Source organism: Pristiophorus japonicus, chromosome 22 (assembly GCF_044704955.1).
Source record: "Pristiophorus japonicus isolate sPriJap1 chromosome 22, sPriJap1.hap1, whole genome shotgun sequence".
Classification (NCBI taxonomy): Eukaryota; Metazoa; Chordata; class Chondrichthyes; family Pristiophoridae; genus Pristiophorus; species Pristiophorus japonicus.
Genome location: NC_091998.1, coordinates 61,792,080 through 61,862,384, shown reverse-complemented (window position 1 = coordinate 61,862,384; position 70,305 = coordinate 61,792,080). Strand labels below are relative to the sequence as shown.

Here is a 70,305-nt window from a genome sequence, read left to right as displayed (position 1 = left end):
GGAGGTCAACAAAAGACTCCACTCCCCCCCCACAATAGGTTAGGTAGAGGTTGCACTCTGCTTTTGTCATGAAGATAACCATAGCCAGCCTCAACATCAACGGCGGCAGAGGGGCACACCGTAGTTTTAACAATTTTTCGCTCCTGCGGGAGGGGAAATATGCGGTGTGCTTCCTGCAAGAAACCCACACCGTTCCGGGAGACGAAGCCACGTGGCTCCTGGAATGGCAAGGTGAGGTCCGCATGAGCCACCTCACTACCACTTCTTGTGGGGTGGCCATCCTGTTGGCCCCGCATTTTCAGCCGGAGATCTTGGGGGTCGAGGAGCCCGTGCCAGGCCGCTTGCTGCACTCACGGTTCACCTGGGGGACGTGCCGCTCCATCTCGTGAACGTGTACGCCCCTCAGCCCGGCCCGCAGCAAACGCGCTTCTTCGAAGAAGTGTCCGCTCTTCTTGGCTCCGTCGACGTCGGCGACTGCATTGTCCTCGGGGGGGATTTTAACTGCACCCTCGAGGCGAGGGACCGCTCCGGTGCCCCGCAGTGCATGACGGCGATGGAGAAGTTGAGGGACCTGGTCGGGTCCTTCGACTTGGACGTCTGGCGAAATCTCCATCCCGACTCCAGCGCCTTTACTTGGGTGAGGCCTGGAGTTGGATGGTCCAGAGTCGACCGCCTTTACGTGTCTCGGGCGTACGTTTCCTGCGTCCCGGCGGCCTCCATGCGGCCGGTGCCGTGTTCGGACCACCACCTGGTGTGGGCGGAACTCGCTTCGCTCCGCGCGAGGGCGGGGTCCGCGTACTGGCACTTTAACAACCGGCTGCTGGAGGACGTGCGGTTCCAGGACTCGTTCTGTCATTTCTGGGCCGACTGGAGAAGGAAGCAGGGGGGCTTCCCCTCTTTGAGGCTATGGTGGGACGTGGGCAAGCCTCACGTCCGCGTCTTCTGTCAAGAGTACGCGAGGGGGTCGACCAAGAGGCGGGCGGCCAGGGTCGGGCGCCTAGAAAAAGAGGTGCTCGACCTGGAGTCCCGTCTCGGTCAAGTCGTCGAGGACCCGGCCCTGCGGATGGTGTACGAAGCGAAGAAGGCCGCGCTGAAGGACCTGCAGCTCGTCGGGTCCCGAGGCGCGTTCGTGAGGTCGCGGATCCGGTTCCTGCGGGATCTGGACCGCGGCTCCCCCTTCTTCTACTCGCTGGAAAAAGGACAGAGTGTCCGTAAGCAGCTCTTGACGCTGCTGGCCGACGATGGCTCTCTCGTCTCGGATCCGGAGGGCGTCAACAACAGGGCCCGTGAATATTACGGGGCCCTGTTCTCTCCGGATCCGTCCAGCGAGGAAGCGCGTAGAGTTTTGTGGGAGGACCTGCTGAAGGTCAGCCCGGAGGGCGCCGAAAATCTGGAAGCTCCGCTAAGCCTGGCGGAGCTGACCGGTGCCCTCGACCGGCTCTCGAGGGGAAAAGCCCCGGGGCTGGACGGGCTGACCGTGGAGTTCCACAGGGCGTTCTGAGTCGTCCTGGGGGGCGACTACGCGCGGGTCCTGGGGGAAAGTCTGGCGACCGGGGAGATGCTCCTCTCTTGGCGCAGGGCAGTCATCGTCCTGCTGCCTAAGAAGGGCGATCTCCGCCTCCTTAAGAACTGGCGCCCGGTCTCCCTCCTCAGCACGGACTACAAAATCTTCGCCAGGGCGATGTCTGCTCGCCTTGGTGCCGTGCTGGACCACATGATCCACCCCGACCAGTCCTACACGGTCCCGGGCCGGACAATCCACGATAACATCCATCTGGTCCGGGACCTCATCCATTGTTCCCAGGAGGCTGGTCTGTCGGTCGCCTTCCTATCCCTCGACCAAGAGAAGGCGTTCGACAGGGTGGATCACGACTATCTGCTCGGAACTCTGCGCGCTTTCGGGTTCGGGACGCATTTCGTCGCCCGGATCCAAATTTTGTACGCCGCCGCGGAGTGTCTGATAAAGGTTAACGGGTCCTTGACGGCGCCCCTTCACTTTGGGAGAGGGGTGCACCAGGGATGCCCCATGTCCGGCCAGTTATATGCCATCTGCGTGGAGCCTTTCCTGCGCCTCCTGCGAACGAGGTTGATGGGACTGGCTCTGCAAGGGCCGGGCGTGGAGGTCGTCCTCTCGGCTTACGCCGATGACGTGCTCCTCGCGGTAGAGGATCCCGCTGACCTGCGGAGGATGCGTGAGTGCCAGGAGATTTACTCGGCCGCATCCTCCGCCAGGATCAACTGGGGGAAATGTTCCGGACTCCTGGTGGGTCAGTGGCGGGTGGACTCCCTGCCAGAGGAGCTCAGGCCTTTTGCCTGGAGCACGACCCATCTCCTCTATCTGGGAGTCTATCTTAGCCCCGACGAGGAAGCCTGGCCGGCGAACTGGCAAGAGCTGGAGGCCAAGGTCGCCGCTCGCCTAGGGCGCTGGACAGGACTGCTCCGAGTGCTGTCCTACAGGGGTCGAGCGCTAGTCATAAACCAGCTGGTGGCCGCCATGTTGTGGTACCGGCTGGTCACTTTGACCCCCTCCCCCTGCATTTGTCACCAAGATACAGAAGAAGCTGGTGGACTTCTTCTGGAACAACAGGAAGCACTGGGTCTCTGCCGCGGTCTTGAGTCTCCCGCTTGGGGAGGGCGGTCAGTCGTTGGTGTGCGTCAGCGCCCAGCTCGCGACTTTCCGTCTTCAGACCCTGCAGAGATACCTTTACGTCGAGCCCCCTCCTAGGTGGCGTGCTCTGGCGACATATTTCTTCCGCCAGCAGCACGGCCTCAACTACGACACGCAGCTCCTGTTTGTGAGCTCGGGGGGCGTCAGGACCGCCTTCCAGGAGCTGCCTGTCTTTTACAAGGAACTCATCAGGGTCTGGAACAAAGTCTCCACCAAGCGCAGCTCTCCACCGGCTGGAGTGGCGGCTGTCCTGCAGGAGCCGCTGCTCGGGAATCCGTACCTCCACGACCGAGGTTTTAGGTCGGACGAGAGGGCTGTGGCTGGTGAGGTGACCAGGGTCATGGACCTGCTCGATGGTGGAGGAGCGGGCTGGATGGCGCCAGACACGCTGGCGCGGCGCCTAAATTCTGCTAACGTCCGCCGCGCGGTCGATGCCATCGAGTCGCTAAAAACAGCTCTGGGCCCCGACTCCGTTAGGTGTGTCGAGGAGGCTCAAGCACGTGGGGAAATCCCGTCCGAACTGACCCCCGTCCGGACGGAATTCCTCATCGGCGCCAAACCCCGGAACCTCCCTCGGGAGCCGGCGCCTCACAACTTGAGCCGCCTCGAGGAAATCCCCTCCGTGCCCTCAGTTCCGCGCGGAGGGTTTTCCTGTACGGGCTGCTCCTGCACACTCTCAACTTTGCCATCCTCGCACGACGTCCGGAGGAGGCGGGGGTCCCCGATGGAGGGCACTCTACGCGGGAGTCCTCCCAGTATTTATCGGGGACTTGGCCTGGAGGGTGGTGCACGGAGCAGTGCCGTGCAATAAATTTTTAAGCCGGTTCACGGGCTCCCAGGCCGCCTGCAATTTCTGCGGTCTGGAAGAGTCCGTGTTCCATGTTTTTACCGAATGCACGAGGTTGCAGCCCCTGTTTTATTATTTAAAGGGGCTGTTCCTGAAATTCTGGCTGCACTTCAGTCCCACACTCCTGATCTTTGGGCACCCTGTGCGGAGGGGAGCGGGTAGGTCCGAGGGCCTCCTCGTAGGACTGCTCCTGGGCACGGCCAAGGGTGCCATCAGCCGGTCCAGGCAGCGGGCGGTCGAGGGGGTCATTCAGCCTGACTGCCTGCCTCTCTTCCGCGGTTACATCCGAGCCAGGGTGTCCTTGGAGATGGAGCACGCGGTGTCTGGAGGGACTGGAGTGCATCATCACGCCCGGCAACCAAATTTTAATTTGATTTTATGTTTTAAGTTTAATTTGTTTTAATTGCCGGTGTTTTTAGTGTCCCCCTCCCCTTTTATAGGGGACCCCAAAAAAAAACTTTAAAAAAAAAACACAAATAAAAAACAAAACAAAAAAACAAAAAAGGGGGCCTTGAAAATGTTTGGTGTGTCCCCCAGATCAGGGGGGGGGCACGATTTAATGATTTAATGTTTTAGTTTCCTCCCAAAAAGAGTTCTGTGGACAAGCACTCCAAGGTCCCTTTGTTTATCTATACTTCTAAGTGTCCTACCATTTAATGTGTATACCCTTATTAGCCCTCCTCACACTTCTCTGAATTAAATTCCATTTGCCACTGCTCTGCCCACCTGACCAGTAGATTGTTATCCTCCTGCAGCCATGACTTTCCACTTCATGATCAACCACACGGCCAATTTAGTGTTATCTGCAAACTTCTTAATCATACTTCCTATATTCAAATCTAGATCATTGATGTATACCACAAAAAGCAAGGGACCCAGTACTGAGCCCTGCGGAACCCCACTGGAAACATCCTTCCAGTCACAAAAACATCCATCAATCATTACCCTTTGCTTCCTTCCTCCAAGCCAATTTTGGATCCAACTTGCCACTTTGCCCTGGATCCCATGGGCTTTAACCTTCGTGACCAGTCTACCATGTGGGACCTTATAAAAAGCTTTGCTAAAGTCCATATACACTACATTGTATGCACTACCCTCATCGATCCTCCTAGTTACCTCCTCGAAAAATGGGAGAGTTTGGGTACTAAATGGATGGGCTTCGATGGGAGAGTTCAGGAACTAGAGGGATGAGCTTCGAGTTAGGGTACTAGAGGAATGGGCTTCGATGGTAGAGTTAGGGTACTAGAGGCATTGGTGATGTGAGAGTTAGGGTACGAGAGGGATTGGTGATGTGAGAGTTAGAGTACTGGAGGAATTGGTGATGTGAGAGTTAGGGTACTGGAGGGATTGGTGATGGTAGAGTTAGGGTACGAGAGGGATTGGTGATGTGAGAGTTAGGGTACTGGAGGGATGGGCTTCGATGGGAGAGTTAGCATACTGGAGGAATGGATTTTGATTGAAGAGTTAGGGGACTAGAGGGTTGGGAGTGGAAGAATTGAATTTGAGTTTGGAGTTTAATCCCTTTGTCTGTCTCTCCCTCATGGAGTTAATCAATAAGATGTTTTTTCTGTGGTATTGTAGGGAGATTCCATCTGGCTCTGGTATTTCTAATATTTGTTTTATAAATAACATGCTGTTAATGGTGAAATACGTTCTGACATCATTGAGGGAAGGAATAACTGCAGCGCGTAGGAGTCTGGAATGAGCCATCCCGAGTCAGCATAGAAGACAAAACATCCCCCACAGAAAGGTGACAGTAACCTCCAATTGCTACATCCAAGGCAATTATTTCCCTTCCACACCTCCAAGCTCCCTTGTGTCCCACATGGCATCCCATCCCCACCAGCTCAGCATCCTTCTCCCAGCTCCAGGGCAGCGTCATTTTAACACCAGCTCCCAAGAGCGCATACTGTGATCCAACCTTGGATTTTTGCCTCTATTCAGTGTCAGCCGTGGCCCAGTGGGTAGCATTATCACCTGAGTCAGAAGGTCATGGGTCTGGGTTCCACACCAGAGATTTGAGCACAAAATTCAGGCAGTATTCTCAGTCACCTGAGAACTCACTTTTATGTACAGTTTTGGTCTCCTAATCTGAGGAAGGATATTCTTGCTATTGAGGGAGTGCAGCGAAGGTTCACCAGACTGATTCCCAGGATGGCAGGACTGACATATGAAGAAAGACTGGATCAACTAGGCTTATATTCACTAGAATTTAGAAGAATGAGAGGGAATCTCATAGAAACATATAACATTCTGACGGGATTGGACAGATTAGATGCAGGAAGAATGTTCCCGATGTTGGGGAAGTTCAGAACCAGGGGACACAGTCTAAGGATAAGGGGTAAGCCATTTAGGATTGAGATGAGGAGAAACTTCTTCACCCAGAGAATTGTGAACCTGTGGAATTCTCTACCACAGAAAGTTGTTGAGGCCAGTTCGTTAGATATATTCAAAAGGGAGTTAGATGTGGCCCTTATGTCTAAAGGGATCAGGGGGTATGGAGAGAAAGCAGGAATGGGGTACTGAAGTTGAATGATCAGCCATGATCATATCGAATGGTGGTGCAGACTTGAAGGGCCAAATGCCTACTCCTGCACCTATTTTCTATGTTTCTATGTTTTTGGAGTGGAAGCAAGTCTTCCTCGATTTCGAGGGGCTGCCTATGATGATGATGGAGTATTGAAGTACTCAATAAGTACTCAGCGCACCAACGTCAGTGTTCTCGATCAGGCCAACATCCCCAGCATCGAAGCATTGACCACACTCGACCAGCTCCGATGGACGGGCCACATTGTTCACATTCCCGACACGAGACTCCCAAAGCAAGCGCTCTACTCGGAACTCGTACACGGCAAACGAGCCCCAGGTGGGCAGAGAAAACACTTCAAGGACACCCTCAAGGCCTTCTTGATAAAATGCAACATCCCTACCAACACCTGGGAATCCCTAGCACAATATTGCTCAAAGTGGAAGAGAATAATCCGGGAAGGCGCAGAACACCTCGAGTCTCTTTGCCGGGAGGAAGTGGAGACCAAGCGCAAACAGCGGAAGGAGCGCAAGGCAACCCAAGCACGCCAACCAACCAGCACTTCAACCACATCTGTCCAGCCTGCGACAGAGACTGTCGTTCCCGCATCGCACTTAGCAGTCATCTGAGAACTCATTGTTAATGTGGAAGCAAATCATCCTTGACTCCGAGGGACTGCCTACGATGACGATGGAGTATTGAGGGAGTTCTGCACTGCTGGAGGTGCCGTCTTTCGGATGAGATGATAAACCAAGGCCCTCTACTCACCTGCCCGCACAGGTGAAGTCAAAGACCACGAGTCAAAAAGAGCAGAGAGTTGTCCCAGTGTCCTGGTCAAATGTTTATCCCTCAACCAACATCTCAACAGATTACTTGGTCATTCTTCTCATTGCTGTTTGTGGGATCTAGCTGTGTATAATTGATTGCCGCATTTCCTACATTAGGACAGTGACTACTCTTCAAAAGAGCATTATTGGGTACGAAGCCTTTTGGGACATCCTGAGGTTGTGAAAAATGCTATAAAATTCAAGTTCTTTCTTTCTCAAAATGTTATTGATTTTCTATATAACATGAGTGGGTGAGTGAGTGAGTGAGTGGATGAGTGAGTGAGTGGGTGAGCGAGTGAATGAACGCGTGAGTGAGTGAGCGGGTGAGCAAGTGAGTGAGCGAGTGAGCAAGTGAGTGAGTGGGTGAGTGAGGAGTGAGTGAGTGGGTGAGTGAGGAGTGAGTGAGGAGTGAGTGAGTGGGTGAGCGAGTGAATGGGTGAGCGAGTGAATGAGTGGGTGAGTGAGTGAGTGGATGAGTGAGTGAGTGAGTGGGTGAGCGAGTGAATGAGCGAGTGAGTGAGTGAGTGGGTGAGCGAGTGAGGAGTGAGTGAGGAGTGAGAGTGAGTGAGTGAGCAAGTGAATGGGTGAGCGAGTGAATGAGTGGGTGAGTGAGTGAGTGAATGAGTGGGTGAGCAAGTGAGTGAGTGAGTGGGTGAGTGAGGAGTGAGTGAAGAGTGAATGAGTGAGTGAAAATGAGTGGGTGGGTAGGTGAGTGAGTGAGTGAGTGGGTGGGTGAGCAAGTGAGTGGGTGAATGAGTGAGTGAGTGAGGAGTGAGTGGGTGAGTGAGCAGTGAATGAGTGAGTGAAAATGAGAGGGTGGGTGAGTGAGTGAGTGAGTGACTGGGTGGGTGAGTGGGTGGGTGAGTGGATGAGTGAGTGAGTGGATGGGTGGATCAGTGAGTGAGTGAGTGAGTGGGTGGGTGAGTGAGTGAGTGGGTGGGTGAGTGAGTGGGTGGGTGAGTGAGTGAGTGGATGGGTGAGTGAGTGAGTGGGTGGGTGAGTGAGTGGGTGGGTGAGTGAGTGAGGAGTGAGTTTTTTTAATTAATCGACGAGATGTGGGCGTCGCTGGCAAGGCTGGCATTTATTGCCCATCCCCAATTGCCCCTTGAGAAGGTGGTGGTGAGCCGCCTTCTTGAACCGCTGCAGTCCGTGTGGTGAAGGTGCTCCCACAGTGCTGTTAGGGAGGGAGTTCCAGGATTGTGACCCAGCGACGATGAAGGAACGACGATATATTTCCAAGTCGGGATGGTGTGTGACTGGGAGGGGAACGTGGAGGTGGTGATGTTCCCATGCGCCTGCTGCCCTTGTCCTTCTAGGTGGTAGAGGTCGCGGGTTTGGGAGGTGCTGTCGAGGAAGCCTTGGCGAGTTGCTGCAGTGCATCTTGTAGATGGTGCACACTGCAGCCACGGTGCGCCGGTGGTGGAGGGAGTGAGTGTTGAAGGTGGTGGATGGGGAGCCGATCAGGCGGCTGCTTTGTCCTGGATGGTGTCGAGCTTCTCGAGTGTTGTTGGAGCTGCACTCATCCAGGCAAGTGGAGAGTATTCCATCACACTCCTGACTTGTGCCTTGTAGATGGTGGAAAGGCTTTGGGGAGTCAGGAGGTGAGACACTCACCGCAGAATACCCAGCCTCTGACCTGCTCTTGTGGCCACAGTATTTATGTGTCTGGTCCAGTTAATGGTGACCCCCAGGATATTGATGGTCGGGGATTCGGCGATGGAAATGCTGTTTAATGTCAAGGTGCTGCATTTAAACTCTTCTTTGTTGGAGATAGTCATTGCCTGGCACTTGTGTGGCATGAATGTTACTTATCAGCCCATGAATGTCGTCCAGGTCTTGCTGCATGTGGACATGGACTGCTCCATTATCTGAGGAGTTGCGAATGGAACTGAACACTGTGCAATCATCAGCGAACATCCCCACTTCTGACCTTATGATGGAGGGAAGGTCATTGATGAAGCAGCTGAAGATGGTTGGGCCTAGGACACTGCCCTGAGGAACTCCTGTAGTGATGTCCTGGGGCTGAAATGATTGACCTCCAACAACCACAACCATCTACCTTTATGGCCTCGTCCCCCAGCAACGTTCTGACCTCCCTCCAGCCGCTGGTCCCACACAACTGTCGAGCACGTGGTGCGTGCAATGGCGGTGGCCACTCTGACCTCTCTGACCTCTCCTCCTCCCATAAAGTGGACTTCTGGCCATCCCAATGCCTTCCCTCAGTCAGGAGCTAATACCTGGGAGAGGGAAGCATCACCTCAAATCTTTCACCCCCGCCCCTCGCCCCACTCTCCACACCTCAGATCTCTCACCCTCTCCCCGAAAGGCGCTGCTCAGCACTGAGTTTCCGTCTCGCATCCCACCATAGTAGAGCCTGTGCTCGGTATGAACCTCAGCCAGAGGAGAGTTTCCCCCCAATTCCCATTGACTTCAGTTTTACTAGGGCTCCTTGATGCCACACTTGGTAAAACGTTGCTTTGATGTCAAAGGCAGCCACTCTCACCTCACCTCTGGAATTCAGCTCTTTGTCCATATTTCAACCAAGTCTGTAATGAGGTCTGGAGCCGAGTGGTCCTGCCGGAACCCAAACTGAGCAGGTTATTGGTGGGACTAGAATACAAGGGAGCTAGTAGTTATGCTGTAGCTGTACAAAGTCCTGATTAGAACTGTGTTCAGTTCTGGGCATCAAACCTGCGGAAGGATACATTGACCTTGGAGGGAGTGTAGTGTAGAGTTACCAAAATGATACCTATACTCCAAGGTTTAAATTACAAGGAGAGATTACACAAACCACGGTTATATTCAGGTGGGATGCATCCTAGATGGCTGAGGGGAGTAAGGGTAGAAATTGCGGAGGGGCTATAATCTTCCAATCCTCCTTCGATACAGGGGTAGTGCCAGAGGGCTGGAGCATTGCAATGTTTCACCTTTGTTCAACAAAAGGGGAGAAGGATAAACCTGGCAATTACAGGCCAATCAGTTTAACGTCGGTGATGGGGAAGCTTTTAGAAGCAATAATCCGGGAGAGAATTAACAGCCACTTGGACAAACATGGACTGATCATCATCATAGGCAGCCCCTTGAAGCGAGGATGACTTGCTTCCACGCTGAAAAAGGATAATTTCACAGGTGTTCCAATGAAGGACCTAATATTCCAGATCCTGAACTACATCCTGAAGGGTGGAAGGTGCCTGTGCGTGGATTTTTTTAACGTCTTGGGGCCATTGCACACCAGCCACCACATGGGCTTGACAGAGCTAGGTCTTGGTCCAGTGGCAAGGGTTAACCAAAACAACTGGAGACCAGCTCTGCTGCACAGACCCAGTGCGCACACATATCGCACAGTGTGGGCTGGCCCGTGCTGCCCCTGGGCCCTTGGCTCTTCTGGGCCTCAAACTCACGCCTCTCCCGGGCCCCGGTCACATCCCTCCACAGTCTCTCGCTGCTCCCTCGCCCCGATTTCGCCGCTCCTGCTGTACCTGCCCACGCTCCAATCACTGACCTGGACCTTGGTGACATCACTCTTCGCTGCCGTCGCAGCCCGTGCTGCTCCCTGGAGTGGTGGCCTTCACGCTGCTCCCGTGGCCGCTGCTCGCCGCTCCTTTTATGGCCCCGACCTGCCGCTGGTGTTCTCACACAGGTCGGGGCCCCACGCTGCTCCCAGGCCTAATAAAGGAACGCCAGCACGCATTTGTTAAGGGCATGTGTGACTAATGTGATTGAGTTTTTTGATGAGGTAACAGGGAGGGTGGATGAGGGCAGTGGAGTTGATGTTGTATATATGGACTTTCAAAAGGCGTTCGATAAAGTACCAGGTATTAGGCTTCTTCGCAAAATTGAAGCCAAAAGGGGCAGCCACAACATGGATACAAATCGGCTAATTGGATAGAAACCAGAGTCGTTGTAAATGACTGGAGGGAGGTATACAGTGGATCAGTAACTGGGACCACTGCTGTTTCTGATATCCATTCATGGACTTTGGGGTACACAGCACTATTTTAAAATTTGCAGATGGCACAATACCTGGAAATTTATTAAAGAGTGAGGAAAGTAGGTTAAAGAGGATATAGACAGGCTGCTGGAATGGGTGGACCCATGAAATTCGACACAGAAAAGTGTGAGCTTGATACATTTTGGTGAAGAATGAGGAGAGACAATACAAGCTAAATTGTACCATTTTAAAGGGGGTGCAAGAACAGACAGAGCTGGGGGTGCTTGTGCAAATATCTTTGAAGGTGACAGGTCAGGTTAACAAAGCAGTTAATGAAGCACGTGTGATCCTGGGCTTTATAAATAAAGGCACAGAGTACAAAACCAGGAAGCTATGCTGAACCTATAAAACACTCGTTCGGCCCCAGCTGGAGTTTTGTGTCCAATTCTGGGCACCACACTTTAGGAAGGATGTGAAGGCCTTGCAGAGGGTACAGAAAAGGTTTACTAGAATGGTTCCAGGGATGATTGATTGCAGTTACGTGGAGAGACTGGAGAAGCTGGGGTTCTGCTCAGAGCTGAGAGGAAATTTGATCGAAGTGTTTAAAATCATGACGGGTTTAGATAGAGTAAATAAAGAGAAACAATTTCCAATGGTTGAAGGGTCGATAACCAGAGGGCCCAGATTTAAGGTGATTGGCAAAAGAACCAGAAGCGACACGAGGATAAACATTTTTACGCAGCGAGTGGTTAGGATTTGGAATACGCTGCCCGATGGGGTGGTGGAAACAGATTCAATAGTAACCTTCAAAAGGGAGTTGGATAAATACTGGAAGGAGAAAAAATTGCCGGGCTATGGGGAGAGCGCGGGGGAGGGGGGCTAACTGGTTGCTCTTCGAAGGAGCCAGCGCAGACGCGATGGGCCGAATGGCCTCCTTCTGTGCCGTTCTATTTTATGATTCTGTGTTTCCTTGGAATTTAGACGGTTAAGGGGTGACTTGATCAAAGTTTTCAGGATATTAAGGGGAACAGATAGAGTAGATAGAGAGAAACTATTTCCACTGGTAGTGGAGTCTAGGGCTAGGGGTCATAGCCTAAAAGTTAGAGCCAGGAAGTTAGGAAACACTTCGACACACTAAGGGTGACAGAAGTTTGCAACTCTCTTCCGCAAACGACAGTTGACGCTCCGTCAATTGTTCATTTTAAATCTGAGTATGATAGAATTTTGTAACTAAATGTATTATGAGATATGGGGCAAAGGCAGGTATATGGGGTTAGGTCACAGATCAGCCATGATCTCACTGAATGGTGGAGCAAGGTCACGGAGCAAGCACAAGCAAGGTTTGCTTCCAACTAAGCAAAATATGACTTCACTGTCCCTCGGAGAACAAAGTCTCTGTTTGGAACTGTTCTGATCTGTGTGTGGAAATGACTGGAGATATCCTAACCTTTATTGATAGCACCAAGGGCAACGCCCATAGTGGGGGAGAGGAGAGTGATCAGAGAGAGGCCAGAAAGTGAGTTACATCAGCCAGCAGTGGCGATGTCATGCTCGCCCTTTAAAGGTTACAGCTTGTTAGGGAAGGAAGGAGTGAGGGGGGTGAGGGGAGCCCGGGTAAGAATGAGCTGGACCACTGACAGCACGCCGTTCTTGTGGTAGGGAAGGCGTCCATTGGGCTATTGTGTCGGACACGTTCTACAGATCGCTGGCAGCGGACTTCATCCTATCCACAATCCCACTGACGAACTGTTAAACGGGTTGGTCAGCTTAACTCGTTTAAACTGGTAACTAGTAGTTGGATCAAAGCCTCTTGTTGGTTAAATCATCCCCCCCCACCCCCCCACTCCGCCACGCGGCCTCTCCCACTCACACCCACTCTGCCCAGTTCAGCTCCATCACACGAGTTGTTCGCCTGCTGAGGACGTTCCCCACCCCCGCAGAACAGTGCCCACCCCCACCCCACCCCCGCCCCCGCCTTCAGTGTTTCCATCCAGCCCGCCCCTGGCTGGCTTTAGTGGGCTACCTTACTGAAAAGGTGAAGAGTTTAAGCTGGAGACCCCTCGCACGTTCTGCACACACGACTCTGGTAACTTTCCGCCTGTGCCCATTCTCTGCTGGTGTCAGACATTTAGAAACCTTTCATCATCAGCAGCAGTCAGAGTGGAGTCATGGTACAAAGGCTCCTGAGTCCTAATCTCCCAAGGCTCGGCTCCCACTCTCAGTGTCAGCCCCCCAGTGCCAGTCCCACAGTGCCAGTCCCCCAGTGCCAAATCCGCAGTGCCAACCCCCAGTGCCAGGCCCTCAATCCCACAGTGCCAGTCTCCTAATGCCACTCCCCCATTGTCAGGCCCCCAGTGCCAGGCCCCTAGTGCCAGTCCCCCAGTGCCAACCCGCAGTGCCAGCCCCCAGTGCCAGCCCCCAGTGCCAACCCCCCAGTGCCAACCCGCAGTGCCAGCCCCCAGTGCCAGTCCCCCAGTGCCAGCCATCCAGTGCCAACCCCCAGTGCCAACCCCAGTGCCAGCCCCCTAGTGCCAGCCTGCCAGTGCCAACCCCCCCAGTGCCAATCCCCCCCCCCCCCGAGTGCAGCCCCCCAGTGCCAGGCTCCCAGTGCCAGTCCCCCAGTGCCAGCCCCCCAATGCCAGTCCCCCAGTGCCAGTCCCCTAGTGACAGCCCCCCAGTGCCAGTCCACCAATGCCAACCCACAGTGCCAGCCCCCCAGTGCCAGTCCCCCAGTGCCAACCCGCAGTGCCAATCCACCAGTGCCAGGCTCCCAGTGCCAGCGCCCCCCCCCCAGTGCGGCCCCCTCAGTGCCAGCCCCCAATGCCAATCCACCCCCCAGTGCCATTCCCCCAGTGCCAATCTCCCAGTGCCAGGCTCCCAGTGCGGGGATTCCCCCAGGACCCGGCTCCCTCCCCCGCCGCCCTGTGCATGACATCAGCCGCGGCCCCGCCTCCAGCCGCTACATAACCCACCGGCCCGGGGCCGGAGCTCAGAGATCGCGGAGTGGAGCCACAGCCCAGCATCGGGACCGGGACAGAGACAGAGCTACAGCCCGCCGGCTGGTGAGTACACGGCGCAGCTTCACCCTCCGGGCTCCGGACACTTCCTCCCGGGGCAGCAGCCCGGCTCGGGGCGGCGAGACCCGGGGAACCTTCCCTCCCGCATCGGGACCGCCTTCATCACCTGCTGCTCCCTGCCCGCGGGATCGTGGAGCCTCTGCCCCCCACTCTCTGCACCCCCACCGCCCCCCCCTCCATTCCCTGCCCTAAACGCTCTTCCCCCACCACCCCAACCTCTCTGCCCCTCTCCCAACTCTCTGCCCCTCTCCCAACTTTCTGCCCCCAGCTCTTTGCCCCAACTTCTGCCCCTAACTCTCTACTCCCCCCCCCAACTCTCTACCCCCCCCCCAACTCTCTACCCCCCCCCCCCCCAACTCTCTACCCCCTCCTCCCCCATTCCCTGTGCACCGCTCTCTGCCCCCGGCTCTCTCTAACTCCCTCCACCCTGCCTCCTTGCCCCCACTCTCTGCCCTGACACCACCTTCCAGCAGAACTCCAGTGGTTTCTGACTCTTCTGTTGGAGAAAGAGGGGTTGAGGCGTGGCCACTGAGCAGGGGGTTAAGCCAGGATCCTGGGGCAGGGACTGGGGCGATGGCAGGTTCTTGTTACTGAAGTGCATGAAATCAGCAAATTGTGTAAGTTGTACAAGTTTGGACCCGGTCGAAGAAACACAATAGTTTGCTTGTGCAGCTGGAACATAAAGGGAGGAGGGAGGTGGGGTAATCTCCCTGGTTGACAAAATTGTGCAAAATGTAGAAATTTTGAATGCCACACCTGAAGCCAAACTTATTTGATATGTTTTCATTGCGTTCGGAGTAACAGCACCAAGAAATGTTTGTCTCCATATCTGTCATTTTATCTGTTGGGGCTCAGCATTCAGAAGCAGTACAAAGCTACCCTGGAGGTGAAAAGGCTGAGTTATCGCTGAAAGTTGCAGGTGCCTTTCCGAAGGTGCAGAAAGGGTTAATCTCCGCCAGAGTCCAGTGACAAGCTCCCTGGCCTTTGCTGCGAGGAGATTGAGTGCCACCTTGTGTCTGTGTGTGGTCGGTGCCGGGCTGTGTGGCATCAGCTGCTGAGCAGTGAGATGGGGCTCACGTTCTGCTGCCCAAACCGGGTAACATTTAACCACGTTGCTTGCCAGACTTGTCAGAAGCAAATAGGGAGGCTGTGAATCTGCCAGTGATGGTCGAAAAGGGAAAAGCTGGTTCAGGCTTGTCCTGCTCTCGGTGCTTCTCACATTAGGGACCCTCGGGGACCTGCTGCTTCATACCCTGCACTGGAGGGGAAGGTATGAGAACAGTTGGCATGTGAAAGGTCACTGCTCTGTTAACCACTGCCCCACTGTCCCACAACACCGGGAAGTGTCCTGCCCAGAGGCACCCTGCCCAGGGAGAGGGGTCCCTGTCCAGAGAGAAAGAGAGAGAGAGAGAGAGAGACCCTGCCCAAGGAGAGGAGAGGACAGACATCTGCCCAGAGGGAGCCTGGACCATGGGTCAGAATGACTCTACACCATGAGGCACCAAGGCTGGGAGATACGGCGAGGTGACTCGGGGTGTGGTGCCTGACAGCAAGCTTGGGCTAAGAGCCTGTGACCAGCAGGAGGATGGAGACCGAGGGGCGATGAGCAGTGTTAGTGCTGAGCTGCAGAGTTGGGCAGTGAGTGTTGGGCTCGGTGAGATGGGTCCTGATTTCAGCATCGTGAGGACCCTGGGAGGGGGGGGGTGTGGCCGATCGATATGGAGCCAGCACTGGGTGAGGTCAGCAGCCTGGGTCTGCTGCCCCTGGGGGGAGAGGGGACACAGGAGCGGGTGTATAATATCATTTTTGGAGTCTAGGGGAATAAAGGGATATGGAGGTCGGGCGGGAAAGTAGAGTTGAGGTCGATGATCAGCTATGATATTGAATGGCGGAGCAGGCTCGAGGGGCCCTAGGGCCTACTCCTGCTCCTAATTCTTGGGTCTTGTGTCTTATCAATGCATAAAATACATGGAGTTTATGGCACGGAATCAGGCCATTCAGCCCAATGGGTCTGTGCTCTGCACAAGCCTCCTCCCACCCTTGATAACTCTGCAGATACAGGAGCTATCGACACCTAGTGGTTGCAAAGAAAGAAAGATTTGCATTTATATAGCGCCTTTCAGGACGTCCCAAAGCGCTTTACAGCCAATTTTTGGAGTGTAGTCACTGTTGTAATGTAGGAAACGTGGCAGTCAATTATGTGCACAGCAAACTCCCACAAACAGCAATGTGTTAATGACCAGATATTCTGTTTTTTTTTTAGTGGATGTTGGTTGAGGGATAAATATTGGCAAATGCAATCCCTGCATCCTTTCCAGATCCTTCTGGATCAGAGGAACATTCTGAATCTCAGAAGTTTCCAAATCTTTATCACACTTCCACAGGAATGTTCCTTTAACTGGAAAGGGGTCTCGGATAGTCTTGTGCTGATCTTGTCCAAAAGCTTGCCCCAGGGCCAATCTTTAGTGCTCTTGGTCGTATTCAATAGAGTAGCTGTGGAAAGTGCCCCAGTCGACAAAACTGTAGCCGGGTAATGGTCTGCAGCTGGGGAATCTCACTCGGGAGTCTCCTTTTCTCATTCAATTGTTTTTTTTTCCCTCCGAGGGGAAGCTTGGTCAGGCCCGAGAAATGACCAGCTGTTCCTCGCGTTCTTAAACTATTTCTGTGGTGAAGCATTGTGTGACTAACCGGCTGGGCTGGCCGGAGATTGCCGATGTTGACTTTCCCTGATCAGATGCAGGGCCTGCGTTTCTGATGGGAGCGGCCACCCTGCAGTATTGGCCTGGAGTCGCCAGGAGTTGCAGATTGATCTCCAGGATACCGCTGCCCCCAACCCAGGAGAAAAATTACAGGCGCATTTTAAAAAAAAAAGCTTTTTAAAATTTTCTTTTTATTTATTAGTCATAAAAATATTGGAAATGAGGGAGGGAATCATCATCATCGGCAGCCCCTCGGGAATCGAGGAAGACTTGCTTCCACTCTTAAAATGAGTCCTTACGTGGCTGAACAGTGCAATACGAGAGCCACAGTCCCTGTCACAGGTGGGACAGATAGTCGTTGAGGGAAGGGGAGGGTGGGACTGGTTTGCCACACGTTCTTTCCGCTGCCTGCGCTTGATTTCTGCATGCTCTCGGCGACGAGACTCGAGGTGCTCAGCGCCCTCCCGGATGCACTTCCTCCACTTAGGGTGGTCTTTGGCCAGGGACTCCCAGGTGTTTTTTTTTAATTTTCCTTTTGTTTATTAGTCATAAAAATATTGGAGATGGTGGGGGTGGGGGAAAGCCTGTTTGACTGACAGTCAAGAGCCATCCAATCAGGTCTTTTGCATTCCAATTTGGCATGGGATGGCAGGGCGTTGTGACGATGGACGTGTTGGGCGACCAATGGCGGCAGCGTGGGGGCGGGGCAGTTGGAGACGGGAGGTCATGTGATGGCGACCTTGGTTTAGGAGGTGGGCCCAGACCTCAGCACCAGGCTTGGAGGGAATCTGTGAACGAGACCAGGAGAGGATCGTCAAACGGCCCCACATGCTGCCCCTTCTGCAGCCTGTTATCTTTGCACGCAGCTTGTAGACAGCATTGAGGCCCGATCCCCTCGTCGCCAGCTGTGCCTCCAGCAATGCCAGCCAGACTAATCATTCACTTAGCAACTTTTCATCTGGGAGATGGGGAGAGAGAACTTGAAATCCGCAGTGAATTAAAGTCCGTGGGATTAAAGGGGCAGTGGCTGTGTGGATACGAAATTGGTTCGGGGACAGAAAGCATACAGTGGTGTTCCCCGGGGGCCGGTGTTGGGACCTCTGCTCTTTTTTTGATATATATTAAAGACCTGGACTTGACGATACAGAGCATAATTTCAAAAGATAAGAGAGAAAGACTTGCATTTATATAGCGCCTTTCATGACCACCGGACGTCTCAAAGTGTTTTACAGCCAATGAAGTACTTTTTCAAGTGTAGTCACTGTTGTAATGTGGGAAACACGTTAGCCAATTTGCGCACAGCAAGCTCCCACAAACAGCAACAATGTGATAATGAGCAGATAATCTGTGTTTGTTATGTTGGTTGAGGGATAAATATTGTTCAGGACACCGGGGAAAACTCCCCTGCTTTTCTTCGAAATAGTGCTATGTGGTCTTTTACGTCCATCTGAGAGAGCAGACGGGGCCTCGGTTTAGCGTCTCATCTGAAAGATGGCACCTCCGACAGTGCAGCGCTCCCTCAGCACTGCACTGGAGTGTCAGCTTAGATTTATGTGCTCCAGTTCCTGGAGTGGGAGGAGTGGGATTTATGTGCTCAAGTTCCTTGAACCCACAGCCTTCTGACTCAGAGGTGGGAGTGCTGCCCACTGAGCCACAGCTGACAAAGTTTGCAGATGATATATAACTCAGAAATGTAGTAAACCGTGAAGAGGATAGTAACACACTTCAGGACAGACTGGTGAAGCAGGCAGACACGTGGCAAATAAAAGTTAACAGCGGGATGTGTGAAGTGAATCATTTGGTAGGAAGAACAAGGGGATGCAACATAAATTAAATGGTACAATTAAAAAGGGGGGGGTGCTGGAACAGAGAAACCTGCAGGTGGATGTACACAAACCTTTGAAGGTGGTAGGACAGGTTGAGAAGACTGTTAAGAAGTCCTACGGGATCCTGGGCTTTCTTAATAGAGGCACAGAGTACAACAGCAAGGAAGTTATTGCAAACCTTTATAGAATACTGGAGTATTGCATCAAATTCTGGGCACCACACTTTAGGAAGGATGTCACGGCTTTTGGAGAGGGTGCGGAGGAGATTTACCAGAATGGCACCAGCGAAGCCAAACTTCAGTTATGTGGAGAAACTAGAGAAGCTGGGATTGTTCTCCCGAGTGCAGAGACAATTAAGGGGAGATTTAAGAGAGGCATTCAAAAGCATGAAGGGTTTTGACAGAGTAGATTCCAGTGGCAGAAGGGTCAGTAACCAGAGGATACAGATTTAAGGTCATTGGCTAAAGAACTAGAAGGGGAGAGGAGGAGAACTTTTTTTCCACAGCGAGTTGCGATCTGGGATGCACAGCTTGAAAGGGCGGTGGAATCAGATTCAATGGTAACTTTCAAAAGGGAACTGGATAAATACTTGAAAATGAAGACATTTACAGGGTTTTGGGGAAAGGGCAGGGGAGTGAGTCTGATTGGATAAGAGCCTGCACAGGCAGGATGGGCCGAATGGACTGCTTCTGTGCTGGATGGTGCTGGGCGGCTCTGTGCTGCTCCAATAGTTTGCAAAGTGACTTGCTTTGTTATGGGGTATTTTTCATTTTGATGGAGCAGAAATGCAGCAGCCTGTTGCCCCGGTGATGCTGGGCACGTTTGAGGAATGCGACTTCGTTAGGGGGGGCCTGTAGTGCAGTGAAAGGGGCAGCCCCTGAGAGGAGGAAAGTGGGGAGTAGATGATCACGGGGAGGGGGAGTGGGGGGGGGGGGGGGGGCTGTTGAAGCCAGTGGGCTGAGGGGGTGGGGGAGTTTCACAGCTTTGGCATCCTGCCAATGAATGGGTTTGAGTATGAGGTGTCACGTTGGGTGCTGATTCCAGACCGAGTTAGAGAATTCTCCGCTTCTGAAACTGGAGGATGGTGGAAGACTTGGGCGCACACGCACACGCGCACACGCACACGCACGCACGCACGCACGCACGCACACGCACACACGTCGGCCGTGGCTTAGTGGGTAGAACCCTCGCCTCTGAGTCAGAAGGTTGTGGGTTCAAGTCCCATTCCAGAGACTTGAGCACATAATCTAGGCTGATAGTGCAGCGCTCTCTCAGCACTGCACTGGGACTGTTGGAGGTGCTGTCTTTCGGATGAGACATTAAACCGAGGCCCCGTCTGCTCTCTCGGGTGGATGTATGGCACTATTTTGAAGAAGAGCAGGGGAGTTATCTCCGGTGTCCTGGCCAGTATTTATCCCTCAGCCAACATAACAAAAACAGATTATCTGGTCATTATCACATTGCTGTTTGTGGGAGCTTGCTGTGCGTAAATTGGCTGCCGCGTTTCCCACATTACAACAGTGATTACACCTCAAAAGTACTTCATTGGCTGTAAAGCGCTTCAAGGTGGTCGTGAAAGGCGCTATAGAAATGCAAGTCTTTCTTTCACAGTGACCAGAAAGGTTTGAGTTACCATTTGAGCGAGGGCTGTAGTGCTTCCTGCTCTCGCTCTCACTCCCCTTTGTATTCTGCCTATGCAGCATTCCAGAACCTGGGCAGGGGGCCAGAATTGCAGGGCTTTTGTGCAGTTTCCCTGGTTCAACCCAACTCAAATGAAGACTGGTGAGGAGCAGACGAGGTTATTGGCTGACTGGTTTCCGGGCAAAAGCGAGAATTTAGTGAGAGAGAGAGTCTGTTTGCATCTAGAGCATCTTGGGAGGCTGTGTGTGTGAGAGAGAGACAGAGCTGGGCAGTGTAACGGCTGAGTACAGGGATTGGCCACAATCCTGAATCCCTCCCATTGGTACCGGTCCCTGGGCACTGGGCGGGATCAGGTCTGGACCAGGACAAACTGTCTGTTCCGTGTGGTTTTAATTTGTGTCGCTCTCACTAGCTGACTCAGCAGCTTGGGACCTGGAAACACTTTCCGCGTCTTGTACAGTGAGGTCTGTACGGACGGTGTAGCAAGAATCTCTCGCTGCATGCCCTGATGTTACTGGGGCTTGTCGCGTTTATTTCCCAGGCGTCTTGCTCCCTTGCCCTTGCCCTTGCCCTTGGCCGATGGGCGAGGATACAGTCAGCATCTCTCAGCGGGCTGTGCAGAACTCCGTGCCAGAGGTGTAATTTCTGGCCGCAGCATGATCTCACGCAGCTGTTCAGGAAGTCTTGCGCTGGTGAGCCTTGAGCCGGATAGTGAGTGACCCAGAATTTGCTTTGTCCTCCCTGTGGACCCCCGCCCTAGTGAGTGCTCACTCTGCAAATAAACCAGACAGCCTGGGGTCACACTCTGAGCACTCACTTACATTGTCAGCCGTGGCTCAGTGAGCAGCACGCCTGCCTCTGAGTCAGAAGGCTGTGGGTTCGAGTCCCACTCCAGGGACTTGAGCACAAAAAAAATCTAGGCTGATGCTCCCAGTCATCATCATCATAGGCAGGCCTTTGGAATCGAGGAAGACTTGCTTCCACTCTTAAAATGAGTCCTTAGGTGGCTGAACAGTCCAATACGGAAACCACAGTCCCTGTCACAGGTGGGACAGGTTTGCCGCACGCTCCTTCTGCTGCCTGCGCTTGGTTTCTGCACGCTATCGGTGACGAGACTCGAGGTGCTCAGCGCCCTCCCGGATGCACTTCCTCCACTTAGAGTGGTCTTTGGCCAGGGACTCCCAGGTGTCAGTGGCGATGTTGCACTTTATCAGGGAGGCTTTGAGGGTGTCCTTGTAACTTTTCCTCTGTCCACCTTTGGCTTGTTTGCGGTGAATGAGTTCTGAGTAGAGCGCTTGCTTTGGGAGTCTCGTGTCTGGCATGCGAACAATGTGGTCTGCCCAGCCGAGCTGATCGAGTGTGGTCAGTGCTTCGATGCTGGGGATGTTGGCCTGGTCGAGGACACGAATGTTGGTGCGCCTGTCCTCCCAGGGGGTTTGCAGGATCTTGCGGAGGCATCGTTGATGGTATTTCTCCAGCGACTTGAGGTGTCTACTGTACATGGTCCATGTCTCTGAGCCATACAGGAGGGCGGGTATCACTACAGCCCTGTAGACCATGAGCTTGGTGGCAGATTTGAGGGCCTGGTCTTCAAACACTCTTTGCCTCAGGCGGCCGAAGTCTGCGCTGGTGCACTGGAGGCAATAGTGAATCTCCTCATCAATGTCTGCTTTTGCTGATAAGAGGCTCCCGAGGTATGGGAAATGGTCCACGTTGTCCAGGGCTGCGCCGTGGATCTTGATGACTGGAGGGCAGTGCTGTGCGGCTGGTGGAGGACCTTTGCCTTACGGATGTTTAGCATAAGGCCCATGCTTTCATATGCCTCAGTAAATACGTTGACTATGTCCTGGAGTTCAGCCTCTATGTGCGCAGACGCAGGCGTTGTCCGCGTACTGTAACTCGACGACAGAAGTTGGGGTAGTCTTGGACCTGGCCTGGAGATGGCGCAGGTTGAACAGCTTCCCACTGGTTCTGTAGTTTAGTTCCACTCCAGCGGGGACCTTGTTGACTGAGGTGGAGCATGGCAGCGAGGAAGATTGAGAAGAGGGTTGGGCCGATGACGCAGCCCTGTTTGACCTCGGTCCGGACGTGGATTGGGTCTGTAATGGATCCGTTGGTAAGGATCACGGCCTGCATGTCGTCGTGGAGCAGGCGGAGGATGTTGACGAACTTTTGGGGGATCTGAAATGGAGGAGGCTGCTCCATAGACCCTCACAGTTGACAGTGTCAAAGGCCTTTGTAAGGTCGAAGAAGGCCATGTATAAGGGCTGCCGCTGCTCCCTGCATTTTTCCTGCCGCTGTCGCGCTGCAAAGATCATGTCCGTTGTGCCCCGTAGGGGACGAAATCCGCACTGTGACTCCGGGAGGAGGTCCTCGGCCATGGGAAGAAGACGGTTGAGGAGGACTCTAGCGACGATTTTCCTAGTGGCAGATAGCAGGGAGATTCCTCTGTAGTTGCCACAGTCGGACTTGTCCCCTTTTTTAAAGATGGTCACGATCACTGCATCTCTGAGATCTCCCGGCATGCTCTCCTCCCTCCAGATGAGAGAGATGAGGTCATGTATCCACGCCAACAGCGCCTCTCCGCCATACCTCAGTGCCTCAGCAGGGATTCCATCCGCTCCTGTAGACTTGTTGTTCTTGAGCTGTCTTATGGCAAAAAAATTAGGCTGACACTCCCAGTGCTGAGGGAGCACTGGTGGAGGTGCGTGTCTCAGATGAGACGTTAAACTGAGGCCCCGTCAAGTGGATAAACAATCCCATGGCACTATTTTGATGAGCAGGGGAGTTCTCCACGGTATCCTGGGGCAATAGTTATCCCTCGACCAATCTCTCTTTTTTTTAAAAAAAAGCCGATTTATCTGGTCATTTATCTCATTGCTGTTTGTGGGAGCTTGCTGTGCGCATGTTGGCTACCACGTTTCCCACATTACAACAGTGATTACACTTCATTCGCTATGACGTGTATTGGGGCAGCCTGAGGTTGTGAAAGGCACTATATAAATGCTGGGCTTTCCTCCATGGGTTCCCCCTCTCCCCAGAAACAGGAATGGGATGGCAGAGGCTGACATCCTGCAACGAGAGGTCAAATATCCAATACCCGAGCGCAGCAAAAAGAGCACAGTCCTCAAATTGAGCTGTCCCTTACTCACTGGGTTTTACGGTATCCAGCAGCAATCAATTAAAGTTTTAGCGACACAAAAAAATAAGAGAAAGATAAATAAATGAGATAAAGTGTTACAGGAAAAGGCTAAACCGCAACTTGGTGCCTCACCCTCAGACAGAGGAGGGCTCCATCATTCCCAGAATGTGGTCTGGGATCTGGATATACTCCAGAGGGGAGGAGCAGTCATGTGAGCTGCAGCTGCTGAAACCGCCACACCAATCCCAGAGAGTGAAGTCTTCAAATCCTCAATATTCCTCACACTGTATCAGGGACAAGCAGGCTTAGTACCCGCGTCTTTCTGCTCAAACACTCCCAGGGCAGGTACAGCACGCGGTTAGATAGAGAGTGAAGCTCCCTCTACACTGTCCCTTCAAACACTCCCAGGGCAGGTACAGCACGGGGTTAGATACAGAGTGAAGCTCCCTCTACACTGTCCCATCAAACAATCCCAGAGCAGGTACACGGGGTTAGATACAGAGTGAAGCTCCCTCTACACTGTCCCTTCAAACACTCCCAGGGCAGGTACAGCACTGGGTTAGATACAGAGTAAAGCTCCCTCTACACTGTCCCATCCGTACTGTCACGTGACACTTCTTCATTCCCACATCAGGCTATGGCATTGAGTGAGATCGACAGTTTAATGCTGAGCTAAGGGTTTTGTTCGGATTGCCCACACTGACTGGGACCTGGGCTGAGGCTGTCCAAACTCTCTTCACTTGGACATTTACAGGTGGACAGTGGGCCCTCTTGGTTAGGGACTGGAGGATGGTGTAATGTGTGCCCCTGTGAGGATGCTCACAGGTTTGTAGAGCTGTTGAGTTGGGAGTGGCTTAGCCAGTCACGTGACGTTGACAAGACTCAATAAAACCTAAGCCAGTTGGGTTCGGGGATCCATGATGGGGCAGGTGGTTGTGAGTCTGGTGGATGAACTGGTAATGTGTAGTGTGATTGTTAAATCTTTTCTAATAAACCAACTAGTTCTTAATAGCAATATGTTGCTAAGAATTTTTGAGCAAACAAGTCATGAAGCAAATACATTACAGTGGATTACATCAAATCCATATCTCTACCGAGCAACTATTCACGGCCATTTCTGAGGAAACGCTCGGTCCCAGGAACCCCTTTCTCTGCAGCACCTTGTGACCATCTCTGTCCTACGTCAAGCTCGTGACTACTTGATCAGCACTTTCACATCCCCTCTGTGTTGTGTGGGCCGTTACAGTACAGACCACATCCGAGTCGGCCAAAGTCTACCGCTTTGAACCCTCGCATCATCCAGCACACCATTCCAATTCTCAGTCCTGCCATTGCCTGTCTACGGAATTCCAACGCTCTCGCCCAAATACTTCCAAACCACAGGGACACCTCATCCCAGCATCCTGTGCCGATCCTCCATCTCATTCTGTCTTCAGGTCATGGTCACCAGAGATTGCAGTCAGTCCTCCATCTTACAGCTGTAATGTATTTGCCTCATGGGTCCTTTGCTTAAGGATTCGTAGCAACACATCGCTATTAAGAACTAGTTGGTTTATTAGCAAAAGGTTTAACAATCACACTACACATTACCAGTTCATCCACCAGGCTCTCAACCACCTGCCTCATCGTGGATCCCCTGAACCCAAATGGCTGGGGTTTTATTGAGTCTTGTGAACGTCACATGACTGGCTAAACCACTCCCAACTCAACAGCTCTACAAACCCGTGAGCATACTCGCCGGTGCACACATTACACTGTCCATGATATAACGTCCCCAAATTCACATACACGAATTTCTGGAGGTGGCAGGGCCAGTTGAGAAGCCCTTCAAATCCTGGGCTTCAGTAATAGAGGCATAGAGTACAAAAGCAAGGAAGTTCTGCTGAACCTTTATATAAAACACTGGTTAGGCCTGAGCTGGAGTATTGTGGCCAATTCTGGGCCCCACACCTTAGGATGTACGTCAAGGCCTTGGAGAGGGTGCAGAGGAAACTGACCAGAATGGTACCGGGGGGTGATGGACTTCAGTTACATAGAGAGACTGGAGACGCTGGTGTTCTGTTTAGAGCAAAGATTTAATCGAGGTGTCAAAACCTTTCATGGTTTGAACAAGAGTAGATTCGGAGTAACTGTGTTACTGGAGGGTCGGTAACACAGATTTAATGAAGAGGGAAGATAAGGACAGATATTTTTGATGCAGCAAGTTATGATCTGCAATGCACTGCCTGGCAGGACGGTGGAAGCAGATTCAATAATAACTTTCAAAAGGCAAATGAATAAATACTTCGAAAGTAAAAATTGGCAGGGCTATGGAAGGAGAGCGGGAGGGAGTGGGGCTAATTGAACAACGCTACCAAAGAGCTGGCACGGGCAATATAGGCCGAACGGCCTCCTTCGGTGCTGTATGATTGTATGACCTTAGACAGTAGGCTCACCGGGTGGTAACGGAGCAATCCCGGGGTCTGAGAGGCTGGACACTGAGCCGCTGAAGGTTGGTCCATCACGTCGGAGGCTGCAGTGACCGATGTTGCTGACTCCTGTGATACGGCCTGTGGTTCTGTGCCAGAGCAGCAAGCACACTGGAGGAGGAGCTCCCCTCAAACTGACTGTTACATTCAGAATAAATCCAGGACTGTGTCGCAAGCTCAAACTGTTGTGACCTTGGTCTCTTTATTCAGACTCCAGAGTGGGGAAGCAGCATGGTGAATCACCTTTTATACCTGCTTGCCCCAGGGTGCACAGGTGACCCTTGGGTCTCACACAGGTGTGCCCTCTAGTGGCAAGTCTTACATTTTGGTGAGGTTTACATACATACATAACACTGCCCAGCAAATACTAAATGGTGCCTTGCAATGTTTTAGTTTCAGAGGAAGACGACTTGGGGATCAGGATAAAGGAAGAACATGACTGTGTTGGGAATTTCCAGTGCTGTCGTACTGCTCCTCAATCTCGCTGTGGTGTCAGGGGTAAGTCTCTCCACTTCATTGCCCGCTCTTCCCCATCGTTCTCTCTATCCCATTTCTCTGTTCATTCACTGTCTCTTTTCTCTCACTCACTCTCTCGCTCCCATGCCTTTGCTTTCTCTCTCGCTCTCGCTTTCCCTCTTTTATCTCTCGCTCCCGTGCCTTCACTCTTGCTTTCTCTCTCTTTCCCTCTTTCATCTCTCGCCTTCTCTCTCTCTCTCCTTTTTATCTCGCGCTCTCATTCAGGCACATGAGATTTTCTTTAAACAGACACCCAGTTTATTTTTTGTAAACTTCTGATCCTGAAGCGAGCTGAAAATAGAGAAGTGTAATTGGGAAGTGGAGTCCTGAGTCTGGATACAGAGGTGGTGAGAATGTGGAACAAACTGTGACCGTCTGTTCCACTTCCACATCACCGATCTGGATCGCGCTGCCCGAAAGGTCAGTGGAAGCAGATTCGATAACGGGGGGAAATTGCAGTCGGAGGCTTCTGTCGGACGAATGCCTCTGACCCGAAAAAAATCTACGGAAATACTGGTGGTCCCGGAGCAACGTAGGATTGCGGTCGGAAGCCTTCATTTTGCTGCGCAGCGCACGGGGATCTGTCCTCAAGATGCGTATCCTGGGATCACATGGGCCTGGACCACCAATCACTATCGAGTATTCTCATTGATAATAATGGGGATCCCATTTGTGCGAGCTCCCATTACTCTCAATGAGAAAACCCCCTAAAACACAAACACATCACAATAAATAAATAAAAACACCTCATATATTTAAAATTCATTGAAATTGAATGTAATTAAATGCTTTAGAAAAGAATATTTTTTTTTAATGGGGTTAAAAATAAACTTACCTTAATGGACAGGGTTTTTAACATAAAAATGAATGATTACATTTCATTTTTCTATGTTTTAAAATTCTTACGCTGGTAACAGTAAGCTGTACGCCTGCTTTTACCAGGCGCAAGAGTTTTCAGGACATTCGTTGGGCAAGAGAGGCTGGACACTGAGCCGCTGAAGGTTGGTCCATCACATCGGAGGCTGCAGTGACCGACGTTGCTGACCCCTGTGATTCGGCCTGTGGTTCTGTGCCAGAGCAGCAAGCACACTGGATGAGGAGCTCCCCTCAAACTGACCAGCAGGGATTTGGATTATATTACCCGAAAAGGAGAAATTGAGAGGGCTCTGGGGCAAGAGCAGTGGGAGTGGGAGTGAGACTAATTGGATCGCTCTATCACAGAGCCAGCACAGACATGATGGGCGAATGGACTTCTCCTCTAAGATGCTGATTATATGTTCAACTTTCTGTTTCAGCAGCAGCACCTGCGATTCAAACGCGGGACAAGATACTTCAATTTTGGGTCTACTCCAGGTGAGTTACTCTCTGTACAGAGGCCTCGGTGCCTGTCATGAATGACCCGCGATGTGTGTGGTGTGGGTGTGTGTTATATGCAGCCCGTGTCCTAACTCGCACCGAGTCCCACTCACCCATCACCCCTGTGCTCGCTGACCTACATTGGCTGCCGGTTAAGCAACGCCTCGATTGTAAAATTCTTATCCTTGTGTTACCAAGGCCCTCGCCCCCTCCCTATCTCTGTAACCTCCTCCAGCCCCACAACCTCCCCGAGATATCTGCGCTCCTCCAATTCTGCCCTCTTGAGCGGCACGGTGGCATAGTGGTTATGCTACTGGAACAGTGTGGTCAAGTGGCGGGCCACATTGTCCGCATGCCCGACACGAGACTCCCAAAGCAAGCTGTGGGAGTCCCACCTGTGACAGGGATTGTGGTTCTCGTATTGGACTGTTCAGCCACCTAAGGACTCATTTTTAGAGTGGAATCAAGTCTTCCTCGATTTTGAGGAACTGCCTATGATACTGGACTAGTAATCCAGATGCCTGGATGAATGACTCGGAGTCGGGAGTTCAATTCCCACCATGGCAGCTGGGGAATTTAAATTCAGTTAATTAAATAAAATCGGGGGGGCGGGAAATTGACCATCGGATTGTCGTAAAAACCCATCGAGTCCACTTAATGTCTTTTAAGGGAAGGAAATCTGCTGTCCTTACCCGGTCTGGGCCTATATGTGACTCCAGACCCACAGCAATGTGGTTGACTCTTAACTGCCCTCTGAACTGGTAGCTCACCACCTTCTCGAGGGCAATTTGGGACAGGCAATAAACGCTGGCCTTGTCGGTGACTCCCACATCCCAGGAACAAATAATAAAAAATAGCCATGCACGAATTTAATCGTTCCACCATCGGCGACCATGCCTGCAGCTGCCAAGGCCCCAAGCTCTGGAATTCCCTCCCTAAATCTCTCTACATCTTTAAGACGCTCCTTAAAACCTACCTCTTTGACCAAGCTTTTGGTCACCTGGCCGAACGTTCCCCTTTTGTTTGGTAACGCTCCTGTGGGGAGCTTGGACGGTTTATGTAACTGCCAGCTGTTGTTGTGTGAATGTTGTTGTGAGCCAGGCCCAGCTGGCCCGCACGTGCTCCGTTCCCAGCTGGGCCTCCTTGATAAGGGGATCTCCAGCTCGCACCTTGTTGCTGGGCGCTGTTCACCGTCGTTCATTCAACTCTTCATTACGCTGCAACGGCAGAGCAAGAGGGCATTACATTCCCCACGCCCAATCAGATTGTATGCTGAATATCCTCCCCCCCCCCCACACACCCCCCCCCCCCACTTCAAACCGTGTGTTGCTGAAATCGCTGGTCTCCACATGTTGAAAGGCGCCTTGTGATCACAAATCGTCTGATTTTAAAGTCCCAGCCACTTCACACAACAAATTACTTTGAACTGCGGAGACTGACTGTGGGCAAAGCATGGGAGCCATTTTGCTCCAAGCATGTTCCCACAACCAGCAGTGGGAGCGGTATGGTTGAGGAAGGAATTTTGGTCAAGGGTTCGGTCCCTGGGAGAACTTATTCCTTTTCAACAAGTGCCAACTGCCTGAGACAGGCAGTTAGCTTCAGTTTAACTCTCACTCTCCGACAGTGCGGTGCTCCCTCGGCGCTGCCCCTCCGACACTGCGACGCTCCCTCACTGCTGCCCCTCCGACAGTGCGACGCTCCCTCACTACTGCCCCTCTGACAGTGCGGCGCTCCTTTGGCGCCGCCCCTCCGACAGTGCGGCGCTCCCTCACTGCTGCCCCTCCGACAGTGCGACGCTCCCTCACTACTGCCCCTCCGACAGTGCGGTGCTCCTTTGGCGCCGCCCCTCCGACAGTGCGGCGCTCCCTCGGTACTACACTGGAGTGTCAGCCTGGATGATATATTCTATGTCAGGGGTTGGGCTTGAACCCACGACCTCCTGTCTCAGAGTGAGGGTGCGAGCACTGAGCCAAGCCTTTCGCTTTACCCACCCTGAAACATGAGTGACCCCTCAACCTGCTGTCCCAGCCCAGTGATTCTGCTGCAGCTCTGGGGTCATGCCCCTCTCCTAACCTCCAGCTCTGGAGTCATGCCCTCTCCTGACCTCCACTCTGGGGGCTGTGCCCACTGCTCCTGTCCGTTGTCACATCTTGGCTCCTTTCTGAGAGGGCAGGGGCGTCAGTTCAATCAAAGCTGGTGCCCAGTGAGCCATTCAAACACGTCGTAACCGGTCCCTAACCGGAAAGTACTCCCAGACTGGCCCACCATCGGTCTGTCCTGCGGGCTAAAGCTGGCTGGGTAGAGAGAGAGAGAGAGAGAGAGAGAGAGAGAGAGAGAGAGAGAGAGAGAGAGAGAGAGAGAGAGAGAGAGAGAGAGAGAGAGAGAGAGAGAGAGAGAGAGAGAGAGAGAGAGAGAGAGAGAGAGAGAGAGATCAGCGTGAGTGGAAAGTGGACAGCGGAGAGCAGTCCTCTCGCCCCCTCAGTGGGTGAGGCAGTTGCCCAAATTCGGTCGGTAGAGTGGTTTCCCACTGTGGGCAGGGGCTTCTTTTGACCAATGAGAATGCCAGCTACTGGGGACCAGTATTAACTGGTAGCGAGAGCTGGTACACTGCGCCTTTGAGGCGCTCCTCAAAACCCACCTCTTTGACCAAGCCTGTCCTAATGTCTCCTTGAGTGGCTCAATGTCAAATTTTGTTGGATTAGAACGAGGTGGGGGCAGAGACTAAAAATTCAAGCCAGGAGTTTGGAACTCTCTTCTGCAAATGGCACTTGATGCTGGGTCATTTGTTAATTTATTCTGAGATTGAGAGATTTTTGTTAACCAAAGATATTAAGTGATATGGGGCAAAGGCGGGTATATGGAGCTAGGTCGCAGATCAGCCACAATCACATTGAATGGCGGAACAGGCTCGAGGGGCTGAATGGCCTCCTCCTGTTCCTATTATGCTCCTGTGAAGTGCCTTGAGATGTTTTACTACATTAAAGGCGCAATAGAAATGCAGGTTGTTGGTCTCATTTACGGCCCTTGGTGCTGTTGCATGCTGACGGTGCCGGAGAGGTCGTGACCTGCCGGGCCCTCGCCACGTGACCTGCCGGAGGGGTCGTGACCTGCCGTGCCCTCGCCGCGTGTGCTAACCCCTCGGCCTCTGCTCGTTGTTCACGCTCGATGTTTCTGAATGTTTTAGGGCAGTGCATGAACTCTGCTGGCTCCGAGATCTACCTGAATGGTGCGACATGGCTCAAGACCGAGGGGAGACTGATCAAGTATTGCCGCTGTGAGCGCTCAAAGATCCACTGCCACAGCGTGCCCGTGCGAGGTGGGTGTCAAACCAGACTGCGTGCTCACACTGGCATTGTGCATCTGTGTAATGGAAATCATCGCCGCGCTGTGATTGGTGGGCCGCGCGCCGCGCTGTGATTGGTGGGCCGCGCGCCGCGCTGTGATTGGTGGGCCGCGCGCCGCGCTGTGATTGGTGGGCCGCGCGCCGCGCTGTGATTGGTGTACGGACTGCGACTGACTGCAATGCGTTTCCTCCCTCACAGATTGCAGGCGTAACGTGTGCTACAATGGTGGGAGGTGTCGCCAGGCCCTTTACTCCCAGCACCACGTGTGCCAGTGCCTACCGGGATATGGAGGGCAGCTGTGCGAGTTCGGTAGGTGCCGCGCAGCCGACCAGCTCCGAGGGGCTGAGCGAGCTGCCTCGGGGCTCCTCACACCCCACTCTCCTCCTCCCGACTCTCACTCCCCATTTTCTTGCGTTGCAGACACCAAGGCGCAGTGTTACCAGGGGCGCGGGACATCGTATCGGGGGACCTGGAGCGTGACCAGCTCCGGGAGGGATTGCCTCAATTGGAATTCCAGCGCCGTTGCCCGCACTCGCTTCAACGGGCACCGGCCGAACGCCCAGCAGGTGGGCTTAGGCAATCATAACTTCTGCAGGTAGGCAGCCAATCGTCTCGGAGACGGCCCTCACTCCCGCCAGCCGCCCCCTTCCTCCCCTCCCCCAGGTGTTGCTCAGGGTCCTGAACTGTGGCCAGCCGTCCCACTTCTCAAAGCGCCGTTCATCATCTGCAAGCTTAGAGAGAGTGACAGGCTATTCAACCATGGGGGCCATTACAGCCAAAACTATCTTCCTCCCGCCCCCCCCACCCTCTCTGCACTTTCCAAGGTGGTCATTTACTGCCAGGTGTAGGACCCCCGGCTGATTCCACGCCACCTCCCCACCTCCGTCTACAACCCCAGGGCTCTGAGGCCAAGTGCCCTGCCCACAATGCTGGCATCAGCTGACTTGGCACAGACCAGGAGTTGTGTCAGGATGGAATCATAACATCTTAGCAATTTACAGCACGGAAAGAGGCCATTCGGCCCATCGTGTCCACTCCTGCCGACAAAGAGCTACCCATCCTAATCCCACTTTCCAGCTCTCGGTCCGTAGCCCTGTAGGTTACGGCACTTCAACTGCACATCCATGTTTTTTTAATGAGGATGATGAGGTTTCTGCCTCTACCACCCTTTCAGGCAGTGAGTTCCAGACCCCCACCACCCTCTGGCTGAAAACATTTCTCCTCAAATCCCCTCTAAACCTCCCCCCAATTACTTTAAATCTATGCCCCCTGGTTGTTGACCTCTCTGCTAAGGGAAACAGGTCCGTCCTATCCACTCTATCCAGGCCCCTCCGCCTCCTCTCTCCGTGTCTTTGGATAACGGCCATGTATCCACGGCTGGCTCTGTGTTAAAGGGTATTTCAGCAGCGTGAGAATTGACGCGCGAGGCGAGTCCGGCCTCTGGTTAATGGGTTCGCTGTGTGCACTTTCTCCCTGTTTCTCTCTGGGTGTGTTATGTGTGAACCTCTGTGTTGCAGGAACCCCGATAATGACACAGTGCCCTGGTGCCACACCTACCAGGGCCACATTCTGACCTGGGACAAGTGCAGCCTTCCCGCCTGCCAACAGAGTAAGTCCTTCCCGCCATTCCTCGCAAAGTAATCGCCATCCGCTGGGCGCAGGGAGCGCTCTCCGCATCTACAAATCCCTCCAAGGTACCCCTTGGCGCATTGCCCCCTCGCCCGCCCCCCCGGGCCATGGTACCTCTCCCCTCATTACACCACCCACCGGGTGACCCCTCACCCCGTAGATCCCCAAGATACCCCTCTCTGCCCTCCCACCCCCTCCCGCAAGTTACCCCTTACCCCTCGTTCCACTGCCCCTCTTTCCCCCCACCCCGCCATGGTAGCTCTCTTTCTCCCCACTTCCCCCCTCCCCCGCAAGTTACCTCTCGTTTCACTGCCCCTCCCCCTCCCTCCTACGATGCCTCTTCCCCCTCCCCCGTCACGATACGACCCCCCCTCCCACATGGTACCCCCTCCCTCCACAAAGTACCTCTCTTTTCCCCTCCACCCCCCCAATTGCTCCCCAAGGAGGGAATGGGAATTACTGTTTGACTGAACGTTCCTAACAGGGGGGGACATGTAACCCCCCCCCCCGCGTTGCCCCGGGTGAGCCCGAGCTGGCCCCGGGCTTCCTGCTGGGGGGGGGGGGGGGGGGTCTGTGACACCGGGACTAGGGGGGGGGGGGGGCCGGCCCCCGCCCCCCTCAGCGCGCGGGCAGGCGCGGCGAGGGTCCGATTGTTAACCAGGCTTCTGTTTGGCTGCAGGTCTCGGCTCGGAGTGCGTCACCCAAACCGGGGCGGCCTATCGGGGCACCCGCAGCTACTCCCGGTCGGGGAGCCACTGCCTCAGCTGGGATTCGGAGGCCGTCCGCAACAAGCTGGCCAATGCCTGGATCCCCAACGCCCATCGGCTGGGGCTGGGTAGCCACAGTCACTGCAGGTACATCACCGGACCAGCACCCAAACAACCAAATTCTGCCGCAGCTCCCGCTCCGTCTCCCTCTCATTTGCCCTCGTTTTGTTGCTGCATAAAGAAAGACTTGGGGCGAAATTGCTCCCCTCTTTAAGGTCCATTTAAATGGGGGGGGTGAGGGGTGGGTCGGGCCTTTCCGACTTGCGGTGGGGGGGTGGGCGGGTGGCGGTAGAAACGGTTTTCCACCCCGCTCCGTGTTCCCGCCTTGCCGGGCACGCGCTGACCCCTTACCGCCAGGCGGGGGAAATTGCCCCGTGGGAGCGGATCGGATGGCGCTCGCCGCGCCCCCCCCAAGCGGGTCGGCCCGACAACGGTGGCCACGGGTTTGGCTGGGCCGCCGACCGGCAGCCCGACACCCCCCCACCCCCCCCCCCCCCCCTGCCCTCTCGGGTACTGGACCACAGGCCCGGCCGAAGCCCTCCCTGGTGGCCCAGTGGGCGGCAATAAAGTGTCTGCAGAGCTCGCAGCGGCCCTCCCCTTTAACTGACGACACCGACCGATGCACCTCCGCCCGAAAAACACCGCCCGGAAAAATTTGAAAACGTTTAAGAGCCCAAAATCACAGGGCCTTGGTGAGGCCTCACCTGGAATAGCGTGTGCAGTTTTGGTCTCCTAATCTGAGGAAGGACGTTCTTGCTATTGAGGGAGTGCAGCGAAGGTTCACCAGACTGATTCCCGGGATGGCTGGACTGACATATGAGGAGAGACTGGATCAAGTGGGCCTGTATTCACTGGAGTTTAGAAGAATGAGAGGGGATCTCATAGAAACGTTTAAAATTCTGACGGGATTGGACAGGTTAGATGCGGGAAGAATGTTCCCGATGTTGGGGGAGTCCAGAACCAGGGGACACAGTCTGAGGATAAGGGGTAAGCCATTTAGGACCAAGATGAGGAGAAACTTCTTCACTCAGAGAATTGTTAACCTGTGGAATTATCTACCGCAGAGAGTTGTTGGGGCCGGTTCATTGGATATATTCAAGAGGCAGTTAGATGTGGCCCTTACGGCTAAAGGGATCAAGGGGTATGGAGAGAAAGCAGGAAAGGGGTACTGAGGTGAATGATCAGTCATGATCTTATTGAAGGGTGGTGCAGGCTCGAAGGGCTGAATGGCCTACTCCTGCACCTATTTTCTATGTTTCTCCACCCCAAGGATTCAGGTGTGGAAGGCAATTTCACTCCCTTGCATTTATATAGCACCTTTCACTACCACTGGACATCCCAAAGCGTTTCACAGCCAGTTGTCATTGTTGTAATGAGGGAAAGGCAGCAGCCAATTTGCGCACAGCAAGCTCCCACAAACAGCAATGTGACAATGACCAGATAATCTGTTTTTTTGTTATGTTGATTGAGGGATAAATATTGGCCAGTTCACCGGGGATAACTCCCCCGCTCTTCTTCGAAATAATGCCACGGGTTTTTTTACGTCCACCTGAGTGGGCAGACGGGGCCTCGGTTTAACGTCCCATCTGAAAGACGGCACCTCCGACAGTGCGGCACTCCCCCAGCACTGCACTGGGAGTGTCAGCCTGGATTTACGTGCTCCAGTCCCTGGAGTGGGACTTGAACCCACAACCTTCAGTTGCTGTTGGTCTGTTCGATCGTCCTGTCATTGGTTGGCCTGGTGCTGAGTTACCCCTTCCTCAATCAGGGCACTGCACTTGGTCCCTGGGGTTGGGGACAACTAAAGCCGGCCAGCATACCCCCACCCCCCCCCCGGTCCCCCACCAATCCTCGCCACCTTCTCGGGATGCCTGCCGCACCTACAGGGAGGACAGTACACCATTACCCCCCCGTGTCTTCATTTACTAACACCCATACAATGTCTTGTTGTCATTCCAGGAATCCGGATGGAGATTCCAAACCCTGGTGTCATATTAGGAGGGGACGCGAAGTCACTTGGGAATACTGTAACATCCCACCCTGCATTGCGAATGGTAAGAAATACACACGTACCCAACACTCCGAGCAGGCACACATGGCGCACAGCTGCAGACACGCATACACAAACACGCACTCTTCTTCTTCGGCAGTCCCTCGGAGTCGAGGATGACTTGCTTCCACACTAAAATGTGTTCTCTGGTGACTGATGATTCCAGTGCGGGACCTACAGTCTCTGTCACATTAGGGCAGACGGTGGTTGGAGGGACGGGTGGGTGGGGGGCTTGGGTTGTCGTGCGCTCCTTCCGCTCTTTGCATTTGGTTTCTGCGTGCTCCCGGCGAAGAGGCTCGAGGTGTTCGGCGTCTTCCCGGATACTTCTCCTCCACTTTGAGCAGGTCTGGGGCCAGGGATTCTGTGGGCAATAACCGCTCTCGCACTCGCGCACTCTCTCTCTCGCGCACTCTCTCTCTCTCTCTCTCGCGCACTCTCTCTCTCGCGCACTCTCTCTCTCTCTCTCTCTCTCGCGCGCACTCTCTCTCTCTCTCTCTCTCTCGTGCACACTCTCTCTCGCGCACTCTCTCTCTCGCGCGCACACGCACATGCACTGATACGCATACTCACACACTGTTGCGCACACTCACGCTCTCTCTCACGCTCTCTCTCACACGCGCACACACTCACCAGCGCACTCACACTCACGCGCATACACACTCTCTCTCACACGCACACGCACTGATACGCACACGCGCGCACACACACACACGCACAGATACACACACGCGCGCACACTCACATGCACTGATACACACACACACATGGATACACACACTCAGTACCCAGCCTTCGGCAGTGGGGTGAGGGCAGTATATTGTGTGTGGATTTAGAGACTTTGCCCGTTTTAGATCTGAGGCCAGGCGCCCAGTCACTTGCTTGATGGTTGATGTTGTGCCTGTGTCTGCAGTAGGGATCTGCGGGAAGAGACAGCCCAAAGCACAGCATTACCGGATCCTGGGCGGGATGGCCAGCGACATCACCTCCCACCCCTGGCAGGCAGCCATCTTCATCTACCACCAGAGGTCGAAGGACTACGGCTTCCTGTGCGGTGGAAGCCTGATCGGATCCTGCTGGGTCCTGACAGCCGCTCACTGCTTCTATGATAAGTAAGTGCCACTGCAGTGTGAGCCTCGTGTCCGTGAGGGGCCTCCTCCAAGGCCCATGTGGCAAGAGAGGTGACGACATCAATCCACACATTGGCTTCGGACCGTGTCATGAACTTGTTTTGTGGGTTCCTTGATTAAGAATTCATAGCAACACATTGCTATCACGAACTACAGGTACACCGTCCGAAATCCAGAATCCTCGGGACCCAGTCCGTTCCGGTTTTGGTGTTTTTCCAGATTCCAGACAAAAAAAATCAATAGTCTGAGATCCGGAATCCTCCACTGACTCCGTGTTGGGTTTTGAGCTGCGAGGTCCGAAATCCGGCAAAACCCAAAACTCGGCACGGATTCAGTCAAGGATTCCGGGTTTCATACTTGATTTTTTTTGTCTGAAATCGGGAATCCGCTACAGAATCTGTGCCGCATTTTGGGTTTTGCCTCAAAAATGTCCGGGTTTTCAGACAATAATTCCGGGCGACTCGCTGAGCTATGCGCAAAATGTCCGGTTTTTGGACAATTCTGGTTTTCGGAGATCCGCATTCGGGACGTTGCACCTGTAGTTGGTTTATTAGCAAAAGGTTTAACAATCACACTACACATTACCAGTTCATCCACCAGGCTCACAACCACCTGCCTCATCGTGGATCCCCCGAACCCAACTGGCCGGGGTTTTATTGAGGGTTGTGAACATCACGTGACTGGCTAAGCCACTCCCAACTCAACTGGTCTAACAGCCTGTGAGCATACTCACAGATACATACACTACAGACCTTTGATGGCAGAGCGATGTGCCTGAGGCACCTCACAAAGATGGAACAAAAACAAATGATCCATAGGTGAGGCCACACTGAGGTCTAAAACCCTCTGGATCATAGGATCAAGGGGGGGGTGGGGGGTGAGGAGCTCCAGGGCTTTGAGACCCCGCAAGAGAATGAGTGAGTAGATGATGTCGTGAGGAGGCTTGGTTTCATTGGAGGGAGGGACACTCAGTGGGAAGGGTTCTCTCAAGGACAGGGTGGGGACGAAATGTCTCCCACAGGGCAGGGAGAGACTCGGTGGGCAGGTCTCCCACAGGGCGTGTGTGTGTGTGTGTGACCCACTGCTCACCACAGTTGGTGAGACTGCCCCTGAGGTGTGTGGAGCCAAGCAGAGAACCTCTGCAAATATTGGGGAAATGGTCGAGTCCACCCGTCTGTCGCTGTAGTTACGGTAGCCGTGGCAATTGGGCCCCAAGTCCTTTCTTCCACCCCCCCCCCCCCTCACCATTCTGTGGTGGCTCAGGAGGAATCTCCGATTGTTTTCATAAGAAATAGGAACAGGAGTAGGCCATATGGCCCCTCGAGCCTGCTCCACCATTCAATATGATCCGATCATGGACTCAGGTCCACTTTCCTGCCCGCTCCCCATAACCCCTTATTCCCTTATCGGTTAAGAAACTGCTTATTTCTGTCTTAAATTTATTCAATGTCCCAGCTTCCACAGCTCTCTGAGGCAGCGAATTCCACAGATTTATAACCCTCAGAGAAGAAATTTCTCCTCATCTCCTTATTCTAAGATCATGCCCTCTAGTTCTATTCTCCCCCACCAGTGGAAACATCCTCTCTGCATCCACCTTGTCAAGCCCCCTCATAATCTGATACGTTTCGATAAGATCACCTCTCAATCTTTTGAATTCCAATGAGCAGAGGCCCAACCTACTCAACCTTTCCTCATGGGTCAATCCCCTCAACCCCGGAATCAACCTAGTGAACCTTCTCTGAACTGTCTCCAAAGCAAGTATATCCTTTCGTCAATATGGAAACCAAAACTGCACGCAGTATTTTGAAAGGGTTGAAGGTGGTTGCAATGCGTTAAGTGTATTGTCCTGCTCCCTACAGGTTCAAACCGCAAGACATCAAAGTGATCATGGGGAGAACATTCCGGAAGGAGGCCTCCATCAACGACCAGTCACTGGAAGTGGAAAAGTACTTTATACACGAGGCATTCGATGAAGACACTTACGATCACGATATTGGTACGACTTTATTTACCTTGCCCTTAAAGTCTCCCGAACACGTTTGCCTCCAACAGAGACACCCCACAGCAAGTGGCCGACTTTGTCTATACCAGTCTGCACCAAACAGGACAGGGGCTGTAGACGAGTCAGAGCCAGTGTGCGGCATCTGGCTGAAGCCTGGTGCCAACCATGCCATGTGTAAAGGGCACCAAATGCCGTGCCAAAGGTTTTCTGGACTGACGAGGGCTGGGAGGCCTACTCTTGCTGATCAGCGGGAACCTCTTGAGTCGAGCACGAGTGGTTCACAAACAGCTTCTGCTCCAGTGGCTAATGGGCGAGCGCACTATCTGGGTGTGGTACCGAGTGATACAGGCCACAGTGCCGGACTGTCAGTCTACCGTCAGTTGGATAGAGGAATGCGAGGGGATATCGGCCAAGGTTTTGTTACAAAGGGATTTGAGTATAAGAGTAAAGACGTCTTACTGCAATTATACGGGTTTTGGTGAGGCCACACCCTGGAGCACGGTGCACAGTTCTGGTCTCCTTGCCCAAGGAAAGACATAATTGCCTTAGACAGAGTGCAACGATGGTTCACTAGACTAGATCCTGGGATGGGGGGATTCTCCTATGAGGAGAGATTGGGTAGACTAGGCCTAGATTTGCTAGAGTTTAGAAGAATGAGAGGTGATCTCATTGAAACATAAAATTCTTAAGGGGCTTGACTGGGTTAATGCTGAGAAGTTGGATCTCGGAGTTATGGCGGGGCGGGTGGGGGGGGGGATAGAGAGAGTATCTCTGGGGAGGGGTGGGGCCTCGGGGAGGGGGGGTGAGAGGATCTCTGGGAGGGAGGGAGGGGGGGGGGAAGAGAGGAAGCTGGGCAGTGTTGCAGTTTCTGAGACAAGGAGGGACAGTTTGAGAGTCAGGGTGCACGACCTTGACCCCGGCTAAACTCGCCTGTTTTTGTGTCTTCACTTCCAGCTCTGATCAAACTCCGCTCCAAGTCTGGGTACTGCGCCAAGGTTACTCGCCAAGTGCGCACAGTCTGTCTGCCGCAGGAGGGACAGCACCTTGCGGATTGGACCGAGTGCGAGATCTCGGGATACGGCAGGGAAACCGAGTGTAAGTTCATGACTGTTTGTTTGTTTGTTTGTTTTTACACCTTTTCTCTTACCAGAGGCGTAAGAGTGGATTTAAGTGGGCCTGGAGATCTCCCTGATGATGACCTCTAACCTCTGTGTGATGTGTCTCTCTCTCTCTGCTCCGCAGACTCTCCATTCTACTCCAAGCGACTGAAGGAGGGAATTGTGCGTCTCTACCCGGCTAACCGCTGCACCACTGCCCATCTCCACAACCGCACCGTTACCGAGAACATGGTCTGTGCCGGGGACACGCGGGGCACGGACGATGCCTGCAAGGTGAGTGGAGAGCGGCAAAGAGGAGCAACTTTACACCCCGGCTTGGGGCCTACTCCTAAACCTCGCGGGGAGACGCTGGCTGAGCCTGGAACTTGCCGTGCTGCTGGTAGCGGGCGACTGTGTGGCCACTGACTCCATGCCCCCCCCCCACCCCACCGCCTCCCCGAATCTCACCCCTATCTCTGGAGGGAAGGGCCGACACCCGATGGGTAACCTCCCAGAGAGCAAGCTCTCGGCCCCAAAATACTGGAAGAAATCTGGGCAGAGTCTCTCACTCGGAGACAAATCTGCTTCCTGTTCTGATGCTCTTAATTCATCTTTTTGAATGTTACCATTAAACCTGCTTTCAGACGGCACACTCCAGATCACAACAACTCGACCCCCTCCAACCCGCTCCCAACCCCCACTGATGGGACTTCACCCCAGTGTTACCCAGCTCACTCCTCTCCTCTCCAAGGTTGAAGGGCACAGTCTAGCATTGTACTCTGGATGTGCACAGTCCAGGTGAGAAGAGTATGAACCTTTCACCAGCCAGTACTGAACTTCCAGCGACTTCTCTGGCGGGGGTCCCGGTGGGTGCCAGAGGCGGGGGTCCCGGTGGGTGCCAGAGGTGAGGGAGCAGCGAGTGAACGCCACGAGACCAACAATCGCACGATGATCTGAGCAATCAAAGCTGATGCTGAATGGGCGAGGCCTGAGGTGGGGGGGGGAAGGAGCGAGGGGAGGGAGGGTGGGGGGGGGGGTGTGTGAGGAGGGAGGGAATGAGGAGGGAGGAACGAGGGTGAGGAGGGAGGGAGTCAGTGGCCCCCCCCCCCCCCCCCCATGAGCTACAGAAACTTGTTGGGGTGAGCTTCGACTCCTGGTCTGTGCTAAATCAGCTGGGGCTGGGGTTGAATAATTGGCCTCAGTGCCTTGGATTGGAGAGCTGGAAAAGGCTTGTGTTGCGATTTGGGCCAAGGATATGAAGAGGCTGGAGATCTGGTGATGGTTGCCCTGGGCCAGTGCTGTGCCCAGCCTCACTGTCTATCTACCCTGACCCTAACCCCTGTTTATTTGTTGCCCTGCATAGGGAGACTCCGGGGGCCCACTGGTGTGTCAGACGGCAGGACGGATGAATCTGCACGGAATCATCAGCTGGGGAATCGGCTGCGGGAAGCGGGATGTACCGGGTGTCTACACCAAGGTCAGCAACTACCTGGGCTGGATTTACGGTCACATGACCAAGGCCTGAGGTCCAAGCAGCGGCTTTACCCCCGGAGGGAGTTGGCCAACGGGCCCCAAGCAGCACTCCAATCCCTCGCACTGGATGACTGACGACCTCCTGACCCTCCACCCCACCCACGGAGAGGGGGCAATGCGTGGAGTGTCGTTCGATCAGGCCCACTCGCCTTCCTGGGTCACTGGACAGCGTTGATGCCGGTGGGGAACTTCGTTCAAGGCCTTTCGTCCCATTGACCTGCTCTCTGGTCGAAGGGGAGGCTTCTTCTCGCCACACGCTTGAATGTTCGATGCCTTGAATCTGTGCCGATCCTGTCCCCGGCAAGAGCTGCGGCCAATCCCTCCCTGAGGTCGGGGGTCAGTCCGACCCCCCCCCCCCTCCCTGAGGTCACGGGTCACTCCGACCCCCCCCCCTCCCTGAGGTCACGGGTCACTCCGACCCCCCCCCCCCTCCCTGAGGTCACGGGTCACTCCGACCCCCCCCCCTCCCTGAGGTCACGGGTCACTCCGACCCCCCCCCTCCCTGAGGTCACGGGTCACTCCGACCCCCCCCTCCCTGAGGTCACGGGTCAGTCTGACCCCCCCCCTCCCTGAGGTCACGGGTCAGTCTGACCCCCCCCTCCCTGAGGTCACGGGTCAGTCTGATCCCCCCCCTCCCTGAGGTAATGGGTCAGTCTGACCCCCCCCCTCCCTGAGGTCACGGGTCAGTCTGACCCCCCCCCTCCCTGAGGTCACGGGTCAGTCTGACCCCCCCCCTCCCTGAGGTCATGGGTCAGTCTGACCCCCCCTCCCTGAGGTCATGGGTCAGTCTGACCCCCCCTCCCTGAGGTCATGGGTCAGTCTGACCCCCCCTCCCTGAGGTCATGGGTCAGTCTGACCCCCCTCCCTGAGGTCATGGGTCAGTCTGACCCCCCCCCTCCCTGAGGTCATGGGTCAGTCTGACCCCCCCCTCCCTGAGGTCATGGGTCAGTCTGACCCCCCCCTCCCTGAGGTCATGGGTCAGTCTGACCCCCCCCTGAGGTCACGGGTCAGTCCGACCCCCCCCCCCTGAGGTCACGGGTCAGTCCGACCCTATCCCTGAGGTCACGGGTCAGTGTGGTCCCTTCAAAAATGCTGCCTTTTTACCCCCCTCCCATTTTGCAATGTTCCACAGTGGAAGATACCAATCGCTGTGGGCCTGAGCTTGGGCCACACAAACGACAGACAACGGACTGAGACCAATGCTCCCTTTTTAAGCTGCGCAATGCTCTGCTGCTCCTGCGCATGCGCAGTATTGTGAATGGGTCATGCAGCCCCTGAAAGGAGCCACCCACCCAAAATAAAAACTGACCGGAGCATTGATCGCGCCACTCCTGCTGACCAGCTGGAATAGAATCCTAACTTTTTTTAAAAGCTTTTTATTTAGTCGGATAGTTTACCGATTGTTTTATTGGCGAGCAGTGTCAGTCTGCACCCGTCAGAGCAACGTCACCTTGTCCCGGTCTGGCACCGGGACAATTCCTCCCTCTCCTCCTCCTGCAGCCTGTCGCTCATCCCTTGCCTACTGACTCATCGCGCTCCTCTCTGCCCGTCATTCCTCCGACTGCTGCCTCACCACTCCTGCCTTGCTCAACAATCCCAGATTGAGAACTTTCTATAAAGCTTCATGCTCCAAGGATACTGTGAATTAACTCGCTGCATTTACTTGCCCCTTTGTGACTGGGCGTTGGTAGTGTGCAGTTGTTATGGTGACTGGGTCAGTGGGTGATTGAGGCTTCAGTAACCGTCCCAGTCACCCTGGATCCAGGAGCGGGAGGGAATAACATACCTTCACTCATCCAAGGGGAATCGCACTCGGTGCAACCATTACCTGTGTGTGTGTGTGTGTGTGGGTGTGTGTGTGTGGGGGTTTGTGTGTGGGGAGGGGCGGTAGTGAATGAGTGTGAGTGTGTGTGTGTGGGAGTCTGAGTGTGTGTGTGGTGGGGGGGGGTGCTCTGAGTGTGTGTGCATGTGTGTGTGTGAGTGACCGAGATCAGGTGAAGGAGTTGAGAGACTGTGGAGGGATGTGATCGTGGCCCAGGGGAGGCGTGGATTCGGGGCCCAGAAGAGCCGAGGGCCCAGGGGCAGCACGGGCCCAGCCCACACTGCGATATGTGAGCGCACTCGATCCGTGCAGCAGAGCAGGTCTCCAGTCGTCCTGGTTAACCCTTGCCACTGTACCAAGGCCTAACTGTGTCAAGCCCGTGTGGTGGCTACTGTGCAACGGTCACCCCATGTTAAAAAAAAAATCCACGCACAGGCATCTTCCACCCTTCAGGATGTGGTTCGGGTCCTTCATGGAAACACCTGTGAACTCGGCCTTTTTTTGGCGTGGAAGCAAGTCATCCTCGTTTGGAGGGACCACCGATGATGACTCTGTGTCTGTAGGTCTGAATCTAACCAGCGCACAACGTGGGCTGCAAGTTTCCAATGTGCTGCTCGGTTATGTTTGCTTCCTGAAATATTCTGCGCAGATACAGGGCTACAGAATGAGGATCGGGGCTGCGATTCGGAGTTGCTGGTTCTGTAACACTATCTACAACTCGGCAAAACCTCCACTGAGTGAGCAGTGGCTTTCAGTGTCCAAAAACAAATCTGCTCTCTCCGCCAACCGAACCCAATTCTGAGACCGCGTGCCTGCACACCTGTGAGTGTCTAAGGGAGTGTGCATGTATGTCTGTGAGTGTGTAAGGGAGCATGCATGTCTGTGTGTAAGGGAGTGTGCATGTATGTCTGTGTGTAAGGGAGCATGCATGTATGTCTCTGTGTAAGGGAGCATGCATGTATGTCTGTGTGTGTAAGGGAGTGTGCATGTACATTAGTACACCCACCTTCAGCCTGTGTGATTCTCCGCAGTGTACACTTCCATATATACAACCTGTTAAAAGTTGGAAGTATTTAAGCACTCTTGCGTACTAAAATATTTATTATTCTATATTTTGAATGTTCTAAGATATTGTTTGTTATGCTGGATTATATCAATACATTATTTAAAGATTTTGTATCACACGTTCCTTTTTTTAAAAATAAAAATTGAAATGTTTGTTTAATTTGCCCAGTTCCTGTTTTACTGCGAGTGTGAATGACCCAGATTCCTCGGGGTATCACAGTTAGAATGTGCGTCTGCTGATTCCCCTGCTCCCTGTTTGAAATCTCTTGCATTTAGTCTTCAATCTATGTCCCTGCATTCTGGATCCATCAACCTGACCCATCCCGATTCTTATCAGACCAGCCCACATTCTCCTGTGTAAACAAAAAGACTTGCATTTATATAGCACCTTTCACGACCACCGGATGTCTCCAAGCAGACAAGGGAATAAAGGATTATGGGGAGCGGGCAGGGAAGTGGAGCGGAGTCCATGATCAGATCAGCCAAGATCTTATTGAATGGTGGAGCAGGCTCGAGGGGCCATATGGCCTGCTCCTGCTCCTATTTCTTACGTTCTTATTATCTGTTTTTTTTTATGAAGATTGAGGGATAAATATTGGCCTGGACACTCATCTTCGAAATAGCACCATGGGATCTTTTATGCCCACCTGAGAGTGAGAAAGGCTGACAGACCGGGAGCTGTAAACTGGGTCTCCCCTGCACACTCACTCACTGTCTTCGGCTCAAGCTCGGGACAGGGGTCAGAGTGCGGTCAGGGTCTGTGGAACTGACCCCCGGCGAGGGGACAGTGCTACCAGGAGGGGGAGGGGGGAAAGGCCCGGGGGGGGGGGGAAGGGAAGGGAGAGAGAGGACTAGGAACGTTGCTATTCACATTCACCCGATTACAGCTCTGTCTTTGGCTAATGGGGGGAAACATTGCTGATTGGAAACGTTTATCAAAATCACACTGACACCTGGGGGGCGATTTTTGCCGAATACTTTAGGTGCTAAAGAGCCTCCGAGGTGGCCAAGATGGGGTGTTAAGCTGTAGCGCCAGTTGGTTTAGCCCGTGTTTAGTGCAAGACGCCATCTTGGTAAAGGGGTTGAAGTCAGCACCAGGAATGACCGTTGGACGGATTGTTAAATGGATGATTGTCACTTAAGTTGCCTGTCAGCGCTCATTCAGGAGACTGCACGGCATTTTGGTGGTGAGCGTTCCAACTAACGCCCTCTCTTAACAGCGACCAGCTGGTTGGGAGTCAACATTGTGACACTTAAAGGGGCACTCACCACTTAAAGGGATACTCACCATTTCATGGACATTTCTGCTGGAGCTGTGAAGAGGATCTCAGAAACACATTGGGATAGTTTCTGGGACATTTGGTCAAGAATTCACCAACATTTATTCCCCCAAAAATCAGGATTGCACCTAAAAAGAGAGTGTTGTGTTACTCTACCGTATTGGAGTCAACAGGAGAAAGGGTGTGCTCGGTCATCTTGCCTTGGTCTGGATGAGGAATGGGTGGAGGGCATGAGGCCAGGCAAAGCAGCACCAGCTACTGCAGGAGAGAGGGACAGGAGGGCAAGGTGGCATCCTCCCACACCAGCCCTTCTCCTCTGGACCTCCAGTGCCACATCCGAGAACCTGTGCGCCCTCTCCCTTGGTCCCTGAGCCATCCTAAATATATTCAAAAACGAGTTAGATGTAGTCCTTACTACTAGGGGGATCAAGGGGTAGGGCAAGAAAGCAGGAATGGGGTACTGAAGTTGCATGTTCAGCCATGAACTCCTTGAATGGCGGTGCAGGCTCGAAGGGCCGAATAGCCTACTCCTGCACCTATTTTCTATGTTTCTATCCTGCAACGTGCTGCTGTGTGCCAGCCAGCCCACTCTGCACATTCAGTGGACGTGGGTAAGTGGAGCCCACATCTACTGCTTGATATCATCGGTAGTCCCTCGAAACGAGGATGACTTGCTTCCACGCCAAAAAGGGATGAGTTTACAGGTGTTTCAATGAAGGACCTAATATTCCCGGTCCCGAACAACATCCTGAAGGGTGGAAGATGCCTGTGGGTGGATTTATTTAACGTGGGGTGGCCGTTGCACACCAGCCACCACACGGGCTTGACAGAGCTAGGTCTTGGTCCAGTGGCAAGGGTTAACCAAGAGGACTGGAGACCTGCTCTGCTGCACGGACCCAGTGCGCACAACATATCGCAGTGTGGGCTGGCCCGTGCTGCCCCAGGGCCCAAACTCACGCCTCCCCTGGACCCCGCTTGATCTAGGGTTTGATCGATTCACATATGTCGGTTTAACAATAACTCCGCGTCACTGACTGTGTGTTTTTACTTGCTTTGTTGGGACGCAACCGTGACCAGAAGGCATGATGGGAATAGGAGGCTGGGCTAAATCGGCCAACGTGTGCTTGCTCCAGTCTGATTTAAGGATTGATAATATACTAACATTTGTGTGAGAATAATGGTAGCGATAATAGGATTCATCTGCTCTTATCTACCAGAATCGAAGGTCAGAGTAGACGGTTGTGGAACAGCAGGAATCAAGAAATGTGAACTGAGAGCTCCTTGCAAAAGCAGATGAGAGGAACCATGTGTGAAGAGTACGTGCTGGGACATCGGGGGGTCATAGGCGAACAAAATGTGATCAGTTTGGCCTAAATGGTCCATGACCTAATCTGGTGAGGCACGAGCACCCCGAGGGGGATAAAAGGGAGGGGGACACAGAACATCAGTGGCACTCCTGGAAGAAGAAGCTTGACTATGGTCAAGCGAGCACAGCGAGCGCAGAAGATCATTCCCCAGAGAGCTTAGAAGCAGGTGCCATCAGACCCAAGTCACGGTGTACACCTACTGCCTGTTTATGAGTATTATCTTTGTGATACTCAATAAATTCTCCGGCTTAGTTAAAGAACGCGAGACCGTCCGTACCTTGCGGGTCAAAATTGGTCAAGAATCCTGGGTGAGACGGGCTGGCCACCCTCTGTCTCATGAAGCTTATCATATTGACGGTTCTCCCTCGGGGACACCTCACACGCTTGAGTGTTAAATCTGCAGGTCTCCGGATAGTGCCCGCAACACATTCAAATCATGATATTCATCAATTAGGACCATGCGAGATCCAGACTTTCAAACAGGTTAGTCTTATCAGCCTTATGCCTATTTAGTGCCTCTGTTCTTCCTAGGGACAGAATAACACCCCACCCACCCCCGGTCTATGTAACTTAAATCTGGCATTAGAAAGTTGCTTCATTAGTGCCATGCAAATTAATTCATTCTCCGTTTGATTCCCTCATTTCTAGTCAAGTGAAGGTGTTGGGAAACTGAGAGGGCCTTGGTTTAACTTTTTATCTAAAAATTCAACACCTCCAACAGTGCAGCACTCCCTCAGTACTGCCCCTCCGACAGTGCAGCGCTCCCTCAGTACTGCCCCTCCGACAGTGCGGCGCTCCCTCAGTACTGCCCCTCCGACAGTGCAGCATTCCCTCAGTACTGTCCCTCCGACAATGCAGCACTCCCTCAGTACTGCCTCTCCGACAGTGCAGCGTTCCCTCAGTACTGCCCCTCCGACAGTGCAGCGCTCCCTCAGTACTGCCCCTCCGTCAGTGCAGCGCTCCCTCCGACATTGCAGCGCTCCCTCAGTACTGCCCCTCCGACAGCGTGGTGCTCCCTCAGTACTGGCCCTCCGACAATGCGGCGCTCCCTCAGTACTGCCCCTCCGATAGCGCGGCGCTCCCTCAGTACTGCCCCTCCGACAGCGCGGCGCTCCCTCAGTACTGCCCCTCCGACAGTGCAGCACTCCCTCAGCACTGCCCCTCCGACAATGCGGCCTAGATTTTGTGCTCGAGTCTCTGGAGTGGGACTTGAACCCACGAATTTCCTGACCCAGAGACGAGAGTGCTGCCCCCTGAGCCACGGTTGACACTGGTCACGCAGGTAGCCTCCACGTTGCTTGTTCTGCAGTGGGGAGTACAGACCCTGCTCTGAGAGAAGTGTGAAGCCCGTCTCATACTCCGTGGCCCCTGACGCTCTGCCTAAAATGGTAGGCTGACAACCCTCCTCCTATGGAGCACAATCTCCTTGTGGCCTAAACCTCTCCATCAGTCTTGCCCGGAGAGGGGATGGAATTCAGGGGTTACAAGTGGAGAGCATTGCATTCCCTGTGTCAGTCACAGATGCTCCTTGTACACTTGGTGCCGTGAGGTGGTCCTCTATCCCATAATACCCAGTGCCATTACTGGAGCTTTACAGAGCGTATACTGGAGATAAATCGCCCCCTTCAACAATGCAGCAGGCTCACGGAGCTGAACTTTGACCCCACTGAACCCCCAGGGGGCTGTCCTCCAATCACAGCTTCCGGTTGTGAGCGTGTGCACAGTGACACCTCGCAGACACTCTCCTGTGCGACCCTAACCCTAACCCTATCATTGTGCCGAAGGATAGTTTACAAGATTCACAAGGGTGAGACCAGAACTGAGAGGGAAGTATCAGAAAAGAGTGAACAGGCTGGCACTCTTTCCTTCAGAAATGATAGGGTTAAAGGGTGACCTGATTGAGCTCCTTAAAATGATGAAAGGGTTCGATAGGGTAGACGTAGAGAAGATGTTTGCACTTGCGGGTGTGACCATAACTATAAGATAGTCACTGATAAATCCCATCAGGAATTCAGGAGAAACTTCTGTATGGGAGTCAAGGGTTATGGGGAGTGGGCAGAGAAATGGAGTTGAGGCCACGATCAGATCAGCCATGATCTTATCGAATGGCGGAGCAGGCTCGAGGGGCCGTATGGCAGACTCCTGATCCTATTTCTTAGGTTCTTGCCCAGAGAGTGGTGAGAATGTGGAACTTGCTGCCACAGGGAGTGGTTGAGGCAAATAGTATCGATGCACTTAAGGGGAAGCTAGATAAACAGGCTAACATCCCCAGCATCGAAGCACTGGCCACACTCGATCAGCTTCACTGGGCAGGCCACACTGTTCGCATGCCAGACACGAGGCTCCCTGTAGTGTATGTAGACACCTTTAGTAATGACTCCATGAGGCAGGGTATGATGCTTAAACTGTGGAGACCTGCAGTCCTTTATTAGCAGCTCCTGAGTGCTGACAACAAGCTGTGTGTCCCTTTTTATACTGGGTTACCTGCCGTGTGCAGGCAACCCCTGGGTCTCCCGCAACAGCACCCTCTGGTGTACCGGTAAGGTGTGTACAATACAAGGGTACATTCAATGTTGCACGACAGTGTTACAGACACCACACAGTGAACAGGCATGCCTACACAACACTCCCTGAGCAATTGCTCTATGCGGAGCTCCTTCACGGCAAACGAGCCAAAGGTGGGCTGGGGAAACGTTACAAGGGCACCCTCAAAGTCTCCCTGGTAAAGTGCGACATCACCACTGACACCTGGGAGTCCCTGGCCGAAGACCGCCCTAAGTGGAGGAAGTGCATCCGGGAGGGCGCTGAGCACCTCGAGGCCCGTCGCCGAAAGCGTGCAGAAATCAAGCGCAGGCAGCGGAAGGAGCGTGCGGCAAACCAGTCCCACACCACCCTTACCCTCAACGACTGTCGTCCCACCTATGACAGGGTCTGTGGCTCTCGCATTGGACTGTTCAGCCACCAAAGGACTCACTTTGGGAGAGAAAGCAAGTCTTCCTCGATTCCGAGGGACTGCCTATGATGATAATGATAAGATAAACACATGAAGAAGTAGGGAATAAAAGGATATGTTGGTGGGATGAGATGCAGTAAGGTGGGAGAAAGCTCAAGTGGAGAATAAACACCGGAACGGACCAGATGGGCTGAATGGCCCATTTCTGTGGTGTTAATTCTGTGTAATGCAGGCTGCACGTACACTTTGAGTTCTCCCGATTGACAGCGGTACCCGTTTAGAACTGAGAAGAGGAGGAATTTCTTCTCTCAGAGGGTCGTAAAGCTCTGAAATTCTCTGCCCCTGAGAGCTGTGGAGGCAGGGTCATTGAATATATGTAAGGTGGAGATCGACAGATTTTTGAGCGATAGGGGAGTGAAGGGTTATGGGGAGCGGGCGGGGAAGTGGGGCTTAGCCCAAGAGCATAAGAAATAGGAGCAGGAGTAGGCCATTTGGCCCCTCGAGCCTGCTCTGCCATTATCTGCAGCCATGATCTTATTGAATGGCGGAGCAGACTCGAGGGGCCAAACAGCCATCTCCTGCTCTTATTTCTTATGTACCAGTGAGCCCTGCGACTGGTGGTACCCACGATTCATTGCCAGTCGCTGGCCATGACCTCCCTTTAAATTCATTTGATGAAGCGCCACTATGCCGCAGAGACAGAGTCTGTGGAGCGAGAGAACAAGCAGCTTTAACAGATAGCAGTGAACAAAAGACACTCGGGCCAGGGCCGATTAGACGAGGGTCAAATCACTGAGGTTTGGCACCGGGAAGAATCGGATGCCTGATTGGCTCGGGCAGCTAGGGGCCAGCGCTGCTGGGACACACTGTGCTCTGATTCAGGGCTTCGACCCGAGAACACCTCCGCAGGAATGAGAGCGGCAGCGATTGCAATCTCCAACCCTCAGAGTGGGAAAGAGAGTGGGACCGTAGTGGAGTATTTCAAATAGACACTCAGCACCAGGTCTGTGTTCGCAGATTCAAGTCACCACCATCATCATAGGCCGTCCCTCGGAATCGAGGAAGACTTGCTTCCACTCCCAAAGTGAGTCCTTTGGTGGCTGAACAGTCCAATGCCAGAGCCACAGACCCTGTCACAGGTGGGACAGACATTCGTCGGGGGAAGGGGTGGGTGGGGCTGGTTTGCCGCGCGCTCCTTCCGCTGCCTGCGCCTGACCGCTTCACGCTCGCGGCGTTGAGATTCAGAGAGCTCAACGCCCTCCCGGACGCACTTTCTCCACCTAGGGCGGTCTTGGGCCAGGGACTCCCAGGTGCCAGTGCTGATGTCGCACATTACCAGGGAGGCTTTGAGGGTGTCCTTGTAGCGTTTCCGCTGCCCACCTTTGGCTCGTTTGCCGTGAAGGAGCTCCGCGTAGAGCAATTGCTTTGGGAGTCTCGTGTCTGGCATGCGAACAATGTGGCCTGCCCAGCGAAGCTAATCGAGTGTGGTCAGTGCTTCAATGCTGGGGATGTTAGCCTGGTCGAGGACACTGATGTTGGTGCGCCTGTCCTCCCAGGGGATTTGCAGGATATTGCAGAGACATCGTTGGTGATATATCTCCAGAGACTTGATGTGTCTTCTGTACATCGTCCATGCCTCAGACCCATACAGGAGGGCGGGTATTACTACAGCCCTGTAGACCATGAGCTTGGTGGTAGGTTTGAGGGCCTGGTCTTTGAACACTCTTTTCCTCAGGCAGCCAAAGGCTGCACTGGCGCACTGGAGGCGGTGTTGAATCTCCGCATCAATGTCTGTCTTTGTTAATAAAAGGCTCCCGAGGTATGGGAAATGGTCCACGCTTTCGAGGGCCACGCCATGGATCTTGATGACTGGGGGGCAGTGCTGTGCAAGGACAGGCTGGTGGAGGACCTTTGTCTTACGGATGTTAAGCGTCTTTATTCGCATCGGTGAGGAGATCACCTGCTCTCTGTCTGTAGCCAGGCTTCTCTGATGTTACAAAGTTCCAAGCAACCTTTTTATCATCATCATAGGCAGTCCCTCGAAGCGAGGATGACTTGCCTCCACGGCAAAAAGGGACGAGTTCACAGGTGTTTCAATGAAGGACCTAATATTCCAGATCCCGAACTGCATCCTGAAAGGTGGAAGATGCCTGTGTGTGGATTTTTTGAACGTGGGGTGACCGTTGCACACCAGCCACCACACGGGGCTTGAAGAGCGAGGTCTTGGTCCAGGACGACTGGAGACCTGCTCTGCTGCACGGACCTAGTGCGCACACACATATCGCAGTGTGGGCTGGGCCCGTGCTGCCCCTGGGCCCTCGCCTCTCCTGGGCCCCGATCACATTGTTGTGCAATCTCTCGCCGCTCCTTCGCCCCGACCTCGCCGCTCCTGCTGTACCTGCCCACGCTCCAATCACCGACCTGGACCTTGATGATGTCCCTCCTCGCTGCCGTTGCTCTCCTGCACCAGCTCCTGCTCTACCTTGAAGTGGTCATGGCTGTCCCACACTGCCCCCGGAGCCAACCCCACACTGCCCCGCGGGGTCGCCCCACACCGCCCCCGGGGCTGTCCCACACCCCCCTGGGTCGCCCCACACTGCCCCCGGGGTCGCCCCACACCGCCCCCCCGGGACCAACCCCACACTGCCCCCCAGGGCCGCCCCACACTGCCCCCCAGGGCCAACACCACACTGCCCCCGGGGTTGTCCCACACCCCCCAGGGTCGCCCCACACTGCCCCGCGGGGTCGCCCCACACCGCCCCCGGGGCTGTCCCACACCCCCCTGGGTCGCCCCACACTGCCCCCGGGGTCGCCCCACACCGCCCCCCCGGGACCAACCCCACACTGCCCCCCAGGGCCGCCCCACACTGCCCCCCAGGGCCAACACCACACTGCCCCCGGGGTTGTCCCACACCCCCCAGGGTCGCCCCACACTGCCCCGCGGGGTCGCCCCACACCGCCCCCGGGGCTGTCCCACACTGCCCCCCGGGGCCGCCCCACACTGCCCCCCAGGGCCAACACCACACTGCCCCCGGGGTTGTCCCACACCCCCCAGGGTCGCCCCACACTGCCCCGCGGGGTCGCCCCACACCGCCCCCGGGGCTGTCCCACACCCCCCGGTGCCGCCCCACACCGCCCCCCCAGGGTCGCCCCACACCGCCCCCCAGGGCCAACCCCACACCCCCCAGGGTCGCCCCACACCGCCCCCGGGGTCGCCCCACCCCGCCCCCCAGGGCCAACCCCACACTGCCCCCGGTGCCGCCCCACACTGCCCCCGGGGTCGCCCCACACCGCCCCCCCGGGACCAACCCCACACTGCCCCCCGGGGCCGCCCCAAACTGCCCTCCCAGGATTGCCCCACACTGCCCCCTTATTCGGCGGGAAATTGTGTTGGGGAAATTGATGGGATTGAAGGCCGATAAATCCCCAGGGCCTGATAGTCTGCATCCCAGAGTACTTAAGGAAGTGGCCCTAGAAATTGTAGATGCATTGGTGATCATTTTCCAACAGTCTATCGACTCTGGATCAGTTCCTATGGACTGGAGGGTAGCTAATGTAACACCACTTTTTAAAAAGGGAGAGAGAGACAAAGCGGGTAATTATAGACCGGTTAGCCTGACATCAGTAGTGGGGAAAATGTTGGAATCAATTTATTAAAGATGAAATAGCAGCACATTTGGAAAGCAGTGACAGGATCGGTCCAAGTCAGCATGGATTTATGAAAGGGAAATCATGCTTGACAAATCTTCTGGAATTTTTTGAGGATGTAACTAGCAGAGTGGACAAGGGAGAACCAGTGGATGTGGTGTATTTGGACATTCAAAAGGCTTTTGACAAGGTCCCACACAAGAGATTGGTATGCAAAATCAGAGCACATGGTATTGGGGATAATGTACTGACGTGGATAGAGAACTGGTTGACAGACAGGAAGCAGAGTTGGGATAAACGGGTCCTTTTCAAAATGGCAGGCAGTGACTAGTGGGGTACCGCAGGGCTCAGTGCTGGGACCCCAGCTCTTTACAATATACATTTACGATTTAGATGAAGGAATTGAGTGTAATATCTCCAAGTTTGCAGATGACACTAAACTGGGTGGCGGTGTGAGCTGTGAGGGGGATGCCAAGAGGCTGCAGGGTGACTTAGGTGAGTGGGCAAATGCATGGCAGATGCAGTATAATGTGGATAAATGTGAGATTATCCACTTTGGGGACAAAAACGCGAAGACAGAATATTATCTGAATGGTGGCAGATTAGGAAAAGGTGAGGTGCAACGAGACCTCGGTGTCATGGTTCATTAGTCATTGAAAGTTGGCATGCAGGTACAGCAGGTGGTGAAGAAGGAAAATGGTATGTTGGTCTTCATAGCTAGGGGATTTGAGTATAGGAGCAGGGAGGTCTTACTGCAGTTGTACAGGGCCTTGGTGAGGCCTCACCTGGAATATTGTGTTTAGTTTTGGTCTCCTAATCTGAGGAAGGACATTCTTGCTATTGAGGGAGTGCAGCAAAGGTTCACTGGACTGATTCCCGGGAAGGCTGGACTGACATGAGGAGAGATGGATCAACTGGGCCTTTATACATTGGAGTTTAGAAGGATGAGAGGGGATCTCATAGAAACATACAAGATTCTGACGGGACAGGACAGGTTAGATGCGGGTAGAATGTTCCCGATGTTGTGGAAGTCCAGATCCAGGGGACAGTTTTAGGATAAGGGGTAGGCCATTTAGAACTGAGATGAGGAGAAACTTCTTCACTCAGAGAGTTGTTAACCTGTGGAATTCCCTGCCGCAGGAGGTTGTTGAGGCCGGTTCATTGGATATATTCAAGAGGGAGTTAGATATGGACCTTACGGCTAAAGGGATCAAGGGGTATGGAGAGAAAGCAGGAAAGGGGTACTGAGGGAATGATCAGCCATGATCTTATTGAATGGCGGTGCAGGCTCGAAGGGCCGAATGGCCTACTCCTGCACCTATTTTCTATGTTTCCATGTTTCTATGCCCCCGGGGCCGCCCCACACTGCCCCAGGAGCCACCCCACACTGCCCCCGGGGCTGCCCCACACCGCCCCACACCGCCCCACACTGCCCCCGGGGCCACCCCACACTGCCCCCGGAGCCACCCCACACTGCCCCACACCGCCCCAGGGGCCGCTCGCCACTCCTTTTATGGCCCCGACCTGCCGCTGATGGTCTTATACACTGAATGATGCATGTCAGCCTCGTGCATGGCCACCCCGCCCCACCCCCCATGCCATTTAATTGTCCCAAAGCCCGCGTACACAATTGCTGCTTGACTAATTCCCTTTTGCGTCACACAATCATTGGCCTATGTCTCACACCAGATGGAGTTTCTCCAACATGTTACCTCTGACCCCTTGCCCTGTTTCACTGGCTCACTGGGCCTCCTGTGGTTCAACACTTTGGCTATTTGTAATTGCCCTCCGGTTGCACAGCTTGCAACAGTTAATCATTCTGACATGTTCATTCTTAGCGTTATCTCTTCTGCCCGTTAAGCAACTTAGAAAGCTGACCCCCTACAAAAGCCTATTTAGCTCTTTTTAGACTTGGGACCCATTCTTAACCCTTTAATTATAACAGAGCTTGAAAGCCCCATGTCAGACACTGCTAGAAATAGAAATTGAACAGTCCGCATTCCCCGGGGTCTGTGGGACCCTGAATTCATAGATAAGACGTTAAACTGAGGCCCAGCCTACCCTCTCCAATGGATGTCTCTCTGCCTCTCTTTCCTCCAATAAGACGCTCCTTAAAACATATCTCCCTGGCTAAGCTTTTGGTCACCTGTCCTAATATCACCTTACACGGTTCGGTGTCAAATTTTGTTCAATAATCGCTCCCGTGACGTGTCTTGGGATGTTTTACTATGTTAAAGGTGCTATATAAATGCAACGTGTAGTTGTTGCTGGTAAAGAAACCAACGGCACTATTGGAAGAAGAGCAAGGGGGTTCTCCCTGGTGTCCTGCCCAGTATTTATCCCTCACAAGATCACCAGAACAGATTACCCGGTCATTACCACAGTGCTGCTTGTGGGAGCTTGCTGTGCGCAGCATGAGTCACCTTTCCGTGTTAGTGTGACTGACTGTGTGACGCGCTGTAACATTACTCAGAGTTTGTGATACGGAGATCTTTCTCGGCCACTCACCTTCTCCATCCCATCCATCATCATCATCATCGGCCGTCCCTCGGAATCGAGGAAGGCTTGCTTTCACTCCCAAAGTGAGTCCTTTGGTGGCTGAACAGTCCGACACGAGAGCCACAGTCCCTGTCACAGGTGGGACAGACATTCATCAGGGGAAGGGGTAGGGGGGGGCTGGTTTGTCGCACGCTCCTTCCGCTGCCTGCGCCTGACCTCGTCACGCTCTTTGCGTTGAGACTCGAAGAGCTCAGCGCCCTCCCGGATGCACTTTCTCCACCTCGGGTGGTCTGCGGCCAGGGTCTCCCAGGTGTCAGTGGTGATGTCGCACTTTACCAGGGAGGCTTTGAGGGTGTCCTTATAACGTTTCCGCTGCCCACCTTTGGCTCGGTTGCTATGAAGGAGCTCCACGTAGAGCACTTGCTTTGGGAGTCTCGTGTCAGGCAAGCGAACTATGTGGCCTGCCCAGCGAAGCTGATCGAGTGTGGTCAGTGCTTCAATACTGGGGATGTTAGCCTGGTCGAGGACACTGATGTTGGTGCGCCTGTCCTCCCAGGGGATTTGCAGGATCTTGCGGCGACATCGTCGGTGATATATCTCCAGCGACTTGAGGTGTCTTCTGTACATCGTCCATGCCTCTGAGCCATACAGGGTATTACTACAGCCCTGTAGACCATGAGCTTGGTGGCAATTTTGAGGGCCTGGTCTTCAAACACTCTTTTCCTCAGGCAGCCAAAGGCTGCACTGGCGCACTGGAGGCGGTGTTGAATCACCACATCAATGTCTGCCTTTGTTGATAAAAGGCTCCCGAGGTATGGGAAATGGTCCACGTTGTCGAGGGCCACGCCATGGATCTTGATGACTGGAGGGGCAGTGCTGTGCGGCGAGGACAGGCTGTGGAGGACCTTTGTTTTACGGATGTTAAGCGTAAGGCCCATGCTTTCAGATGCCTCGGTGAATACATCGACTATATCCTGGAGTTCAGCCTCCGAATGTGCACAGACGCAGGCGTCGTCTGTGTACTGTAGCTCAACGACAGAGGTTGGGGTGATCTTGGATCTGGCCTGGAGACGGCGTAGGTTGAACAGCTTCCCGCTGGTTCTGTAGTTTAGTTCCACTCCAGCGGGGAGCTTGTTGACACTGAGGTGGAGCATGGCAGCGAGGAAGATTGAGAAGAGGGTTGGGCCGATGACGCAGCCCTGTTTGACCCCGGTCCAACGTGAAATGGGTCTGCAATGGATCCGTTGGTAAGGATCACGGCCTGCATGTCGTCGTGGAGCAGGCGAAGGATGTTGACAGACTTTCAAGGGCATCCATCCCATCCACACTGTGCCTAACCGCCGCTGTAGCAACAACAGGTTCTGGCCCCTCTCAGCAAGGAGCCAGGTGATTGGCTGAGCCCAAACCTCCAGATTCAGTCATTAAATGGTTAACACTTCACCTCCAACTAAAGCAAAACAAACATGCTGGAACGAGAGTTAACCTTTCAGGGCGATGACCTTTGGTCAGCATAAACTCTGACCTTTCGGTGCCGCTCCCCTGTTTACAAATGAGCTGATCCGCTTGATGATGTCATCAGTTTGCAGAAGCCCCGCGATTCAGCCTGTGACATCATCCGTGGGACAGTCCATCGAGCACCAGGGGAGCACGGCCTGCTCACTTCAAACCTCCCGACGCTGTAAACGTAACAAACCCGTGGTCAGAATTGAAACTAGTCACTGACGGTAATGTAAGGGGGTTGAAATTTGCTGTAAGCTGTGTTCAGATGCAGGCGAGGTGTGATGCTCTATTCGATGCTGAATTCACCCGCTGTCTCGCCATGGGATCGAATTATTCTCTGGCAAGGACCAGACTCCTTTACAATTGACTGTGAGACGGATTAGCCAGAGATTTTCAGACAGAGAGCGGCGAGGGCGAGTGAGGAGCTGTGACTCACTCTCCATCCACAGTCTGTGGTCTCCCTCTGGCCCAGGGCCCTTTCAGTCAGTTGGAGGCTTTGGTTTAACCCCATCCGAGCCAAACTGCTCTTTGTTCTTTTCCATTTGGATTTACAGCTCTTTAACAGCCCTCCCCCCAACCCCCACCAACCCCGCCACCTCGAAATAATCCCTCCCCATTTATCGTGGGCTGTTCGAGGGCCACTCACAACCCCACAATGCACTGCTCACACACAGCATGGCGCATTGCCGATGTGCCCCCTGATTGTAAACTGTCGACACTCCCAAGGTCTCATCCACATCTCCAGCCTCTTTCCAACCAGTCCCGGAACCTGCTGGAGGTGTGTGAGTGTTGTGTGAGTGTATGTGTGAGTGAGTGTGAGTGAGTGCGTGTGTGTGAGAGAGAGTGTGTGAGTGTGTGTGTGTGTGAGAGAGAGAGTGTGTGAGTGTGTGTGATAGTGTGTGTGTGAGTGTATGTGTGAATGTGTGTGAGCGAGTGTGTGTGTGTGAGAATGTGTGTGTGTGTGTGTGAGAGAGAGAGAGTGTGAGTGTATGTGTGATAGTGTGTGTGTGAGTGTGTGAGAGTGTGTGTGTGTGAGAATGTGTGTGTGTGAGAGAGAGAGAGTGTGTGAGTGTGTGTGATAGTGTGTGTGTGTGTGTGTGTGAGAGTGTGTGTGAGAATGTGTGTGTGTGAGTGTGTGAGAGAGAGTGTGTGAGTGTGTGTGATAGTGAGTGTGTGTGTGTGTGTATGTGTGAGTGAGTGTGAGCGAGTGTGTGTGAGAATGTGTGTGTGAGAGAGAGTGTGAGAGTGTGTGTGATAGTGTGTGTGTGTGTGTGAGAGTGTGTGTGAGAATGTGTGTGTGTGATAGTGTGTGTGTGTGAGTGTGTGTGAGAATGTGTGTCTGTGTGTGTGTGTGAGAGAGTGTGTGAGTGTGTGTGATAGTGAGTGTGTGTGTGAGTGTATGTGTGAGTGAGTGTGAGCGAGTGTGTGTGTGTGTGTGAAAATGTGTGTGTGTGTGTGTGAGAGAGAGTGTGTGTGATAGTGTGTGTGTGAGTGTGTGAGAGTGTGTGTGAGAATGTGTGTGTGAGTGTGTGTGATAGTGTGTGTGTGAGTGTGTGAGAGTGTGTGTGTGTGAGAATGTGTGTGTGTGTGTGTGTGTGTGAGAGAGAGTGAGTGAGTGAGTGTGTGAGTGTGTGTGTGAGTGTGAGAGAGTGAGTGAGTGAGTGTGTGTGTGTGTGAGTGAAGAATCAGGCTCAGCTATGATGCTAGCTGTAGTCAAATAGCCAAGACTCCCTGTTTGGACGGAGACAGAGACTAGATGGTTGGATGGAGTCGGAGAGGCCTCTGGATTCCGCGCCTTTTGGAAAAGAGAGGAAAAGTGTCAGAAAAGCTGGAATATAAAAAGAAAGGCAGTGTGGTGGAGCTGTGGTTTGCCAGGAATGGAGAGCAATGCCCCCAGTGAAGATCAGGACGGCAATTTCAAACCTTTCCCACAAATCAGAGCTGGATAACACGAGGAGCTGGATCAGCAGACCCCCCCCAGACACTCTCCAGACAAAACCGCCTGGGGGAAGTGAAAACCACAACAAAGGGCTTCTTGATGAAGAGGAAGTTGGCTCAATAATGCACTCACATGGTGGGACTTGCAGTCAGTGCCAGCAATGCGATTGTCGCGCAACTGTGAAATCAGCAATAAAAAGGGAAAATGCTGGAAACGTTCAGCGGGTCAGGCAGCGTCTGTGGAGAGAGAAACCGCAGCTTTTGTGTAGGCATGCCTGTTTACTGTGTGATGTCTGTAACACTGTTATGCCACATTGAATGTATCCTTATACTGTACACACCTCACCGGTACACCAGAGGGTGCTGCTGCTGGAGACCTAGGGGTTGCCTGCACACGGCAGGTAACCCAGTATAAAAGGGAGCTCACAGCTTGTTGTCGGCACTCGGGAGCTGCAAATAAAGGACTACAGGTCTACACAGTTTAAGTATCATACCCTGCCTCGTGGAGTCATTACTAAAGGTGCCTACATACGCTATAACTGGCGACGGGAATACGAGGTCACGAACTACACGCTCAACATGTCTAACCTCAGCAACCTTCAGCAATTTACAGAGGGGGAGGATTGGGACGTTTTTGTGGAAAGACTGGAACACTTCTTTATAGCCAACAACCTGGACGGGGACACACCGGCCACACAACCGAATAAACACAGGGCCATCCTGCTTAGCAGTTGTGGGCCCGCCATCTACGGTCTCGTCAGGGACTTACTAGCCCCGGAGAAGACAACCACCAAGAGCTATGAGCAACTTGTAACAATCATACAGGAACAACTAAAACCGAAAGAAAGCATCCTCACAGCCAAGCACCGGTTCTACACTTACCGGCGACCTGAGGGCCAAGAAATTGCCAAGTGTGCTGCACACTTAGGAAGACTAGCTGCACCGTGTGATTTTGGCGACCACCTTAATGAAGCACTGAGGGACATATTTGTCATCGGAATCGGCCACGAAGGCCTCCTACACAAATTGCTCTCTGCCAACATCACGGTCACCCTGCAGAAAGCAATCCAAGTGAGACAGGCCTACATGGTTTCGGCCAGCGACTCCAGGCAAATACTGACCCAGGACTCTAAACCGGCGAGCGCAGTGCACCGCATGGACACTTCTAAAGGCAGAAATGCTGCCCCGAGTCCCGCAACCCTGAGTCCACCACATGGGGCAAACCGGATGGCCCCGTGCTGGCGCTGTGGAGGAAACCACAGGGCCCATCAGTGCCGCTACAAAGACTATGCATGCAAAGGCTGCAAAGAGAAAGGGCACCTTCAGAGAATGTGCAGAAAAGGCTGTACTCACCACGTCTCTGATGAGTTGGCTGATCACCGGGGCTCCGACACAGATGAAGATGAAGCTGCTCACCCCCTGGAAGAAGAGTACGGAATCTTTACCTGCTCCACCGGAAGTTCTCCGTGGATGATGGAAGTGGATATCGATGGGGTCCCAGTCTCCATGGAGATCGACACAGGGGCGAGCCAGTCTGTGATGAGCCAAATGACCTTTGAAAACATTTGGATGAATCCTGCCACTCGACCAAAACTGTCCCCTGTCCAGGCAAAGCTGCTCACCTACACCTGTTCAGGCAAAGCTGCTCACCTACACCTGTCCAGGCAAAGCTGCTCACCTACACCAAAGGTAAAATCCAAATCGTTGGCAGTGTAGACGTCCAGGTCTCCCAGGGCGGCGTGTTGAACAAACTCCCCCTGTGGATTGTAACCGGCGACGGTCCCACGCTGCTGGGCAGGAATTGGATGAACTGGGTCCACATCAGGCGAAGTGGCCTAGTGGAAGAAAAGACCACCACAGCCCACCTGCAGGAAATGGCTGCAGCACCAGCAGCACAAGGAGAAACACTTGTAATCAAAATGGCCACCACCATACCACCAGTGAGCATGGAGGAGCATCACGTGACACCGAGCGGCCAATCGGATTTGAAGGCCTCCTTAAAGGAGACCGGTAACCCAAGAAATTTAAAGGGGAAGTTTCAACTATTTGAGTACACGGACTTTAAAGCTAAAGTTGCGATTAAAGGGTGCAAGTATGAAAATGTATGCAATGTAACAATGAATTGTGATGCTGGTTTAACTAATGTGACTAATGATATGAATGCAGGTGTCAGTAAGGTTAAGAACAAGTTTATTGTGCTTAACAGTAATGATAGAGATTGTGAAATGCCTAATGTAACCATGTCTGTTGAAATCAGGACACCCAAAAGTGATGCAAATGCTAGAATGTACAATGCAGGCTCGACTATGTGTGATCAGAGCCAAGGTGTCATGTATACCGGTAGGACACTGCCAAAGGACATTGGGTCCTACAGGGACCATGCTAATGCCAATGGAATCCCCCTGTGGGAGACCCCCAGGTCCAGCAGGCTACCTGACCATGTAGCCTGGACCTTTGGAATGAATGTGATGCCCCTCGCAGGACACACACACACAAGCAGTGGGAGCAGACCCACTACAGGGACAGTGGTCAATGGGCAGCCCAGCCACCATCAATGGCAACCTGCACCAGACCAGCCCTACAGCCCCTGGCTACCAGGGCCAACACCAGGAGCATGAGGCCAATACCCTCCAGCTTCCCTGGCAAACCCTGGGATGACCTGACCCTCATCCCAATTGGTGGACAAGGAGCCCGCCCAGTCTTGTGGCCCTGCCCACAACTACCCACATCACAGTGTATACACACCACCCAGTGCTGCCGTGGCTACCTCCCCGAGGGATCCCACAACAGTGACACCCACTTGGTTTGTGTGTGAGGGAGGGGAAAGGTACGAGGCCAGCCTCAAGCACAGGGGTCACACCTGGCAACCACACAACCCTCACCACAACCCCCCATAGCCCACCACTGATCACCTCCCCTGGTCATGACGATAAGGATATGAAAAATGCTCAGGGGGGGAGTATTGTTGTGTCTGCATGCCTGTTTACTGTGTGATGTCTGTAACACTGTTATGCCACATTGAATGTACCCTTATACTGTGCACATCTTGCCTGTACACCAGAGGGTGCTGCTGCTGGAGACCTAGGGGTTGCCTGCACACGGCAGGTAACCCAGTATAAAAGGGAACTCACAGCTTGTTGTCGTCACTCAGGAGCTGCAAATAAAGGACTACAGGTCTACACAGTTTAAGTATCATACCCTGCCTCGTGGAGTCATTAATAAAGGTGCCTACATACACCACAGCAGCAACATCTCAGGCCGTGAACTTTCGGCAGAGCTGGAAAAAGTTAGAGCTGTGACAGGTTTTAAGCAAGTGAAGAGGCAGGGAAATGGGGTAGGGGCGGAGGAACAAACAAAAGGGTGATGGGGTGGGAGGCAGGAGAGACAGAATGACAAAAGGGAAGATGGTACGAGGCAAAAGGAGACTTTACAGCCAATGAAGTACTTTTGGAGTGTAGTCACTGTTGTAACGTGGGAAACGCGGCAGCCAATTTGTGCACAGCAGGCTCCCACAAACAGCAATGTGATAATGAGCCAGATAAATTTTTTTGTTATGTTGATTGAGGGATAAATATTAGCCCCAGGACGCCGGGGATAACTCCCCCGCTCTTCTTCGAAATAGTGCCATGGGATCTTTTACGTCCACCTGAGAGAGCAGACGGGGCCTTGGCTTAACGTCTCAACCGAAAGACAGCACCTCCGACAGTGCGGCACTCCCTCGGCACTGCACTGGAGTGTCAGCCTAGATTTTTGTGCTCAAGTTCCTGGAGTGGGACTCGAACCCACAACCTCCTGACTCAGAGTGTGCTCCCCACTGAGTCACAGCGGTGTAAATAGCAACAGCGGGGTCAAGTACAGCAAGTGCTGCCCGACAAGACGGGAGCAATGGTCTGCCTTAACCAACATCCTGTCGCTGCAGCCCACGCCTGCTCCTGTGGCGGAGATCCTGGGGTCACTGCAGGGTGTGCGTGAGTTTAGTGTCCGTCCCGAGTTGCCGTGGAGACGCTGGTCCTTCCTCAACCCCCAAACAAAGCGAGGTCCCTCACGAAGGCCGCCATTGCGCGAATGCAATGCACGTTCTCCAGCCACTGACTCCATTGCTCTCCCCGACAGAGAGGTCTGAGGCTGAACCAGACTCTTTGCAACCTTGGTGTCATATTTGACCCTGAAATGAGCTTTCGACCACATATCTGCAGCATAACTAAGACCGCCTATTTCCACCTCCGTTACATCGCCCGTCTCCGCCCCCTGCCTCAGCTCATCCGCTGCTGCAACCCTCACCCATGCCTTTGTTACCTCTCGTCTTGACCATTTCAAAGCACTCCTGGCTGGCCTCCCACGTTCTACCCTACGTAAACTAGAGGTAATCCAAAACTTGGCAGCCCGTGTCCTAACTTGCACCAACTCCCGCTCACCCATCACCCCTGTGCTCGCTGACCTCCATTGGCTCCCGGTTAAGCAACACCTCGATGTCACAAATTCTCATCCTTGTTTTCAAATCCCTCCATGGCCCTCGCCCCTCCCTATCTGTGTAATCTCCTCCAGCCCCACAACACCCCGAGATGTCTGCACTCCTCTAATTCTGCCCTCTTGAGCATCCCTGATTATAATCGCTCCACCATCGGTGGCCGTGCCTTCTGTTGCCTGGGCCCCAAGCTCTGGAACTCCCTCCCTAAACCTCTCTACCTCTCTTTCCTCCTTCAAGACCCTCCCTAAAACCTACCTCTTTGACCAAGCTTTTGGTCACCTGCCCTAATTTCCATTAATGCGGCTCAGTGTCAAATTTTTTTTTGTATCTCATAATACTCACATTTCACTACATTAAAAGCGCTATATAAGAACATAAGAACATAAGAAATAGGAGCAGGAGTAGGCTATACGGCCCCTCGAGCCTGCTCTGCCATCTAATACAATCATGGCTGATCTGATCATGGACTCAGCTCCACTTCCCCGCCCGTTCCCCATAACCCCTTATCCCCTTATCGTTTAAGAAACTGTCTATTTCTGTCTTAAATTTATTCAATGTCCCAGCTTCCACAGCTCTCTGAGGCAGCGAATTCCACAGATTTACAACCCTCTGAGAGAAGAAATTTCTCCTCATCTCAGTTTTAAATGGGTGGCCCCTTACTCTAAGATCATGCCCTCTAGTTCTAGTCTCCCCCATCAGTGGAAACATCCTCTCTGCATCCACCTTGTCAAGCCCCCTCATAATCTTATACGTTTCGATAAGATCACCTCTCATTCTGCTGTATTCCAATGAGAAGTAGTGAACCCTCTCTGAACTGCCTCCAAAACAAGTGTATCCTTTCATAAATATGGAAACCAAAACTGCACGCAGTATTCCAGGTGTGGCCTCACCAATACCCTGTATAACTGTAGCAAGACTTCCCTGCTTTTATCCTCCATCCCCTTTGCAATAAAGGCCAAGATTCCATTGGCCTTCCTGATTACTTACTAACCTTTTGTGTTTCATGCACAAGTACCCCCAGGTCCCGCTGTACTGCAGCACTTTGCAATCATTCTCTATTTAAATAACAACTTGCTCTTTGATTTTTTTTCTGCCAAAGTTCCAACATTATACTCCATCTGCCAATTTTTGCCCACTCACTTAACCTGTCTATGTCCTTTTGCAGATTTTTTGCATTCTAATCACACATTGCTTTTCCTCCCATCGTTGTATCGTCAGCAAACTTGGCCACGTTACACTCAGTCCCTTTTTCCAAGTCGTTAATATAGATTGTAAATAGTTGGAATCCCAGCACTGATCCCTGCGGCACCCCACTAGTTACTGGTTGGCAACCAGAGAATGAACCATTTATCCCAACTCTCTGTTTTCTGTTAGTTAGCCAATCCTCTACCCATGCTAATATATTACCACCAACCCCGTGAACTTTTATCTTCTGCAGAAACCTTTTATGTGGCACCTTGTCAAATGCCTTCTGGAAGTCCAAATACACCACATCCACTGGTTCCCCTTTATCCACCCTGTTCGTTACATCCTCAAAGAATTCCAGCAAATTTGTCAAACATGACTTCCCCTTCATAAATCCATGCTGACTCTGCCTGACCAAACTTTGCTTTTCCAAATGTCCTGCTACTGCTTCTTTAATAATGGACTCCAACATTTTCCGAACCACAGATGTGAGACTAACTGGTCTATAGTTTCCTGCTTTTCCTTTGTTAAATAAGGGCGTTACATTTGCAGTTTTCCAATCAGCTGGGACCTCCCCAGAATCCAGGGAATTTTGCTAAATGTATGTTGTTGTTGTTATTGTCTTATTCGAAAGGCGAGGGGCTGACAGACCCGGAGATTGGTCTCCAGTAACACTGGTGACAGGGCGTGACTGGGTGGGTGTGGGGATTGAGCCCTGGTGTGTGAGGAGGGTGTGTGAGGTGGGGAGGAGGGTGTGTGAGGAGGGTGTGTGAGGAGGGAGTGCGAGGAGGGTGTGTGAGGAGGGAGTGCGAGGAGGGGAGGAGGGTGTGTGAGGAGGGTGTGTGAGGAGGGTGTGTGAGGAGGGAGTGCGAGGAGGGTGTGTGAGGAGGGTGTGTGAGGAGGGGAGGAGGGTGTGTGAGGAGGGTGTGTGAGGAGGGTGCGTGAGGTGTGAGTGTGAGGAGGGAGTGTGAGGAGGGTTGTGAGGAGGGAGTGCGAGGAGGGTGTGTGAGGAGGGGAGGAGGGTGTGTGAGGAGGGTGTGTGAGGAGGGTGCGTGAGGTGGGAGTGTGAGGAGGGAGTGTGAGGAGGGTTGTGAGGAGGGAGTGCGAGGAGGGTGTGTGAGGAGGGTGTGTGAGGTGGGAGTGTGAGGAGGGTGTGTGAGGAGGGAGTGTGAGGAGGGTTGTGAGGAGGGAATGCGAGGAGGGTGTGTGAGGAGGGTGTGTGAGGAGGGTGCGTGAGGTGGGAGTGTGAGGAGGGAGTGTGAGGAGGGTTGTGAGGAGGGTGTGTGAGGAGGGTGTGTGAGGAGGGGAGGAGGGTGTGTGAGGAGGGTGTGTGAGGAGGGTTGTGAGGAGGGTGTGTGAGGAGGGGAGGAGGGTGTGTGAGGTGGGTGTGTGAGGTGGGTGTGTGAGGAGGGAGTGTGAGGAGGGTGTGTGAGGAGGGTGTGTGAGGTGGGTGTGTGAGGAGGGGAGGAGGGTGTGTGAGGAGGGTGTGTGAGGTGGGAGTGTGAGGAGGGTGTGTGAGGAGGGTGTGTGAGGAGGGGAGGAGGGTGTGTGAGGAGGGTTGTGAGGAGGGTGCGTGAGGTGGGAGTGTGAGGAGGGTGTGTGAGGAGGGTGTGTGAGGTGGGTGTGTGATGTGGGAGTGTGAGGAGTGTGTGTGAGGAGGGTTGTGAGGAGGGTGCGTGAGGTGGGAGTGTGAGGAGGGTGTGTGAGGAGGGTGTGTGAGGAGGAGAGGAGGGTGTGTGAGGTGGGTGTGTGAGGAGGGTGTTTGAGGAGAGTGTGTGAGGATGGTTGTGAGGAGGGTGTGTGAGGAGGGAGTGCGAGGAGGGTGTGCGAGGAGGGTGTGTGAGGAGGGTGTGTGAGGAGGGAGTGCGAGGAGGGTGTGTGAGGAGGGGAGGAGGGTGTTTGAGGGGAGGGTGTGAGGAGGGTTGTGAGGAGGGTGTGTGAGGAGGGTGTGTGAGGAGGAGAGGAGGGTGTGTGAGGTGCGTGTGTGAGGAGGGTGTTTGAGGAGAGTGTGTGAGGATGGTTGTGAGGAGGGTGTTTGAGGGGGGTGTGTGAGGAGGGAGTGTGAGGAGGGTGTGTGAGGAGGGTGTGTGAGGAGGGTGTGTGAGGGGGGTTGTGAGGAGGGAGTGCGAGGAGGGTGTGTGAGGAGGGGAGGAGGGTGTGTGAGGAGGGTGTGTGAGGAGGGTGCGTGAGGTGGGAGTGTGAGGAGGGAGTGTGAGGAGGGTTGTGAGGAGGGTGTGTGAGGAGGGTGTGTGAGGAGGGGAGGAGGGTGTGTGAGGAGGGTGTGTGAGGAGGGTTGTGAGGAGGGTGTGTGAGGAGGGGAGGAGGGTGTGTGAGGTGGGTGTGTGAGGTGGGTGTGTGAGGAGGGAGTGTGAGGAGGGTGTGTGAGGAGGGTGTGTGAGGTGGGTGTGTGAGGAGGGGAGGAGGGTGTGTGAGGAGGGTGTGTGAGGTGGGAGTGTGAGGAGGGTGTGTGAGGAGGGTGTGTGAGGAGGGGAGGAGGGTGTGTGAGGAGGGTTGTGAGGAGGGTGCGTGAGGTGGGAGTGTGAGGAGGGTGTGTGAGGAGGGTGTGTGAGGTGGGTGTGTGAGGTGGGAGTGTGAGGAGGGTGTGTGAGGAGGGTTGTGAGGAGGGTGCGTGAGGTGGGAGTGTGAGGAGGGTGTGTGAGGAGGGTGTGTGAGGAGGAGAGGAGGGTGTGTGAGGTGGGTGTGTGAGGAGGGTGTTTGAGGAGAGTGTGTGAGGATGGTTGTGAGGAGGGTGTGTGAGGAGGGAGTGCGAGGAGGGTGTGCGAGGAGGGTGTGTGAGGAGCGTGTGTGAGGAGGGAGTGCAAGGAGGGTGTGTGAGGAGGGGAGGAGGGTGTTTGAGGGGAGGGTGTGAGGAGGGTTGTGAGGAGGGTGTGTGAGGAGGGTGTGTGAGGAGGAGAGGAGGGTGTGTGAGGTGGGTGTGTGAGGAGGGTGTTTGAGGAGAGTGTGTGAGGATGGTTGTGAGGAGGGTGTTTGAGGGGGGTGTGTGAGGAGGGAGTGTGAGGAGGGTGTGTGAGGAGGGTGTGTGAGGAGGGTGTGTGAGGGGGGTGTGTGAGGAGGGAGTGTGAGGAGGGTGTGTGAGGAGGGTGTGTGAGGAGGGTGTGTGAGGAGGGTGTTTGAGGAGAGTGTGTGAGGATGGTTGTGAGGAGGGTGTTTGAGGGGGGTGTGTGAGGAGGGAGTGTGAGGAGGGTGTGTGAGTAGGGTGTGTGAGGAGGGTGTGTGAGGAGGGTGTGTGAGGAGGGTTGTGAGGAGGGTGTGTGAGGAGGGTGTTTGAGGGGGGTGTGTGAGGAGGGTTGTGAGGAGGGTGTGTGAGGAGGGTGTGTGAGGAGGGTGTTTCAGGAGGGTGTATGAGGAGGGTTGTGAGGAGGGTGTTTGAGGGGGGTGTGTGAGGGGGGTGTGTGAGGAGGGTGTGTGAGGAGGGTTGTGAGGAGGGTGTGTGAGGAGGGTTGTGAGGAGGGTGTGTGAGGAGGGTTGTGAGGAGGGAGTGCGAGGAGGGTGTGTGAGGAGGGGAGGAGGGTGTGTGAAGAGGGTGTTTGAGGGGGGTGTTTGAGGGGGGTGTGTGAGGAGGGTGTTTGAGGAGGGTGTGTGAGGAGGGTGTTTGAGGGGGGTGTGTGAGGAGGGTGTGTGAGGAGGGTTGTGAGGAGGGTGTGTGAGGAGGGTGTTTGAGGGGGGTGTGTGAGGAGGGAGTGTGAGGAGGGTGTTTGAGGAGGGTGCGGGGATTGCGGACTGGGGCCTTTGAGTTCCACAGCGTTGGATGTGGTCTCAGCGGAACACCAGCTCAATGTTGGCACGCGCCTGGGCCTGACGGGGTTTAACCCACGAGGGCCCGGAGTGTTGCTGGACACCGCGGTGACCAAACCCTGAGCCAGAGCTGGGACCTCGGCAGGTGGAGGTAAGCTGGGCCTCACCACAGACACCCCGAAGCCCACCATTCCCGCCTGAATGCAATGTCCGACGGCTATAGCGACGGTTTTCCAGACCCTGGCTGCTTGTCCCACAGCCCCCGACACTCCGCGGTCACGCGCGCTGCCCACACCGTCCTGGGGGTGGACATCCGCTTGTTGCCGCCTCTGTTTTCGCGCCGGACGGGCAGCAATGCCGGCGGTGAGCTGTTCCGGGCGGGCGGCCAGCTTCTAGCGCCCAGCCGTGACATTCGGTGCCGGTTGTTGACGGGATGCGGAGCATTACCGCCTGGGAGAGCCGAGCTGGTGTGCAACGGCCCTGGTTGCGACAGCGGCTCATTTTTTGGCCTATTGCCTGACCCGTAGCGCCGTGTAGAGCGCCCCCTGCTGGGGCCGCCTGGGAAAGCGGGCGTTCCGAGCTGTGGCGGCCCCAGTGAGGTAAATAATGTCCACCTCGGGTAAGCGGGACTGGTTTTTCTGTTGTTTGTTTGCGATTTATGTTGTGGCGGTGTGAGGCATTTTGGGGGCATGTTTTTTGGTGGGTTTTTTCAGGTTTTTTTCTCCCCCGGCCTCCCTCAGGGCGCTCCGCTGTTTAGCTGGGCATTTCCTCATGCTCAGCCGGCCTAGCGCCCCGAGAGAGATGCACAACTCCTCCCTTAGCGCCCCGCCCCACACTCAGGGCCCGGCTGCCCAATTTTTCTGACTGAGGTGCAACGTTTCTCAGGCGGTGTCAGGACGGCCCCATCGCCATTACCGCCCCGAAATCTTAAAACCAAAAATCCAGCCCCTGGTGCGAGGGCCTGATCGCGGATGGCCAATAACTGGCCTCGTAAAGTCCTGTCCCCTCAGTACAGAGTCACACGAGGCATGTCGTGAAGTCAAGGTCACTCTGGACCTGCACCTTTATTTCACAGCTCTGGAATGCTGCACTTGCCTGAGACCTGTCCTTATAGACCTGTCTCTTGCAAGTGCACCCCTGGTGGTAAGGTATGCTGGTGGTTACAGGTCATATCTTATTACAGTCATGTATAGCATGTTAGGATACAGTTATATATAATAATGTAAGATACATGACAGCCTCCATCCTCCTGGCCTCGCAGCAATGTCTCAAGAGGGGTCGCTGCTGGAGTGTGTGTGGGTGAAACGTTGAATCAAATGACCGTTCTCTGTGATTGGCTCCATCCCCGATGTCCAGGGCTCGCATGTGCTCCAGTGAAAGGCCCGATCGCTGAGCAATACAGGCCGCACGGCAGCGCAGCAACCTGGCATCGGATAACGGGCCTCACTCCTCTGACAGACCATTTGTAGCAAACTGCTGATTGTGCGCATTGAGCTCATTGATGCCAGCTCTGATCGAGAGGGGGGCACGGGGGGAGCGGAGAGACAGAGGGGGGCACGGCGCGGAGGGGGGGGGGGAGACAGAGGGGGAGGGAGAGAGAGAGAGGGGAGAGAGAGAGAGGGGGAAGAGAGGGGGAGGGAGAGAGACAGAAGGGGGAGAGAGGGGGGAGAGAGAGAAAGGGAGAGGGAGACAGAGAGTGCAGGAGAGAGAGAGAGAGAGAGGGGGAGAGAGAGAAAGGGAAGCGAGGGGG

The 70,305-nt window shown here is 53.8% G+C and overlaps 1 protein-coding gene across 5 annotated transcripts; it reads left to right on the top strand.

Annotated features, from left to right (window-relative positions):
• Positions 1 to 13,766: 13,766 nt before the first annotated feature.
• Positions 13,767 to 44,121, top strand: plat (plasminogen activator, tissue). Of its 5 annotated transcripts, none has more exons than XR_011588411.1 (14): positions 13,767 to 13,862; positions 26,047 to 26,151; positions 27,465 to 27,522; positions 30,710 to 30,841; positions 31,068 to 31,464; positions 32,387 to 32,478; positions 33,178 to 33,352; positions 35,225 to 35,319; positions 36,226 to 36,424; positions 38,302 to 38,438; positions 39,399 to 39,539; positions 39,687 to 39,835; positions 40,905 to 41,440; positions 41,548 to 44,121. XR_011588411.1 is itself a non-coding variant. In XM_070866242.1 (14 exons), exons 2-14 carry the CDS (start codon positions 26,089 to 26,091, stop codon positions 41,064 to 41,066), a joined length of 1,689 nt encoding a protein of 562 aa, XP_070722343.1. In that variant the 5' UTR covers positions 13,768 to 13,862; positions 26,047 to 26,088; the 3' UTR covers positions 41,067 to 44,121. The 5 variants fall into 5 exon arrangements, 4 of the variants coding, with proteins under 4 accessions (XP_070722340.1, XP_070722342.1, XP_070722339.1 ...); XM_070866242.1 differs by having other exon boundaries at positions 13,768 to 13,862; positions 31,068 to 31,178; positions 31,290 to 31,464; positions 40,905 to 44,121; XM_070866239.1 differs by having other exon boundaries at positions 27,468 to 27,522; positions 40,905 to 44,121.
• The last annotated feature ends 26,184 nt before the right edge of the window (positions 44,122 to 70,305 follow it).

What these genes read in the sequence shown, in the direction of transcription:
- plat (XM_070866238.1), top strand. Translation starts at nt 26,089, where the DNA reads ATGACTGTGTTGGGAATTTCCAGTGCTGTCGTACTGCTCCTCAATCTC. An exon ending in CAATTTTGGGTCTACTCCAG is followed by an intron (nt 27,523 to 30,709) that starts GTGAGTTACTCT and finishes TGAATGTTTTAG; the next exon opens with GGCAGTGCATGAACTCTGCT. An exon ending in GGCAATCATAACTTCTGCAG is followed by an intron (nt 31,465 to 32,386) that starts GTAGGCAGCCAA and finishes TCTGTGTTGCAG; the next exon opens with GAACCCCGATAATGACACAG.